The following is a 71,930-nucleotide window of genomic DNA, read 5'->3' as shown; positions in this document are numbered from 1 at the left end:
CGCGCGGGGGCAGAGTAACTCTGCCCGCCTGCCGTGTTGCGCTCTGTGCCCTGGCATCTCTGGCCACGGATCTCTCTCTCCGCTGCTGCTGCTGCTGTCCGTGCCGCCGGTGGATCTCCTTCCAGTCCTTGCGCAGCTCGCGGTGTCCGACTGTCTCCAGCCGAGTATTTTCCTTTCCCCTCATGTTTCCACGTCTCCACGTCCGCTCCCTTAAATAAACAAAACCCTCCACCCGTTCTCCTCCCGTCCTGCCTCTGTTCATTGTTTGCCAGTCCAGTCCACACCCCACTCCCAGGTGTGGGTAATTGGGGAGGATTAACACAAATGGGATGAAATGTTGCAGCAATCACTAAAAACACCCAAACAGTTAAAAATCAACCTAAAAGCACCTAATCAATTAGAAAACATGCAATATAAAACATAACATAAGAACATTAAACATAAGAACAACATTACCACTCTGTGACATATCGCCACATTAGCATGTAAATGCTGAACCAATCTGGAATAAAGAGGGATGCTGACCAGTAGAGGTGGTTCACCACACTTTGCTTCCACAGTCTCACATCCTGGGTCGTCTTTCTCTTCCCCAGCTCTTCGATTTTCTTACCAATTCACGGAGAGCCAAATAGACCCACATTTAAAATAGAAAAAAAAAATCCTGTATTATTCACTATATACATCCCCAAAGATTACCTTTTCCCAGGGGTCAAAGTAGTGACTGATTTCCTTTTATTCCTCCCGCAAATACTTCTGCACCCCTGTGTGGCGGTCAGTCACAACTTGCTGCACATCGACCCCCCTCTCCAAAAGTGTGCTCAGACTTCGCACAAATCCCTCCTTCTCCATTCGCACACTATTTCCAACTTCATTGCTCTGAAAATAAACATAATTCTCCATTGATCTGTGAATAATTAACCATGTATTGGAATCATCAGGTAATGTTGTACCTGTACGAGTTGGATATCAATAACTTTGTTTCTTTTGAGATCCATCATGGTGTAGCTAACATATTTGGCTGAGTGTCCTTCAGAAATGCAAGTTATTACTTAATTCACATTTGATAGCAAAGGAATAAAATAAATACATTTAAACGTATTCACCAGGTGAATCAGCTCGCATGTCACCACCAAGAGTCACAGGGCCAGATTCAGTAGCCTCCTGGATGATATCAGCTTGCTCTAGCTGCCACTGCCAGCTCACTGTTGGAATTAACAGCTTTGCCTGATGTCGATAGAATGACTGCTTGGACAGTCCCTGCACATTGAAGGCACCCAGGAACTAAAATATGAAAAGTTACGTCATGAAATGAGAGATGCACAGACCTTATCAAAACTAACCTAAACATGTTTGGCCTATACCTTAGAAATCTGGCTAAATGATGAGCCAGACTTTCTGGAAGATGAATTTCCGTCATGGTCCCTGTGTCACCAGACACACAGCAGCTGGGAGCTCTAAACTGGATGGCTATATAAAAAACAAAGAAACAGCACATTTATAAATGTTTAAAAGAGCATAAAATCATGTGTAACAATAATCTGCAAAACAAATTAAAACTTGAAGGTAATAATAAAATGTTTACATAGAGGATTATTAAAAATAATTCACCTTTGCTACGGGTAAGGCTTCACGTCAGGCTGGACAAGTGCATTCTTGCAGACTACTAAATCAGTCTGACAGCCAGTGTCTTGGATAGATTTAGCCTGAAAAAAAAATAGAAGCACATTGTTGTTGGAGTTTATAAAGTCAGATAATATACAAAAGAAACTGTCAGATATAGGCGCTTTATAACATTCCTAGTGTGTGATCGTTATTATAACGTAAAAGTCAGTCACATATGATGTGGAGAGCCTGAAATGCGACCTCCTGAACAGAATTCCTTCCAGAACCGGGTCACGCTGTGCTGGATTTCACGCTCTAATGATGTCTGTCAACTAGTGCTTCGTTAGTTAGAGTCACTGTTGCAGAATCGACTGACACAAAAACAACCGAATTTTCTCCGAGCCTGACAGTAATAGTCATGTGGACCGTTTCGTCGGCCAGGGCTTCGAGATATGTTCCGATTCGCCGCTGATTCTAAACTTACATCCCGTTCCACATTTTGTGAACTTGACAAATTAGCTCGAAGGCAGTGCAGACCTAAGTGAACCACGTCTCTCAAACTTTGCATTTAGGTAGGGAATTGAGCTGCAGTATTTCTGAGGTCAGGTCTCTCTACGAGTCCGAGAGCTCCACAAGCGGTCAGCCCCGTCCGAAAGCTCCACGAGCGGTCAGCCCGCGCAGCAGCTAGTAGGCGCTGCATCGGTCAGACATGCACCAGGCTGACCGCCGGGGAAAACCGGGTGGAAGAATGGAACACTGAAGTATCCCTCCAAGAGCTCCGTCATATTTCAACCCATTTTTATGTTAAACGCCTTTTACCCATCAACATTTGCCCTATTAATTATTTTACCGTATTTTACATCTAAATTTCATGGTTAAACAGTACATGCTACATGCTAAAATGATAGTTAGCTAGCTACTTCGATAAACTCAGCTAGTTTAAAGGCGGCAGTGACCTAAAATACATACATATAATTTAACTTACCGAAAAAAATGAAGTGTAGACTCCTTGGACGCGCTATTAATGCAATTAATGCCACAGCAAGTCATTTTGTCCAACAATTGCACAAATAATGTCCAAAACAGAATACACAAACAGAGACTCAAAATCCCGAAACAGTTTCCAGGCCAGACAGAGGCTCTACTGAGGCCTTTCCACGGAGCTAGCTCTGTGGTCACGTGGGTCTGAGGCGGCGGTCACGTGTGTCGGATGCTCATTAATTATACAGAATTTTAGGCTTTTAATACACTTAGAAGAGTGAGACCCCCCCCCCCCCCCCCCCCCCCGCCCCCTCAGAGTTGTCATGAGTGTAAACTAGATAATTTAAACAAAAAATATGTTCTGGTACCTGGCTGTAAACATGTTTATATCTGCTGTGAAATTGGTATTTTTAACATGGGAGTCAATGAGGATTTGCTCGCTTCTGACACCAGCCCCCAGCGGATGAGGGTGGAACTGCAATTTTTGGTACTTCCGGGGTTGACTCATTTTTAGAGCTCCGTTGTGGGGGCTTGAGTAGCCCCTGGCTGCCTGCTGGGGTCAAACGTTTAGAGGTGGGCAGAGACAACTATTTGACTCCTGCCCCTCTTCAATGGAACCGGGAAAACGCGAGTAGCCCCTTTCTAAGGATTAGAAAGCCCTAAAAACCCACAAAACCCATGTAAAGCATAACATTGGTAATCAAATTACTTGTTTGCTGGATGCCATGATAATTTTAAAGAGCAGATAATTACAGGCACCATTTTTGATCCAATCTGTTCTGATATTTTTATTTTTTTTCTACTTTTGTATGGTATGTGTATTTATAGCACATAGGTATTTGTGTCTTTTAGCTATACTTTTGGTACCTATATAAAAGGTTCAAGCATTTGATAAGACTATTCTTTGAACCTGTCAAAACCATTGTAATAGTTTATTTGATCAATGCTGCCTTTATTTTAATAGTCATTTCCCAAGTGAGTGCAAAACAGTATAGACAGACACGGGTAAATTTGGTGTACACTCCGTTATATCAGAGTGTCACGACGTGCTGCGGAGTGGAGCGGAGCTAAGGCGAGGATCCAGGCCGGGGAGGAAGCAGGCAGACAGGTAGGATTAACTTCACAGGTTTATTAGGACGCACGCTGACACTGGAACAATGACTCCACACAGGACACAAAACAGACGGGGTTTAAATACAGGAGGACCAGGAGCTAAGGTGATTGGGAAACAAGAGGCATGTGGGGGTAATTAACGAGACACAGAGCTGAACTAAACAGGGAGACAGGACAGGGTGTGACAGTACACCCCCCCCCCCCCCCCTCAAAGGGCAGATCCCAGACGCCCACAGGAACAAGGAGCAGGGCGGGAGGAGGGGGAACCGGAGGGAGGGCCCAGAGGAACCGAGGGACCGACGGAGAGGCGGCAGGGATCAGCAGAGTCGAGGGGCCTGCGCCTGCGGCAGAAGAGGAGGCGACGGGCCCTTGGAGGCCTGCGCCTGTGGCAGAAGAGGAGGCAACGGGCCCTTGGAGGCCGGCGCCTGCGGCAGAAGAGGAGGCGACGGGCCCTTGGAGGCCGGCGCCTGCGGCAGATGAAGAGGCGACGGGCCCATGGAGGCCGGCACCTTCGGCAGATGAGGAGGCGACGGGCCTCTGGAGGCCGGTGCCTGCGGCAGAGGAGGAGACAAGGACGGACCCTTGGGGGCCTGCGTCTACGATAGAGGAGCCCTGCAGGCTGGGCCGGTGACAACGTCTCTGCAGGCTGGGCCGGTGACAACGTCTCTGCAGGCTGGGCCGGTGACAAAGTCTCTGCAGGCTGGGCCGGAGTGACCTCCAGAACCACCATTGGAACCGGAGACAGTGGAGACGTTGGACTGGAAGGAGCGTCGATACCTGGAGAGAAGAGAGCGTCAACCTCTGGAGTGCAGAGAGCATCCTCAGACGAGGCGACTTCAGAAGAGGAGGCGACATCAGAGGAGGCGACGTCCTCAGAGGAGGCGACTTCAGAGGAGGCGACGTCATCAGACGAGCCGACTTCAGAGGAGCCGACCTGGGAGGCGACGTCATCAGACGAGCCGACTTCAGAGGAGCCGACCTGGGAGGCAACTTCATCAGACGAGCCGACTTCAGAGGAGCCGACTTGGGAGGCGACGTCATCAGACGAGCCAACTTGGGCGGCAACGTCATCAGACGAGCCGACTTGGGAGGCGGCGTCATCAGAGGAGCCGACTTGGGAGGCGACGTCATCAGACGAGCCGACTTGGGAGGCGACGTCATCAGATGAGCCGACTTCAGAGGAGGCGACGTCCTCAGACGAGCTGACTTCAGAGGAGGCGACGTCACCAGACAAGCCGACATGGGAGACGTCATCAGATGAGCCGTCGACTTCAGACGAGCCGACTTGGGAGACGGCCTCAGACACGTCGACTTGGGAGACGACCTCAGACACGTCGACTTGGGAGACGACTGCAGACACGTCGACTTGGGAGACGACTGCAGACACATCGACTTGGGAGACGACTTCGGACACGTCGACTTGGGAGACGACTTCGGACACGTCGACTTCAGAAGAGGAGACGACTTCGGACACTTCGACTTCAGAAGAGGAGACGACTTCAGACACGTCGACTTGGGAGACGACTTCAGACACGTCGACTTGGGAGACGACTTCGGACACGTCGACTTCAGAAGAGGAGACGACTTCGGACACGTCGACTTCAGAAGAGGAGACGACTTCGGGCACGTCGACTTCAGAAGAGGAGAAGACTTCAGGCACGTCGACTTCAGAAGAGGAGACGACTTCGGACACGTCGACTTCAGAAGAGGGGACGACTTCGGACACGTCGACTTCAGAAGAGGAGACGACTTCGGGCACGTCGACTTCAGAAGAGGAGACGACTTCGGGCACGTCGACTTCAGAAGAGGAGACGACTTCGGGCACGTCGACTTCAGAAGAGGAGACGACTTCGGGCACGTCGACTTCAGAACAGGAAGGGGCGTCGACTTCAGAACAGGAAGGGGCGTCGACCACCATCGACTTCTGGTCCGGGGGCGTCGGCTTCGGGTCCGGGGGCGTCGACTTCTGGTCCTTCGATTTTCGGACCATCGACCTCTGGACCGCTGGTCTCTGGACCGGAACCGTCTGCTTCTGGCCCGGAGGAGTCGGCTTCTGGTCCCTCGACTTCTGGACCGCCGATTCTTGGACCGGATCCGGTACCGTCTGCTTCCGGGTCGGTACCCTCTGCCTCTGGGCCCGCTCCGTCGGCTTATGGGCCGGTACCGTCTGCTTCTGGACCCGATTCGTCAGCTTCTGGGCCGGTGGCAGAGCCGCTGCTGGGAGAACTTGGAACGATGAGGAGAGGAGGGAGGTCAGATCATCCAGCTGTAGCTCCCTGAGGCTGAGCGTCCGACGGAGCTGGACCAGTTCAGCCTGCTGACCGGCGAGCTCCGCTGGGTGAACCCCGGGCTCGCTCCCTGGCCCTGAGACGAGGAGGATAGAGCATCAAGGTGAGAATCCTGGCGGCTGATGAGCTTGCGGAACCGGCCGAGCTCCGCCTGGAGCTCTATCAGCCGGGCTGAGATTGCTGCTCCTCCCCCTGCAGACGACGGAGGCGCCGGTTCGGCAGGAGACGGGACTGGTGGTCTGGCCGGGGGCGTGTCCGAACAGCCGCGCCGGGCAGGGGCAGAAGCGAGCTCACAGCTCCGTCTGGAGACCCCGGATGGTGGTGGAGTCCGGCGTCTTTCCCCACGCCGTGGACCGACTCTGGGGGAGCAGATAAACAGCCTTGTGCCCTCATAGCTGGAGAGATCCTGGAGCGTCTCCCGGTCCAAACTCCCATCTGGTTCCGGGAGGGCGGCGAGGATAGCCGAGGGTGCAGGTCGGTGCCGTCGTCTGCGGCGAGGCGGATCTGGAGCAGAAGAAGATGGAGAAGCTGGCCGGTGGTCAGACGTGAGCCACTGGAGAAGGCAACTCCACGGGAGAATCTCCCCGCTGGATCCATTACTGGGTGGTGGAGTCATTCTGTCACAACGTACTGCGGAGTGGAGCGGAGCTAAGGCGAGGATCCAGACCGGGGAGGAAGCAGGCAGACAGGTAGGATTAACTTCACAGGTTTATTAGGACGCACACTGACACTGGAACAATGACTCCACACAGGACACAAAACAGACGGGGTTTAAATAAAGGAGGAATGGGAGCTAAGGTGATTGGGAAACAAGAGGCTGGTGGGGGTAATTAACGAGACACAGAACTGAACTAAACAGGGAGACAGGACAGGGTGTGACACAGAGGACCAGAGACTTAAATTGTGTTGATACCTCTTAAAACACGCCAGGGTTTGAGGCGGGGTGGTGAGACATTGTGTGAGACACACAAGAATGCAGACTACATTTTTCAAAAAAGGTAAATTTAATAGAGCAAACAGCCAACACAGGAATAAAAAAAAGAACAAATGAACCAAAAAGCACACAAGAAAACAAGAGAACCTCCAAAAAACAATGTAATGAGGAAACAGAATGCAAAAACTGTTTGACACCACTATACTATGGCATTTCAAAGCCAGAAAACACCTTCATCTTCCTTTTTTCCTCAATTTCTTTGCAGAACTCCTCATAGTCTAACTGAAAACTAAACATGAACAGGAACGGTTCCCTGCAATTATTCATCACCTCTTCATCCAGGCCATCACAGAAGCATGACCTCTCCAATGCCCTCCGGCAAGCTTCCCTGTCCATGATGACCTGGGGAAGGGAAATGTTTCCTTTGAAGGACCTTGTGGTACACCACCTTGCTGCCTCAAAAGGTGTCCTCAAGCAGAGAATTCTCCTAATCAAAAATAAAGACAATATTAAAATTACTGCTGTCATGAGATTAAAAACATACTTTATATTAATTATGTATGATTTATGTATGATCTGTAAGTAATCTAATCTTTTAATTTCATCTAATAACTGTACATAATATAAGCCTTATTTTCAATGCTAACAGCTAGCCAAACAGCTGATGCTGTGGCCTTTCCAAACTGCAGCACAGATGTGCGTCTGATACAGGAGAGAAGCTGTCAGCAGCCTTGAAGCTCAGTGACACACCCATTACATCCAAATGGTAACAATAACTTTGGAAAAAGTTGCAAGAAGGGTGAAAAAAAAACGGAGTAAAGATAACAAGGTCACTGAAATAAACACTGCTGCAGCTAATCTCTCACCGGTCTTGTCACTGTAACGTCAACCATTTGTCAGGTTTTGTGGCAGAGTGGAAGCGTAGCGGAGATGGTCTGTTGCCCATACGCGGAGTGGTGGAGGTAGACAGCGTGGTTAAATCCTTTTGGTTAGGTTTGAGGGCTGGTAAGCCTGAGAACTCGATTCAAAGTCTGGTAGGAACGATGACAAAGTAATGAATGAACGCCGGTCCTTCCGTATATAGTGTCGGCGTGATGACGTCAGCAAGCCACGTTGGTGGCGGGAATGTTGGGAAGTGGTGGCGAGAATGCTGGGAAATGTAGTCAGCGGGAGGAGTTCGTGACAGAACCCCCCCCTCGAGGGACGGCCCCCCGAAGTCCCAGGACGGAGGGCCCAGAAGTCAGTTAGCAGGGTAGGGTCGACAAACGAGCTCATGGGCTCCCAAGAGCGCTCCTCCGGACCGTACCCCTCCCAGTCCACAAGGTACTGCCAACCACGTCCCCGGCGGCGAGCGTCCAGAACCTTGCGGACCGTGTAGACACGATCCCCCTCCACACAGTGGGGCGGAGGCACCCGGGTCGGAGGAGGATGGAGAGGAGAGGAAACCACCAGCTTCAGCTGGGAGACATGAAAGACCGGGTGGATCCGGAGAGTAGTCGGGAGTCGCAGATGGTAAGTGACGGGATTGATGACCCAGAGGACAGGGAACGGACCCAGGAAGCGAGGAGTGAGCTTCCGGGAGCCAGCCGACATCCTCAGATTCGCGGAGGAGAGCCACACCTGATCGCCAGACCGGAAGACGGGGCCAGGCCGGTGGCGGCGGCGGTGTTGACGGGAGTACTCCGTGTTGGTCCGAGTGATGGCCGCACGGGCCCGGATCCAGGCGAGCCGACAGCGGCGGACCAGCGTCTGGGCAGCAGGGACCTCCACCTCAGGCACCTGATGCTCGAACAGAGGGGGCTGGTACCCATAACAGGTCTCGAAGGGAGACAGACTCGTGGCAGAGGAGGTCTGGAGGTTGTGTGACAGTTCCGCCCATAGGAGGAAGCGGGGCCAGGTGGTCGGCTGAGACGAAGCTAAGCAGCGTAAGTAGCGTCCAAGCTGATGGTTAGCTCTCTCTGTCTGACCGTTTGTCTGCGGATGGTGCCCAGAGGACAAGTTGGTGGAAGCGCCGACCAGGCAACAGAAAGCTTTCCAGAAGCGTGAGACGAACTGGGGTCCCCGGTCGGAAACCACATCCTGGGGGAAACCATGGAGCCGCACCACCTCTTCGAGGAGCAGTTCGGCCGTTCTCTTGGCAGTGGGGAGGCCGGCCAGGGCCACTAAGTGCACGGCCTTGGAGAAACGGTCCGTGATGGTTAGTATGGTGTCCAGGTGGTCAACAACCGGCAGTCCCGTGACAAAATCCAGCCCGATGTGTGACCACGGCCGCTTGGGCACAGGGAGAGGTTGTAACTCTCCAGCGCCGGGTCGATTAGAGGACTTGGATCGAGCACACACATCACATGCAGCAGTAAACTCGCGGACATCCCTCCTCATAGACGGCCGAGAGACCGACGGAGGAACTGGAGGGTACGAGCTTGGCTTTGATGTCCCACGAACCGCAAACAATGCCCCCACGTGAGTGCCTCTCGTCGGCAGGAGGTCGGAACGTAGAAGCGGTTCGGTGGAGTCTCTGGGGGCGCCGGATCGCCAGGAAGTGCGGCTCTTATGGATTGTTCCAACGGCCATTGGAGGGAGGCCAGGAAGCGTTGAGGCGGCAGAACGGTCTGAGGCTCCGGGGGGCTTGAATCTGGTGCGAAATGCAGAGAGAGAGCATCCGCCTTGAGGTTCTTGGAGCCAGGCCTGTAGGCGATATGAAAATTGTATGGCTCGAAAAAGAGGGCCCACCGAGCCTGATGAGGATTGAGTTGCCGAGCGGTCTGAAGGTGGATGAGATTCTGGTGGTCGGTCCAGATCAGAAAAGGGTTGGTGGTCCCCAAGAGCCACTGCCGCCATTCCTCCAGGGCCCATTTTATTACCAGCAGTTCTCTGTCGCCGACCCCATAGTTCTGCTGTGTGGAGGAAAACTTCCGGGAGAAGTAGGTGCATGGGTGGAGCTTAGAGTCCAGACCCCGTTGCGAGAGGGCGGCCCCCACTCCCACATCAGAGGCGTCCACCTCAACGACGAAGGGCCGGGTCTGGTCCAGGTGGAGGAGGATGGGTTCCTTAATAAAGCGCCCGACCAGATCATGGAAAGCACGGACAGCCTCTGGAGTAAGGCGGAAAGGGCAAGGCTGGTTGGTGGTTTTGGTAGGGGAGGTCAGAGGTGCTGCGAGGGAATTGAAGTTGCGTATGAACCTCTGGTAAAAGTTCGAGAAGCCCAGGAAGCTTTGCAACTGCTTCAGGGTCGTGGGTAGAGGCCACTGAGCTACTGCCTGCACCTTCTGAGGATCCATCTTCAGGCCCCGGGAGGAGATGGTAAAACCCAGGAAGGAGGTGGACTCCTGGTGAAACGCACACTTCTCCAGTTTGCAGTACAGTTCATGGTCCAGGAGGTGGGACAGAACAGCCCGAACATGCCGGATGTGCTCCTCGACCGTGCGGGAGTAGATGAGGATATCATCCAGATATACAAAGACCCAACGGCCCAACATGTCTCTTAGCATATCTGTAATGAACCGCTGGAAGACGGCGGGGCTGTTGCAGAGGCCAAAAGGCATCACTAAGTATTCATAGTGGCCGGTGGGCGTGATAAACGCTGTCTTCCACTCCTCACCCTCCTTGATACGGATCAGGTTGTAAGCACTGCACAGGTCCAGTTTGGTAAATACAGCGGCTTGGGTGATGGCATCCAGGGCGGTGCCCATGAGAGGAAGAGGGTGGCGGTCCCTGATCATTATTTTATTTAACCCTCGATAGTCAATACAGGGCCGGAGATCTCCCTCCTTCTTCTTTACAAAGAGAAACCCTGCGGCACCGGGGGATGTTGAGGGACAGATGAACCCCTTCTGGAGGGCATCCGTTATGTAATTGTCCATAGCCCGGGCCTCCGCCGGAGAGAGGGAGTACAGGCGACCCCGAGGGGTGGTGGTGCTGGGCTGGAGCCTGATCTCCAGGTCATAGGGTCGATGAGGAGGTAACCTGGTAGTGGGTTCTTTAGCAAAGACCTGAGCGAGGTCGTGGTATTGAGGAGGAACAAGCGTCAGGTCTACGTCTTTGGGAGGAGCTGCTCCAGTCCGAGGTGCAGGGGAGCCCCGGTGGTTCTGGCAACCCGCGCCCCAGGCCAGGACATTACTGGTGGACCAGGAGATGTGAGGCTCATGGCGGCAGAACCAGGAATGACCCAGGATGAGTGGCGTAGCCGGAGCCTGGATGACCAGGAAGTGGAGGGTCTCCAGGTGTTGGTCAATGGTCATGTGGAGGCCCTGGGTTCGGTGGGTGAGAGGGTACGGCATGATTGGACGGCCGTGCACAGAGGTCACAGGAATGGGTCGGTCGAGCGCAGTGAGGGGTATCTTGAGCTGAGTAACCAGTCCTTGGTCGATAAAACACTCCGCGGCCCCAGTGTCTAAAAGAGCCTGCAGTCTGGTCGGGCCTTGGTCCAGGTGGAGGGAGACCGGGAGAGTGGTGCGGTGTGGAACCGGAAAAGGGGAGACTCCGGGCGGGACAGCCCCTACTCCGACCCGGAGGGACCGTTTCCCGGTCTTCTTGGACAAGTGCCACGGTGGTGACCCAAATCCCCACAGTAAGTGCATTGTCCCTCCTGATAGCGCCGTGCCCGTTCCTCAGGGGGCAGATGTCCAAGCTGCATCGGTTCCTCCGTCGGTTGGTGGGCCGGACGATGGGGTGACGTTCTGGTGTGGATGGGAGCTGACATGGTGCTCGGCCTGTTCAGGATGCAGCGGTCCAACTGAAGAGCAAGATTCACTGCCAGGTCCAGGGAGGTTGGGGCCTCATGTCCGATCATGCCCTCCCGGATTCTAGGGGACAACCCCTCCAGATAAACGGCCTTTAGGGCGGCGTCATCCCACGTCAACCAAGTGGCTGTCGTCCGGAAGTGAGAGGTGTACTGAGCCACCGTCTGGGAGCCCTGGCGAAGCTGAAGCAGCCGAGTCTCGTCCGAGTCCTCACTGCTGGGATGAACAAATGTCATTTTTTCATCTCCTTCACAAAAGTCTCATAGTCATTGCAGGCAGGAGATTTTTGGTTATAAAGAGCCGCCGCCCATTCACCAGCTCGTCCCGTCAGCAGTGAGGTCAGCAGGGCGACACCAGAACAGGAAGTGGGGTAGCGAGCTGGCTGGCACTCAAAAGTCATTGCTAGAACAGTCAGCATGCCCTCCGGGGACCCCCTGGTCCCATCCCACTTCTCTGAAAGGCTGAGGCGGGGCTCCATCATCTCAGTGTGTGTAGCTGAGCCACTTCGACACGCAGATGAGCGAACTCCGCTGGGTCATCTTGTGACTTTGTCATCCTGTCAGGTTTTGTGGCAGAGCGGAAGCATAGCGGAGATGGTCAGTTGCCCAGACGCGGAGTGGTGGAGGTAGACAGCGTGGTTAGATCCTTTTGGTTACGTTTGAGGGCTGGTAAGCCTGAGAACTCGATTCAAAGTCTGGTAGGAACGATGATAGAGTAATGAATGAATGCCAGTCCTTCTGTATATAGTGTCGGCGTGATGACGTCAGCAAGCCACGTTGGTGGTGGGAATGTTGGGAAGTGGTGGCGAGAATGCTGGGAAATGTAGTCAGCGGGAGGAGTTCGTGACACCATTCAACTTATGAGTTTACATCAACCCTTCAAGAACACCAGCAAGAAGCGTAAAAGAAAAGAAATTGGTTTATTTAAAAGTAATTAAGTCCCATAAAGAAGTAGATTAAAAATGATTAACATAATTAAAATATATAACATGTTAATCATGGCTGTAAAAAACTCACCTGTTTTACTCTTTCCTCTCTCCATTTTTTTCGTGCCTGCACTCTGTCTTCCTCAGACCTTGGTGATACAATGACAACATTCATTCACTGTGAAAACATTCATGTTATTCTGTTGACACTTGACTGAGCAAAACGTTTATTTAATTACACATATCAGATTAGCACTCTAACCATAATAATAAAGCCCATCAGGTGTAGAACTCAGATACGAACATAAAAAGCTTAACCCTTTGATACATGAATTATCAAATATTCAACCATAAAAATAAATAAAATTGTTCAACTAGTTTTCATTTATTTATCTATACAACTTTACCAATATATTTTGACAAAAATATATTGTCAAAGGTACAAAGGTAAGCTAGGTTTTTTCTTTCTCTGTTTTAACAATATCGAGGACTAATGTTGGGGCGAATGTTTTATAAACTTGGAAATAAAAGTTTTTTTCCACACTGTAAAAAGAAAAAGTTGATCCAACTTAAAAAATTGCTTCAGTTGGTAACAAACACTTAAATTAAGTTTATCCAACTTAAATTATTAGTACAATTTTAATAATTCAGGTTGGATAAACTTAATTAAATTGCTTGTTACCAATTGAAGCAATTCAGTTATGTTGATTAATCATTCTCTTTTTTCATTGCATTATGAGTTTTAGATAATACATATAGCCTATTTTACATATGCAGGGTGACTTACTTTTGAGGAGAAATGTTTACAGGGTTCCTGCGGAGTCTTAAAAGCATTGAATTTATGAATTTGAAAGTAATATCTTTATAAGACTGGAGAAACCCTTCAATTTTGGCATCTGGGTCTTAAAATTTGTGTTGGACGTAAGTTTTCTGTACTGCATTTTTCTTCTGAAGTTCATCAAAATATTCCAAACAAGTGATGACATGAAGAGAAGCATTAATATTAATAAAGGCTATTTTTAGACATTTATTTCAATTCTGTGTCTTTACTGTTTGCACTATTGCTTTTATACAATAGAAATACTGCAAGAAATAAATTAGGGTCATAAAATTAACAATAAAAAAACCTTCTTAAAATTTAACTTAAAAATATAGGCAACATAATTTATTGTTAACGTTCTAATGTCAAACCAGATAGATCCGGTTATATTTTTAACCATTTGTTTAAAAATATAACTGATCTTCTACCAAGTGCCCACCCAGTGTTTTGTCAAAATATATTGGTAAAGATATATAGATAAATAAATGAAAACTAGTTCAATAATTTAATTTGATTTATTTTTTTTTATTTTGCTGATAGTGCTGTGAAATAGGTATTAATTTTCTATATGGCTTTAGAAAGATCTTAAACAGACTTAAATTTAAGTTGAAGAAACCTGTAGGAACACTTTTATAGCTTTGGGGAGATATGTTGTGTGGTCATGATTACTTTTAGGAGGAAAATATATTTTACGGGGGAAATGTTAGTTTTTTAAGCTTTTTATGTTCACGTCTGGGTTCTTCACCTGATGGGCTTTATTATTATGGTTAGAGGGCTAATCTGATATGTGTAATTATATAAACCTTGACTTAAAGCTCCTTTATCAAGTTTAAGAACAATATTAATATCTGGCACAATCTACTGTTGAGGGAGAAATACTATACATTACATAGGGAAAATATGTTAGTTTTGTTTTTTAACCATTGTTACATGCTAAATATAGAATAAGGAAAGAATGGTGTAAAGGCACTTTTCCTAACTAGCAACTAATTAGTAAATGATGTGACTTAAGCAGACTTAAAAAGGTGCCATTCATAATAATTAGAGGAGTGTTTTTCAACCCTGGTCCTCAAGGCACACTGCCCTGCATGTTTTTGGAGTTTCTGTGATATAGCAGACCGTATTGAGATGATTGCAGTGAAGCAAAAGCTTGTTCATCAGCCATCAATTGAAATCAGCTCTGCTGAAGCAGGGAAAACCTGAAAAATGCAGGATAGTGTGCCTTGAGGACCAGGGATGAAAAACACTGGATTAGAGATTCTGAAAGCTTACATCTGAGTAATGTGTAGAACATTGATGTTGGTCTTGTTGCGATTGTACATGTAAGTATTCATGACATGAAATGTTGTTGGTAAAATGAAAAATGTTTCTTGTTTCTTGTGAATTTCTATTGATGGGGCTTTTATGTCTATTGTTTTCCCCTTTGATATATAGAGACACATCAGTGTTCTCGTTGATGGTGATACAAGTCTACTCATTACAAAATGCACTGATGGTGATTGTTTCCAGTGTCCATTTTGTCAACACAAGGGTGTCAAAACAATAGCTGAATACCACATCAAAGGCCATTCTTCAGTTAAACACAAAGGTGCCTATCTTACAAATTACACAAATTAATTAATGAATTTACTATTTTTTTTACAAGTGTGAATCTTGTTTCCTTCATTCTGCTCTTACAGGATTTACAATGATCAAGTGTGGGTTGAACTGTCGGAAGGCAACGCATTTTCACTGCGGCTATTGCACAGCAACAATTATAAACAGAATGCAGCTGCTTCAACATTTAGAAATTCACCAAGAGGAGAAGCCCCATCCAGAGACCCCAGGTGAACATCCAGAGCCCCCAGCCAGGCACATGAATGGTTTCAGGATGCTTTACTGTTGGCATGACGCAGGACTGATGGGAGTGCTCACCTGTTCTTCTCCGGACAAGCCTTTATCCAGATGCCCCAAACAATCGGAAAGAGGCTTTATGGGAGAATGTGACTTTGCTCCAGTCCTCAGCAGTCCATTCAGACTTTCTGCAGAAGATCCATCTGTCCCTGATGGTTTTGGAGAGAAGTGGCTTCTTTGCTACCCTTCTTGACACCAGGCCACCCTTCAAAAGTCTTCGCCTCACTGTGCGTGCAGATGTACTCACACCTGCCTGCTGCCATTCCCGAGCAAGCTCTGCACTGGTGGCAATCCGACCCCAGAGCTAAATCTTCTTTAGGAGACGATCCTGGTGTTGGCTGTCATTACTGGACGCCCTGAAGCCTTCTTGAAAAGAATGGAACCTCTTTAAATGAAATTCTTTGTGATATTATAAATTGCTGAGTTAGGTGCAATCTTAGTAGCCTCAATATCTTAGCCTGTGAAGCTATTTTTCTGCAACGCAATGATGGCTGCATGCGTTTCTTTGCAGGTCACCATGGTTAACAATGGAAGAACAATGATTCAGAGCATCAACCTCCGTTTAACTTGTCAAGTCTGTCATTCTAACCCAATCAGCCTGACTTGATGATATCCAGCCTTGTGCTTGTCAACATTGTCACCTGAGTGAACAAGACGATTACTGAAATGATCTCAGCAGCTCTAATGACAGCAATGAAGTGCAGTGGAATAATTTTTGAGAGATTAAGTTCATTTTGATGGCAAAGGAGGACTATGCAATTCATCTGATCACGCTTCATAGCATTCTGGAGTATATGCAAATTGCTATTATAAAAACTTAAGCAGCTACTTTTCCAGTGTTTATGTAATTATGAAAACTTTTTAGCTTAAATGTACACAAGATATTATTCTTCAACACATATTTGAATCTGCATTTCCTTTTTCAAAGGAAAACATGCGGCAAACTAGGAGATGGTGGTGTCTTGTTCTGCTGTTCCCCATGCCGTAAGTGCCTTCCATGATCACACTTTTTTTTTATCAGATATTAAAAAAAACGTTTTGCTCAGTCAAGTGTCAACAGAATAACATGAATGTTTTCATAGTGAATGAATGTTGTCATTGCATCACCAAGGTCTGAGGAAGACAGAGTGCAGGCACGAAAAAGATGGAGAGAGGAAAGAGTAAAACAGGTGAGAGACAATTTGATTAATTCTTGTAGTTTAACTGTTGCTTGCAGACTAAAGCATAATTCCTTCACTTATTTCAGGGCCTGGAAGTGGTCCCTCCTAAGAAGTCCTGCCATACTGAATTAGTCTGTGCAGCATCAGGTATTGTTCAAACAAGTATTATTGTACACAACCCCCAAGGTTGTCGAAATGGGATGTGGGAAGATTCAAGATTCAACCTTTTGTCATATGCACAGCTAGAAAAACACGCTTTCTGCACAATGAAATTCTTACTTTGCCAAGATTAGAAAATTAAGACCGTTCCAGACAGAGCACTTTTTTTTTCAAAGCAAGTTTTTCAGTCATTTCTCTATTTTCATTAAACCAGCATACTAAGCAACTGATCTTTTTTACAACTTGCATTGTTAATATGCTTTTTATGAACCACAGTCTTTTACCTTTCTAGCAGAGGCTGAGAACTTGCCGGAACTGGACACAGGGAACAGAGTACGTTTTATATTGTCGGCTTTTCTTGTGTCATTGTTTCTTCTCCAACCTCTATTTTAATTAGAGGTGTCAAATAATTCCATTACTTGCAATGAATTTTTACAGCCATGATTAACGTGTTTTATATTTTAATTATGTTAATGATTTTTAATCTACTGCTTCTTTATGGGACTTTTAAATAAACCAATTTCTTTTCTTTTACGCTTCTTGCTGGTGTTCTTGAAGGGTTGATGTCATAAGTTGAAGGGTTGACGTTACAGTGACAAGACCGGTGAGAGATTAGCTGCAGCAGTGTTTATTTCAGCGACCTTGTTATCTTTACTCTGTTTTTTTCACCCTTCTTGCAACTTTTTCCAAAGTTATTGTTACCATTTGGATGTAATAGGTGTCACTGAGCATCAAGGCTGCTGACAGCTTCTCTCCTGTATCAGATGCACATCCGTGCTGCAGATTGGAAAGACCACAGCATCAGCTGTTTGGTTAGCTGTTAGCATCGAAAATAAGGCTTATATTATGTACAGTTATTAGATGAAATTAAAAGATTAGATTACTTACAGATCATACATAATTAATGTAAAATATGTTTTTAATCTCTTGACAGCAGTAATTTTAATATTGTCTTTATTTTTGATTAGGAGAATTCTCTGCTTGAGGACACCTTTGAGGCAGCAAGGTGGTGTACCACAAGGTCCTTCAAAGGAAACATTTCCCTTCCCCAGGTCACCATGGACAGGGAAGCTTGCCGGAGGGCAGTGGAGAGGTTATGCTTCTGTGATGGTCTGGATGAAGAGGAGATGAACGACTGCAGGGAACCGTTCCTGTTCATGTTTAGTTTTCAGTCAGACTATGAGGAGTTCTGCAGAGAAATTGAGGAAAAAAGGAAGATGAAGGTGTTTTCTGGTTTTGAAATGCCATAGTACAGCAGTGTCACAGTTTTTGCATTCTTTTTCCTCCTCACATTGTCTTTTGGAGGTTCTCTTGTTTTTTGTGTGCTTTTTGGTTCATTTGTTTGTACTTTTTTTTATTCCTGTGTTAGCTGTTTGCTCTATTAAATTTACCTTTTTTGAAAAATTTAGTCTGCATTCTTGGGTGTCTCACACAATGTCTCACCACCCCGCTTCAAACCCTGGCATGTTTTAAGAGGTATCAGCACAATTTAAGTCTCTGGTCCTCTTAATGTAGCTGATATAACTGAGTGTACAACAAATTTACCCGTGTCTGTCTGTACAGTTTTACACTCACTTGGGAAACGACTATTAAAATAAAGGCAGCATTGATAAAATCAACTATTAAAATTGTTTTGACAGGTTTAAAGAATAGTCTATCAAATGCCTGAACCTTTTATATAGGTACCAAAAGTATAGCTAAAAGACAAATACCTATGTGCTATAAATACACATACCATACAAAGTAGAAAAAATAATAAAAATATCAGAACAGATTGGATCAAAATGGCGCCTGTAATTATCTGCTCTTAAAAATTATCATGACATTCAGCAAACAAGTCATTTGATTACCAATGTTATGCTTTACATGGGTTTTGTGGGTTTTTAGGGCTTTCTAATCCTTAGAAAGGGGCTACTCGCGGTTTCCTGGTTCCACTGAGAGAGGGGCAGGAGTCAAATAGTTGTCTCCACCCACCTCTAAACGTTTAACCCCGCCCACATTTAACCCCGCCCCGATCTCCGGGATGGCAGTTGGTTAGTTATGCAGTTCAGCGTTCAATGCCGCGTTCAATTACTAGAAAAAACGTCGTTTTTTACGGCGCTCTGAAAGACTACATGAAGATGGCGTGCAATACGGCGTTCTGAAGGGATTTCCGCCGCTTTTTTCGGCCTTTTAAGTTTAAAGACGGCGATTTAGACGCCGTTAAATAACCAAATGTGTTCAAAAGTGGGCGACTAGTGATCCGACCGGCTTGCCATACATAAGGCTTGCGATTGACACACGCTGACGACGCGGCTCCGCGTGCTGCCGCAGCTTGGGCATATATATGCGCCCTCTTCTCTTGTCCTGTCCACCCACTACGACCATCGACAGGTAAGCCTCGTGCTCGCGCAGCTCCTCAATTAACTAATTATTACAACTTTTGTTAAACTCTCACAGTAAATGCTACATGTTTATCTACTTTTGATTTATGCTTTTGACTGTATGTTCTGCGCAATGACAATGCACGTGCGTTTTCTCTGAGTTTTTACTCCATCTCACCAGTGGCGGCTCCAGAAATGTTTTTCTGCAGGTGCTATGAAGGAGCTAGTCTTTTTATTGAGGGTGCTATGAAGGAAGTGGTCATGCGTACCTATTGTTCTCTAAAACACCTTCAACACTAGCAGATACACATGCGTGCACAAAACCTCAACAACACCTGAAATAATCATTAATATACATCATAAACATATGAACAATCACTGACTTTTCCATGAAATCATAAACACATACAGCCACACAGAAAACCATCTAAGTGTTGCAAGGTTAGCTAACGTAAGTGTTAGCATTTCCAGCGGCAAAACCCTCGACTGCTGCGACGGTTGAGGGTTGACTCTCTCATCCAGATCCGTAGGTTTTTGTGGGTCTGAGATCACTTCCAAAGATTCATTCGTTTCTGACTGAACCTGTGGAAATTTGGGCAACAAAAACCGATCCATTTTACCACTAGCTCTACCTTTCACTCGTTCGCAGGTGGAAAATGAGGTCAAAGGTTAGCATCAATTTCCTGTTTGGTTTAAGTTTTTAAAGTAGTGGTAATGCCCCCCTCAGAGTCTTACTCCACCCACGTTTCATATTTGAAAAATGTGGCCCAAAGAGGTGTTTCCTGTAAGACCGAGAAGGCGGAGCTACGACCGTGATTGACATTCTGAAATTTGAAGCCAGATGGCGACGGAGAGCGACACTAGCTCAGAGCAGTCATTCGAGGTGAAGGACTTTTCCCCACCTTCATCCCCAGAGGATAGGGAGGAGGGCTTTTTGGGGGAAGCAAGTGGTCCTGAACCGTATCTTTTTGAGCCACTAGCTCGTGAGTTGTCCGAGTCCCCTGGAGCCGAGCCAGCAGGAGTATCAAGGCATCGAATGGGTCCAGTCCCTGAGTGGTAAGTAGCTTTTTGCCACAGCTAAAGCTGTATTTAGCTTAGCTAAAAGTAATATTGTATGACTGCCTCAACAGGTGCACCTGCGGCCACTGCACATCATTGTCTGCCAGAGAAAATGTGTGCTGCAGAGAAATGCCCAAGGTATAAAAATTAAAAGTACCCCACCATGAGAAAAGCATTCTGTAATGTACACATTTGTTACACAATCACTAACATCATACTAATATTGAACTCTTATAGCCCTGATATCAGTTGTTCTTCGTCGTAGGTAATGCTCAGGTGTCAGTAGGTGGGTGTAACCTCCTGCATAACTGAGCATCCTGTTGCAGGCAGTTTATGGCACCTTTCTGCAACTCTATGGGGAGATGCAGGAGACTATGCTCAACAGGTAAGACAACTGTCGAATTACTTTTTTTTATGAATACTTTATTTATAACTCATACCACCTCTTTCTCAGCTGTTACAGACATCTGGCGTACCGGAATGTGGTCAGGTGGTGTTGGGGTTACCTGGGACAGCACATTCGTGTTGTCATCCCGTCATGCGCTGTCTCCAGAATAAGGCAGGAGTTCCCAGAAGATGGTGCATACAAAGGATTCCTCCCTCCTCTGAACTAATATATTTTTTTGGATTAAATAAATGTCATATTATATATTTCCTGTATTGATTCCTGTCCATAAAAAGCTGCATAAATCACTAAACGGTAACTGCACTTCTTTACACTTTGACATTATTTATATATACACACATATAGCCACACACTTTCAAATGAGCTCTTACAACAGTAAGGTTCTAATTCGGGGTTAAATAGTGCTGCTTTAACATGTGAATTTACACCCTGTGTGATTAATGAAGTCTATTCTAGAGCAGGTTCAATTAGGTAAAAATGAATGATAATTTAAAGAGCAAGTAACGTCTAAATTAACTTTTTTTTGCTGATGAACTGTATAAATGAGTGTCTAATAGTGTTTTAAATGTGTGTATTCATTATTTTAGCATTTTGGTGCATTTTCTTTAAAAATTTAAAATTCTGCCTAAAAACCACAGTAATGCGCCACCTTCAGCTTAAAACATAGAATTTGACTCATTTTGAATAAATTTTAGCCAGTGGCTAAAGAGTAAGATACTACGTAAACCAGTTGAGTACTACGTAGCAGCTCTGTGTCAAAGTTATAAAGCAACAAGCGTCTCGGCCACGCCTTGTGGCGGCGAGTTGGGAGTTGGATTTGCAAGCGAGTGTAGGAGGTTAGCCGTAGTTCAGCATTAGCATATTGCATTAGCATATCCTAGTCTTTAGCGTAGCCTTTAGTGTTATACATACTTATTTAGTGTTAGCTTGGCTGTTGGATATTGTAGTTTAGTTAGTGTTTGGCTGTTAGTGTTATTAGGAAAGTAGTTCAGGTTTAGTGCTCCATATCGTGTTAGTATGGTGAGAAGGTGTAGTGTAGTATGGTTGCGGTGGCTCTGTGGGGTTGTACTCCTTTCCGCTGGACTTAGAAATTAGGCACCAGTGGTTGCGTGTCTGGAAAAGATTCAGCTCCCGCCGGGTGCTGTAGTTTGCAACCAGCATTTTACCCGAGATTCTGCACGTCTCCGTTCCAAGAGGGAGGCTGTGCCCACCGTGGCTCTTCCGCAATTTAGATGCAGCCCACCGACTCTGCTCCCCCACCACGGCGGGCTCCAGTCTGAGGTGAGTAAGCTAAATAAGTTTTAACATCTTCTAAAGACAATTCCCTTCCTGAATGCAATATCTAATCTAATCTAATAGCTAATATCAGCCTGCACTGCCTTCGGGCTGATTTGTTAAGTTCACAACATGTGGAACGGGATGTAAGGTTAGAATCAGCGGCGAATCGGAACATATCTCGAAGCCCTGGCTGACAAAACGGTCTACATGACTGTCAGGCTCAGAGAAAATTCGGGTTGCTTTTTAGTCGGCAATTCTTCAACAGTGACTCTGACACATCACTAGTTGACTGACATCATTACAGCGTGAAATCCAGCACAGCGTGACCCGGTTCCGAGAGGAATTCTGTTCAGCAGGTCGCATTTCAGGCTCTCCACATCATATGTGACTGACTTTTATGTTATAATAACGATCACACACTAGGACTGTTATAAAGCGCCTATATAGGAGTTTCTTTTGTATATTATCTGACTTTATAAACTCCCAACAACAATGTGCTTCTATTTTTTTCAGGCTAAATCTACTCAAGACACTGGCTGTCAGACTGATTTAGTAATCTGCAAGAATGCACTTGTCCAGGCTGACGTGGTGTTACCCGTAGCAAAGGTGAATTATTTTTAATAATCTTCTATGTAAACATTTTATTACCTTCTAGTTTTAATTTGTTTTACAGATTGTTACACGTGATTTTATGCTCTTTTAAATGTTTATAAATGTGCTGCTTCTTTGTTTTTTATAGAGCTCACAGCCTCAGTGTCTTGTGACACAGGGGCCATGACGGAAATTCATCTTCCAGAAGGTCCCAGAGCATCCACACCCCCTGAAAAGACCAAGATGTGAGGTGTCTGCTCTTGATTCCAGCTTCCACCTCAGTGACAGTGCAAGCTCCGTGAACTGTTCAAGGTAAAAAAAATTAAAACATTTCTGAATTTTTAAGATATTAACAATTAAATAAGTATGTGATTACATCATGACATCATGAAGGAGGCTACTGATTCTGGCCCTGTGACACTTGGTGGTGACGTGTGAGCTGATTCACCTGGTAAATAACTTTTACATTAAATATTTTGTTTTTGCTATCAAAAGTAAATTAACTAATAACCAGCATTATTGCAGGACACTCAGCAAAATATGGACTCTACACCATGAAGCAGGCACACGTTAATACTCTATAAGAGCACATAAGGTGAGCAACACCACATATTATTTTTATTACTGTACACTGTCCTGGATTTGTTTTCTTTCTGCATCTCATCATTAGCCTGGCTGATCACCTGATAACTCCTGTCATCTGGTTATGACAGCATGAGGATGTCCTCACACACCTGTAACCTATCAGCTCATCTGGCAGAATAGAGAGAGAAGAGACAACACCACATCTCCTGTTCCTGGAAAGCCTTCAGCCATCCTTCGATGACTGAGAACCTCCATCAGCTCTGTCTCCTGTCTGCCTACAATTATTATAATATTGTGTTTGACAAGTTTTTTGTGCTGCCAAATATCTAATTTTGATTCCAGTTTTGATATTTTAATGGATATTTATAAATTACATTAATTGAGTTATCACATTGCATGTTTAACTAGCTCTATTGTGATGAATTAAACTAGCACCTCACTGTTAAAAGCTCATTTTAATTTCAAGCATGTTTAAGTATTTATGGACATGAACAAAAACAGGAAATATATAAATTGAGATTTATTTAATTAATATAACAAATAAGGGGGAAAGAGTCATTGAAAGGCACATTCTTCTGGAAGCTCCTGATCCTGAAGACACGAGAGACCAGCTGCAGACACCAGAGGATCACCTGCAACCAAGAGCAGCTAGTATCAGTAAATAAATAATGAAATCAGGGCAGTTTTAGTGGGCTGAACACATTACAGAATAATTTTCTCATGGGGTATTTTCATAACTATGCAGCAGACTGTAGCTTGAGCCCAGAGCTCCTGGAGAGCTATCCAGCACGTTTCAGTGGATTTTCCTGCTTTACCAGGTTAGATTAGCTGTAAAGCAGCTCAGCTATTTGTTGCTGATTAAAACCAGGTGTGTTGAAGCAGATAAACCTCTAAAACATGCTGAATACTAGCTCTAGGGCCGTGGAGACAAACCCTGCAGCTAATCTGATGCTATGGCTAACGGCTACTTACCATTCAGAGGTGGTTCTGTTGGGTCGGTTCCGGTAATTTCAGGCAACTCACAAGCTCAAAACAAGACTCAGGTCCACTTGTCTCCTCCAAATAGACTTGGTCCCTTTCTTCTCGAGTGTCTGGGTAAGGAGGGGGAGAAACGTCCTCCACTTCTAATGACTGCTCAGAGTGAAGGGAGCTAGCATCGTCTAGTTAGCCATCGTCTTCGTCACTGCCGCGGCTCCGCCCTCTCGGTCCTCCAGGCAATGCCTACTAATGTTGTAGTCTTTAAAATTGATACGTGGGTGGAGAAGGACTCCGTGGGGGACATTACTACTTCTTTAATAAATGTGATATATGTATTTATACACATCAAAATATCAATTAAATTGTATTTAAAATGACACAATTGTGCTGCAAAGATAACATTTATTATAGCTACTACTAAGACAATGTTAGATTACAATCTGATCATAACTTTCATGATTTTTGACAAAACTCTAAACCACAAGCAGAGATTTTGGAGCCATGTGAGGAGAGGTTGGGCCAACAGTGATGTTTCTTTGGTTCCTTAGACTGGAGGTAGCTTTCACTGTGATGACAAACGTGGAGATGGATCCCAGAAGCACAGGTTTTTCTGTTACAAGATCAGGAGCCTCTGAGGAATAAAGGAATATTAGTATGACTGTAGTATGACTTACAAAAGCACGACTGGTGAGTTTTGTTATGTTACATACGGCCAAGATTTTCAAGTTGTATGGGAGCCACAGAGCAGAAAGGTTGTAGAGATCAATAGACATCTGGGAGGTGGACAGCATGAGTCACGAGTGGATGAGCATAAAGATCCGTAATGACGACAGGTAACTCCTCTGTCGTACAGTGGTGAGCTGCCTGGCTGAGGAGGAGAGAAGGAAAAACCACACAGAGTAGAGTACTAACTAATAATTACAATCTCTTGTGTAGCTCACCTGACGTGCACTTTAAAACCTGGACCTGTGCCTGCTCACAGCATCCCGTTTATCTGGTCTTTGGAACTGGGCACAGAGAGGTTCTGGAACCGGAATTTTGTCCGAGTACTCCTGATATGGGAGAGGATCCACCACCACAGAGTCGAACAGCAGGTCCATAAGCTTGTGCACATATACTGGAAAAGGGTTTTCAGTATTACAATAGTTCTCCATGACCATCATTATGGTTTTATCATACAATATATGACATACATGAGGTTGGATTGGTCTTCAGGGCTCTCACTGTGTAGTCTACACGTTTGTACTTTGGGTACACCACAGCATATCTCAGCTCACCAGTTGCTGTTGCTGCATGTGAGCGTGCTGCATTTTCATTGTAGTGCATTGCAGCAATTTGTGATCTGAAATAATCAAATAAACAACCTATATAGATTTTAGGCAAATTTCTACATTTCATGATCAAATTTAAACAATTAGAGGCATTAATTTGACCATTTGTTGTATTCATTACCTAGACAGCATTCCTTTGAAGGAGAAGACCTGACTTTTTGGAGTAAATCTGATGATGAGGCTGTGGAAAGCCTCCAAGGTGGATGTGTGGTACACATGGCTTATCTTCTCTACGTCCTTCACAAACCGTGGAGCTAACAGAATGGCAGTGAACTTCTCACATGATGCTGTGCCTACGTTGAAAATGTTCCAATCCAATCCAATTTTATTTATAAAGCGCATTCACAAGGCATTACAACCAAACAAGGCGCTGTACACTAAAAATGTTAGTTAATTAAACCGGCAATTTATGTTAATTACATAAATTACAATTTGATCAACTTTAGAATGTTGCTATTATTTCATTGAGAAAAAGTTAACCATACCTGACATTTTCAGAAGACAAATGTATGAAAGAGTGACTAACAGTGCTGTAGACAGGTGTGGTCATTACTTACGGCATCTTAGTACATATTATGTCAATTAAGGCTGTTCTGCCTAAACCATGAGTTGTGTGGTGCACTCTTGTGGTTAAATTTCTGCACAGCATTTTATTCTTAGTAATTAATTGCTGTTGGCCAAATGGTGGTGTGTGACCTCAGGTGTGTGCTCCAAAAATATTTCTCCATGTTGAATGAGGTGAAGACAAATATTCTGTTGTGGGGTGACGTGTACTAAATGTAAATAAACCAAACAGTAAAGGCTCAGCTGTAATAAGTACATGCTACACTTACTTGGTTTGAGCCACTGTCTTGCCTGTTCTCCATCCAGAGGTGCATACAGACAGCTAGGGAACAGGGCGTTGTCATGGCTGTGCACATTTTGGATGTGGCTGGCAACTGAAGTCCACTTAGCTACTGCCTCCTCTCCTGAGGAGGAACTGGATGGGTATGTAAAAAACAAAGATGCAGCACATTTATAAATGTTTAAAAGAGCATAAAATCACGTGTAACAATAATCTGTAAAACAAATTAAAACTAGAAGGTCATAATAACATGTTTACATAGAAGATTATTAAAAATAATTCACCTTTGCTACGTCGGTAAGGCTTCACGTCAGCCTGGACAAGTGCATTTTTGCAGATTACTAAATCATCTGACAGCCAATGTCTTTAGCCTGAAAAAAAAGAAAGAAATAGAATCACAATGTTGTTAAAGTTTATAAAGTCAGATAATATACAAAAGAAACTGTCCGAAATATATATATATATATATATATATATATATATATATATATATATATAGGCGCTTTATAACATTCCTAGTGTGTGATCGCCGGTATTAAAACGTAAAAGTCAGTCACATATGATGTGGAGAGCCTGAAATGCGACCTCCTGTACAGAATTCCTTACAGAACCAGGTCACACTTTGGTGTAAAGCTGGATTTCACGCTGTAATGCTGTCTGTCAACTAGTGATGTGTTAGTTAGAGCCACTGTTGCAGAATTACCGACTGACTCAAAAACAACCCGAAATTTCTCTGAGCCTGACAGAAATAGTCATGTGGACCTTTTTTTCGGCCAGGGCTTGCTTCGAGATATGTTCAGATTCGCCACTGATTCTAACCTTACATTCCGTTCCACATTTTGTGAACTTGACAAATCTGCCCGAAGGCAGCGGAGACTGATATTAGCTAAATGGAGTTAACCACATCTCTCAAACTTTGCATTTAGGTAGGGAATTTTCTTTAGAAGATGTTAAAATGTTTATTTGGCTTACTCACCTCAGACTGGAGCCCGCCATGGTGGGGGAGCAGAGTCGGTGGGCTGCATCTAAATCGCGGAAGAGCCACGGTGGGCACAGCCTCCCTCTTTAAACGGAGACGTGCAGAATAACCCAGTTAAAACTCCATCATGTTGGCGAAGGAATCGCGGGTAAAATGCTGGTTGCAGACTACAGCACCAGGCGGGAGCTGACTGTTATCCTGTACACCGATTGCGCGCAACCACTGGCGCCTAATTTCTAAGTCCAGTGGAAAGGAGTGCAACCCAACAGAGCCACCGCAACCATACTACACTACACCTTCTCACCATACAAACACGATATGGAGCACTAAACCCGAACTACTTTCCTAATTACACTAACAGCCAAACACTAACTAAAGTACAATATCTAACAGCCAAGCTAACACTAAATAACTATGCATAACACTAAAAGCTATGCTAAAGACTAGAATATGCTAATGCTATATGCTAATGCTGAACTACCGCTAACCTCCTACACTCGCTTGCAAATCCAACTCCCAACTCGCCACAAGGCGTGGCCGAGAGACTCTCGTTGCTTTTATAACTTTGACACAGAGCTGCTACGTATTTCTCGACTGGTTTACGTAGTATCTTACTCTTTAGCCATTGGCTAAAATTTATTCAAAATGACTCAAATTCTATGTTTTAAGCTGAAGGTGGAGCTATACTGTGGTTTTTAGGCAGAATTTTTAATTTTTAAAGAAAATGCACCAAAATGCTAAAATAATGAATACACACATTTAAAACACTATTAGACACTCATTTATACAGTTCATCAGCAAAAAAAAGTTAATTTAGATGTTACTTGCTATTTAACTATGGTAATTTACTGATCATTTTTGTTTTGTATGTTAAATATTATCACATCCACACGTTAAATTAAAATTAAATTGTAAAAAAAAAAATCTAATATTTACTTGGGGGTGCTATGGGGGTGCAATGACTAATCCAGGGGTAGCTATAGCGCCCCCCTGGCGCCGCCACTGCATTTCACACATCTTTACATGGTTAATAACACATTAATTCGGTTTGCTGTAGTTCTTGGCTGTATCGGTGACACCTTAACATGATCACACACGGATAATAACACATTTATTGTCCTTCCTGCTCATCTTTATTCCATCTATATATGTGGCAAGATGGCGCCAGCGTGTTCGGCAAGCCGTCTGCTGATCTACATTTTTTTTATTTTTTCGCTGTTCCTATGTTATGTGTTTAATGTTGGGACTGCTATCCTGAATTATGACCGTGCCAACCTCCTGGATCTTCGTTCGCCTTGGCTCCCTGGCCAGGATTATCACCACTACCATCGCGAGACCCTGCAAACGCTGTGCTCCACTATTCCAGCCTCTCTGTGGAGAGTCCTCGGCCCGTTGTGGTTCAGAAAGCGGCGCGGTAAGCGTGGCGGCTGCCTGGTCCGTATGCGAGCTGAGCTGGCACGCTCCTCGGGGTTCATGCAGTCTCAAATGGGTGTGCCGGCTCGATGCCGCTCTGTGAGGTGTTACCTGGATTCTGTGGACTGGCAGCTCTTCTCCGCTCCCGGGCCGGCTCTGCCTTTGGCCTCTGCGCTGCGTCCTCGTCTCACCCTGCTCCGTCTCCCTGCTGGTGCCACCGTGACGTGGATTTCTCAAACCTTCGGGATCTGAAGCACATCTCTTCTTCTCATACACCCAGTTTGGGTTCGACCCCACCGTACAGGTTTGCCCTGATGAACACTCGCTCTCTTGGCAATAAATCGTTCATTATTAAGGATTATTTTATTGACAAGAATCTGGATTTCCTTCTCATAACGGAATCTTGGATTGCTCCTGATGATTTAGCTATTATTACTGAAACTTTACCTGCTGACTGAGCATATTTTAATAATCCAAGAACAACTGGTCGTGGTGGTGGTCTTCTGACCATCTTCAAACGGACCATTGCTTGTAAACCCATTACCTTCCCTGCTGGTTTTACCAGCTTTGAGTTAACTGCCTTTGAACTGTGTTCTTCACCTCCCGTTCTCTGTGCCTTGCTGTACCGTCCTGCCAAATACAGCAAATACTTTATAACCCAGTTTTCTGATATTTTATCTGATATTTGTTCACACTATGACTGTGTTCTTATCTTAGGTGATTTTAATATTCATGTTTGCTGCCCTGAGAAGCCTCTTGTGGGAGAATTTTTAAATGTTATTGACTCTTTTGGCCTGGCCCAGTTGGTTATTATGCCAACACATGAACGCTCTCACATCTTGGACTTGGTTCTCACTCATGGCTTGAAGATCACTGACCTGTTTGTTGATGCTGTCCATATTTCAAATCATTTTCCGGTTTTGTTTCGCCTTCATAGATCCAGTGCCTCTTTAATTAATTTAATGCCTGCTCACAGAGCCTGATCTTTTATTCCATCTACTGCAACACAATTCTCTACTTTGTTCACTGATCTTGTTTCCACTTTGCTGGTGTTTTCCAGCACTGATGATTTATTGCACTTTTTTCAATCTTCCTGCCTTACTGTGTTAGATCAGATAGCCCCTATGAGAACTAGACACTTTAAAGTTCGGTCGGATCCCTGGATCAATGCAACTACCAGATCTGTCAAGCGTGAGTGCAGAACAGCCGAGCGTAGATGGAAAAAGGATAAGCTCCAGATTTCCTACCAAAAAATGATAGATACCTGGGCTCATTACCAGAAAGTAGAGATGCCCGTAATAAATTATTTTCAAATATTATTACTGCATCCTTTGGCAAACAGGGTGTCCTGTATCCAGGGTCTGAAATTAAATTTTTTACTCACCGGCCAAGTTGGCTGGTAGATGATGAAAATCTACCGGCCAAGCATATTTTTTACCGGCCAAAATTCTAAATGATTTAGATCTACCTAAAGCATGTAATTCTATATTATGTTGATTCCAAACAGAGTGACAAAATAATTAAAACATCAATTAATAAGGAAAACAACTCTTTTGTCATTTTTACTATTTATTTTTAGAGATGTTTTTATGAACTCTTTCATTGAAATCTAGTCAGACTTCTTGTTTTCTCTGTCCATGAAGTCTGGCCTCCTGCTTCTGACACCGTCTTTGTGCCAAAGCATTACAGCCTCATTTGGGTCATAGTCCTTGATCTCTGGAGAACACAGCTGCACCATGAGAATATCTGAAAGTGTGTCAGGGCTAGGGTTGTCACGGTAACCGGTGTAGCAGTAAACCCCGGTAAAAAAAAGTTGACAATAATAATAACAGTCTTGTTTAAAAAAAATATCTCGGTGGATTACCGTGGCTGCGGTGTAGGCGTGGTGACCCTTACCAGCCACCGTATCATCTGTTGGAAGTTGCCGGCGGCACATGCGCACTTTGTTGTTTACAACCAAAACTTTCTTTAAGCTAAAGCTGAAATAATGGCAGGAGGAGACGGCAGCACTTGGGACATTTATTATCCCTCAAAGAAGACAAAGTCGGAAGTCTGGGCATTTTTTGGATATTTGAAGAATGCCGAGGGCCAGTTGTCTGTGAAAGGCAGCAACGCTACGTGGCCATCATAATGTAGCCAGGTTCTAGGGCTGGGCGATATGGCAAAAATAGAATATCACGATTTTTCCAATATTTTATCACGATTTTGATTTTATTACAATTTTTTAGCCATGAATAACATAACTTCAATTGCGTATTAAAGAAGAGAAACACTGAATAAATAAACATTTATTCATATTAGGGATAATCAGCACAGTGCTAACACACTTATATTTTAAACTCACACCAGAGATGATAAAAGCCCTGAGAGAAACAATTACAAAAATCAGTTTTTCTCGTTTTTCAAGTAACTTAACATAAATTAAAATCGTAAACATATTTAAAGTGCAAACATGTCAATTGCAAATGTGGCAAGGTGGATAAACGAGGGCCCGGGCGGGATTCGATCCCCAGACTCCCGGGTGAGAGTCATACGCTCTAACCAGTCAGCCAAAGGGACATCCCCTTGGCCAAGTAGCCAGGGCGCATTATCTATCGGGACATTGTGACAGGACGCTCACACTGCCACACAAACGTATTGTGCAAACATTAACTTGTTGAAAATACTATGTAGCTCCCAGTTGCTCATGTAGTGGATAGTTAAGCTCAAATACGGCTCTGATGTGCGGCTGGACCAGAGATCGCTTGTGGTAGCAAAAAACTGCGCATTCTGAATATTTTCTGCAACAAGTCTCTAAATAAAGTAAAATTTTCCAGTGCAGATTGGAGACAACCCATAGAAGCACTGATTTGATCTCATTTCAGAGAAAAATAGAACAGGTTAGATGCACCTAATAAATAAAATTACTAACAAACTCAGGAATCTTTCTTTGCTTCACTGTTCTGGTGCTGAAAATATCACTAATGCGGATCAAAGGAGATACACAGATGAATGCACCTCTTATTATTTGGAAACTACATTTACTGCAGCTGGCAGAGGCAGAGATTGTTTCTATTGATACTCGGATTTTACAGAATCATTTAAAATTTTAATAGGGGAAGACTGCAGGAGGGAGCGGTAAATTACAGGGGGTCCCCAACAAAAACAAGAAACTACGAGTCTGATGAAACCCGCTGGTTTTCCATCAGGCAGTCACGGGGCAGTTCCAGCGACCCAGTGACCGAGCTCAGTCCGGTACCGACACCGGCTCGGCAGAGGGTGAACGAGCCGAGGTGACGTCGTGCTCTGCTTAAGAAGCGGTGTTATTTTCCTGCTTCAGAAGAAGCGTCCAACGTGTTTTTACGCTTTCTCCGAGACATGTCACGTCACTAAGTTGTTAGCGCCGCGCGCTAAGGAAACCCTGCGTTCCTCTTCGGAACGTGTCGCTCAGCCGTGGCGAAGCCATGTTTGTTCACACACAAATGAAAACAAGCGGGGCACTAATATATTACTATGACTCACTCTGATTGGTTAAGGGTCAAACAAAGGCGTGTCATTCGCCTGAGGTAAGTTCCCTTTTCATTCAGAGGCAGAAATTCAACAGCAGAGCTGTGAATCGTGATAAAACGGTCTCTCAAAAATGACAGACCGTCAGATGTGTAGATCGTAAAACGGTCGAAAATTGTCATATCGCCCAGCCCTACCAGTGTCTCACGACTCCGCCGTCTCCATTTCGCCACTTTTCACAAAATCTTCTGGTTGCCACTGGTCCTGGTGGTTTTTCTTCCAGTTAGACGAGTTTTCTTTTGGAAGGCTGGCTGACTCCAGTTTAAAACCGCCACATTTCACCGCTAGTTTTAACACGAAGCTAACGGCTAAATTGATAAACTGATTGAATGGGATAGGTGGAAATGACGTTGGATGCGGCGTTCACGTTTCGCGTACGTTCGTGTACGCTGCATGCAGGCGGGAGGAGTATCAGAAATCCGTGGAAGATGACTGATAAACATAACTAATTTGGTGCAAACATTTACTCGCCAGGTGGCAGGTAGAGCTCAAAAATTTACTCGCCAAATGGAGCAATTTACTCGCATTTGGCGAGTGGCGAGTGTTAATTTAGGACCCTGCCTGTATCAGAACCTCAATGCTGTTCTTTCATAGCCTAGTGAACTAGACCAAATTCTTGCTTTGCAAAGTTTGGTCTAGGCATGCTCCATTGGAACCTCCACAGCTCCTACCAGGACTCTGGCTAGCCAATCACAGCTCTCTAGAGGGGTTTCAAACACATAAATAGCTGTGATTGGTCCATAATGGTGGGCCAATCATAGTGCTCTATCTGCTTAGTGAACAAATCACAGAGCTTTATCCACTTTGTGGGCCAATCAGGGCACTCTATATGCCTGGTGGGTGGGATGATGCAACAGAGTGAAACAAGAGTATGTCACATTCATTGTCCAGTGGAATGCGGAGATCATTTGAAAGACAACGGTAGAACCCGCCTCACAAACGAGAGCCGTCAATGGAGCGTGGCCAGACTAAATAATACATTTATATAGTCTGGCTTGCCAGGCTAGTTCTTTCAGCCAGTGACCACCACTCTCTTACTACCTCAGATGCTCATTGCACTGAATTTTAGAAAATTTTTCTAGGAAAAATTGCTAGCATCCGGGCTCAGATTTCTTCTCCCCGTGTCACTAGTTTTCCTGATCCAATCCTGCATCGGTCTCTTGAAAACTTTGACTTACTTTATTTGTCCTCTCTTGAGAACCTCAATCAATCAATCAATCAATCAATCAATCAATCAATCAATCAATCAAAGCTTTATTTATAAAGCGCCTTCCGCGACCCTGTCGGGAAGCCCAAGGCGCTGAACATGGTACATGAGAAAAGTTAAATATGATGAATAAATCGAAAATAAAAGCAATTCAAATATTACAAAAAAAGAAAGGTAAAGCATTCTAGAAGACAAATGGGTAAAACAAGGGATAAAGAGACCAGTGAAAACAGGGAAATAAAATCAACATAAAAGAGGGCCAAATTCAAACGCGTTCAGGGAACGCCAAGTGGAGGAGGTGGGTTTTTAGGTGACTCTTAAAGACTGGCAGAGATGGGGACAGCCTAACTGAGGGTGGCAACTCGTTCCAGACTGAGAAAGCAGTCCCTGCGAGTACGGCACTTAGAACGAGGGACAGCGAGCAGGCCTTTGTCAGAGGAGCGCAGAGCGCGTGATGGGGAATGTCTGTTCAGGAGTGTGGCTAGATTGGGTGGAGCACCACCCTGGAAGAAATTGTAAACAAAGACGAGGAGTTTGAAGTGTGAATGATAACAAACCGGAAACCAGTGCAGGTAGGCCAGAACCGGACTGATGTGGTCCCGTTTCCTGGTCCCAGTCAGGAACCTACCTGCGCTGTTCTGCACAACCTGTGTGCGACGCAGTGATGACTGACACAACTATGCATATAGAGAGTTGCAGTAATCAAGCCTAGAAATTACAAAAGCATTGAGTACCCACTCCAGGTGGACTCTTGACAGCATAGACTTGATTTTTGCAAGGCGTCTCAGGTGAAAGAAACTGGACCAGATCACAGAGTTGATGTGAGCATCAAATTTAAGTCCAGCGTCAATTTTCACCCCCAGACTGGTGACAACTGGTTTTGAGTAGGGAGAAAGAGGGCCAAGATCAACATAACGACCCACAGCCCTACTATTGGGGTGAAAAACAATGAGCTCTGTCTTTCCCTCATTCAGATGCAGAAAGTTGGCCATTAACCAAGACTATTTACCTCGTTAAGACAGGACACAAAGGACTGGATAGAGTGACCTTTCTCCTGACACAATGGAGAGTAACTCTGGCAATCGTCAGCATAGAGATGGAACGATAGGCCATGTTTACGAAAGATTCACCCCAGAGGAAGCAGATAAATTGCAAACAAAGAGGACCAAGGATTGATCCCTGCGGGACCCCCCAGCGAAGCCCCTCCCAAGAAGAAAAAACATCACCCAGTTTAACACAGAATGTCCTGTTGTGGAGATATGATCTAAACCAATCCAGAACAGACCCTTCAAGCGATCAAGTAGAATCGCATGGTCAACCGTGTCAAAGGATGCCGTCAGATCTAACAACAGAAGCACCACAGATGTACCCTGATCTAGTGATAGATAGATATCATTTAAGACCCTCAGTAGAGCTGACTCTGTGCTATGGCCAGACCTGAACCCTGATTGGAAAACCTCAAACAGATCAGAGTCAGCTAAATGTGAGACCAGCTGCTGATAAACGACTTTCTCAAGCAGTTTCGATGTAAAAGGCAGGGTAGAGATAGGCCTGTAATTTTCTATCACAGAGACATCAGCACCAGGTTTCTTCACGGTCGGCCGAACAACTGCTGCTTTCAAAGCAGCTGGGACCACACCTGTGCTGAGGCTCCCATTGATAATCTGACCAAGTGATGGGCCAAGACATGGAAAGGCAGCCTTCCAGAGACGAGGTGGCAGAACGTCAAGTGCAGAGCCAGATGGCTTCTGCTAGGGCTGGGCGATATGGACCAAAACTTATATCTCAATATCTTTAAGCTGAATTCCGATATACGATATATATCTTGATATTTTTCCTCCTGTAAACTGTTGACAAGTTAACTCACTTCAAGCTCTTGAGAAATTATATACATAAATCAGTAGGTTAAATGCATAAAAATGTATTGATTCTGGTCAAACTTTAACCGTAGTGCCTATTCTCTACCAGTCTGAGCTTTAGTAACACAGGTACAGCTGTCTGCTAACACACACACACACACACACACACACACACACACACACACACACACACACACAGTTGAGAGCCAGAGATGTATCAAATGTCCCACAGGCACTTTTTAATTATATATTTATAATTAATGTAAAATTATTAAAATTTCATCTAGAGGTGGCCCATATTGTATAGGTCTTGTCCAGAGAAAAAAAAACCATCATGTTAAGCTAAATGTACGATGATGTAACTGCATCTACTGAAGATCACATGGGTCATGCACCATGGAGTTATTAGTTATTAGAAAAACTAGTTATTAACTAGTTGTTAGTTATTAGTTAGCAGTGTTGGCTCATATCAGCGATTATACTGTAATGATTCAGAGTCTCTGGTTGCTCTTTTATGAGTGTTATTTTCGGGCTACTGTCGCCATAACCCACACCTTACAAACTCAACTTTTTCATCAGAATCACTCGTAACGGAGTATTTACTAGCATAGCAAACCAGAGCGGAAAAAAACGAAACCGGAACATTTCTCACCCGTTGAGTTCGCCTTCAAAATAAAACGGTAACCCTATAGTTTACTATTCAAACCCTTAAATATGTTTCAGGTCATTTGGCCACTCCGGCTTTCCGTAGCCGTTTCCTCATTACACAGGGGAGGGAGGGGTTTGGCTCGTCTCTGCGCACAAGCAGGATGGAAAACAAAACTCCGTTGGCATTGAACGTCCCCAAATAATTAAAAACCAGGAGGCCAAATGCAAAGTTTAGAGCAGCACATTTACCCAGAGGCTCTCAGACTGAGCAAACTTGTGAGAATACACATAATAGCCGCTTAGAGACGGAGCAACATGTCGCTAGCATAGCGGCTAATCGCTAGCATAGCAGTTTGGCCAGTTATATCGATATAAAGATATAAAGTCATCTTATATCTTGTTTAAAAATTATACCGATATTTTAAGAATATCGATATATCGCCCAGCCCTAGCTTCTGCCTTGCAACAAGCTTACTCAGCTCAGAATATGAAACAGTATTGAGGGAGCTCAGGGTGGGTGGTGATGGAGGAACTGGAACAGGGTCAATAGAGTTACCACAAATAGCTGCTCTAATGCCAGATACTTTATGAACAAAGAATTTGTGAAAATCTTCAGAGTTTCCAGCAGCTGTAGGAGGCATGAAGCCAGGCTCCTGATACACCACAACAGAGTTCAGTGTTTTGTAGAGAATCTTGGGATTCTTGGAGTTTGTTTCAATGATGTCTGCAAAATAGGCAGTTCTGGCAACCCTCACAGATAAGCAACCAGAGATGCTCTGAACAACTCACGTGAGACCTGTAGGCCATCCTTTTTCCACTTTCTCTCAGAGGATCTACACGCCCGCCTACAAGCCCGTGTGACATCAGAGAGCCAAGGCTCCCTCCTAGGCATAGACTTGCAAAGCTTGAGAGGAGCAACCACGTCCAGGACCTGATTACAAAGTAAATCAAAGTGTTGTGAATAGTGATCAATGTTAGATGGATCTGGTTTAAAGGTCTCTAACCTTACAGACATACAGTCCACAAACTTTGCAACAGTTTCTGCATCCAGGGCTCTGAACCTAGTAGCTGGAGCTTCACACACAGGGACAGGACATGGCAGGGCAACATCACAGAGTATTGGAGAGTGGTCAGAGAACACAGGAGGCAAAGTCACAAGGTTCATGACAGGGAGACCAAAAGAGAGAACCAGGTCCAGGGTGTGACCCCTGGCATGAGTTGGGGACGAAACCCATTGAGTTAAATTGAATGAATCTAGCAAATTCAAAAAACCTTTAGAAAGCACATTGTCAGGACAGCAGAAATGGATGTTAAAATCACCAAAAAATAGGACATAGTCATATTTTAGGATGCAGTCTGCCACAAGATCACAGAAATCATTAAGGAAGTTAGAGTCAGTCTTTGGAGGGCGATAAATTAGCACAACGAGCAGGCGGGGGGAGATGCACAGTTCAAATAGGCACAGTTCAAAAGAAGAAAATGACATGGTGTGTGTAAGCTGTTTACAAGGAAAGTGTCACGCTGCTTCCTTCTCTCTTTTTTTTTTTTTTTTTTTTTTCACCGTGTCCTGTCTGGCTGTGAAGCAAGCAGAATTGATGTCTGAATGCTGGTGACAAGCCTTACAGATTTATTCTCAGGTGGAGCATCAAAGCGTTTGCTTTTAATGTCACGCCTGATACTTAAAACTTTATTGTTATTGTTGTTTAATGCTTTGTAATTCCGACCAGACACGGAGACAGAGGTGAAAGAGAAAGGAAAAGAAAAGGTGGGGAGAGAGAGAGGGGGGGGGGGGGGGTCCACAAAAATAAACAATAATGAACAAGAGTCTGCTTCTAGACCTGCAGAAAAAAGACAAAAAAAAAAACAAAGGGACACAAAAAAAGGGACACAACAACAATACAACAAGATCTACCTATCACTGCGTCAACTTGATGAAAAGAAAAAATATATATATATATATATAATCAACATTGCTTAACTGAAGAATCACGATAATAAATCACAACGCATTAAGTGCCCACCATAGTCTTAAGACCTGTGTTTAACGTGCCCAAGCCCATACTTTTGAGAGCACCATGTGAGCACCTGTGTGTGCGCTTGTTTATTTAAGGTTTTTCTATAGGAGCGCCCAACAGAGAGTGTGAGGGACCACAGATCTGCCCCCCAAAGATGCGCAGGAGACGGGGGGAGCTCCAAGTCCCAGAGATCCAGGCGCTGCCCCAGAACGCAGGAACCCCAAGGAGACTGCAACCAGGAAGGCCCCCGCCCCCCTCGAGAGGCACAGAGGATCGCCCCGGGGGGCCACAACCAGCAGCCGGCAGAGTCCCCGGAGATATCAGCGGCAAGCCCACAGGCCCGCCCGCAGCCTCCCACCCCCTAGCCGGCCGAGCCCGGGACCCAGCGACCCGGGACCCAGGGGCGACCACCCCCGCCGGGGACCCAGCAGAGCCCAGGGACCCAGACCCCACCAGGCAGCCACCGGGATCTAACAGGCAGATGCCAAAATCTTTAAACCCCCAGACCCGGTTGCCACGAACACTCAGGCAGACCAAGGCACAAGCCCCCACACCAGGTGTGGCAGGGGGAGGGGGGACAGAGATCTATATCATCAAGAGAAGTTCCAGGAGAGGGGAGGACCCAAAGGCCCCACCTGACATATACAGTCATACACAAACACAGTCACATGCTCCCTCCCTCATGCTCACACATGCACATACAACCCAAGACTTACAAAAATGCATGCCGGACACCCACTCATGCTCCCCATACACACCCTATTCACTCTGGTCCCGGTACTGCTGCACATTGGGTACAACCATCACCGGTAACCAGAGTTTGACCCTTTCTGCTGGGGTGCTGATGAGCAGGCTTCCCCGCCCAACGCTGAGCACAGCAACCCACCACCCCAGACCCCAACCAGACGGCCAGATCTCCCTCCTAGCCTCCAGCCCCAGGAAGCCTAGCAACAACAGAGGTGGCTAAGACCCCTAGTCTCCCTCCGCCTGCTCCAATATAGTGTTGTGTGATCATGAGGTGTATTCCATGGCTGTGGTGAGTGGGCAGTGCGGGCATCATCCAGCATATGCCAGCTGATGCCACCACACCACCCCACTTACACCCTCAGCCATCAGTGTCTAAGTGCGGTTTAAAATTGGAAGTGGGCACCGGCACTCGGTAGGAGGCTGAAATATCCCCCTGCCAAATGCCGTTGAATGTGCTCACTCCCAAGGCCCTAAGTGTGTGTTTGTGTGGAATGTCGTCAGTGGAAGTGTATAAGGTGCAAATAAAATTGGGGGGCAGGTTTCCACAGGAATGCGGAAATGGGGTCCATACCCGCACTCCCTGACTTGCCCACCCCCCAAGGTCCTATGTGTATGTTAGTGTGATGATGTGAGGGAGCAGGAGGAGAGAAATATGCGGGGATGGGGAGGAATGGCTGGTTGGGCTTAGCCCTCCAGGGAGCCAGCTCCCCTACTGGCCCCAATAGGCACCTCTGTTGTCAAACTGCCACCCAGGGCATGGAGACCCCAGCCCATCCTGCCAGGGCCCAAAGCAGCAGCATTACAGAGCCTCACGGAGTCTGAGGGCACCAACCCAGCCCCACCCCAGCAGAATATCTATGCCCACCCCTGCATTTGCAGAACTTCCAGAATATATAAGACATGGGACATCCAGGTAAGGTTGGGTCCTCCCCCTCCTGGACCTCCCCCTCCCCTGTGATGGAACGGCAGAGGAGCCAAGGTCTACCTGAGGCCCCCGAACCCGGGCCAGGCACTGCTGCATGTTCCTGCCTTCTTCCCGGCAGCATACATGTCAGGACCCGACCCCCAAGGCCCCGCCCAGATCCCCACACGTGGCCGGCCACCCCCAAACCCCAAACCCCGAGCCCCCAGGCCCCCACCCAGACCCGCCCAGGGGCATTGCAGCCGCCAGGCAGTGACCCATGGCCGCCGTCAAGATCCCCAAGAGGCCCCACTCACAACCGCCAGCAGTCCACCCCCCGAGGCAACCCAAGCACCTCCAGAGGGGGGCAACGGCCCCCCAGTCCCAGACACCCCCAGTGAACCCACCTCCAGGGAACATCCGGATACTCCAAACTCAGACCCCACACCCCCCCACCCACACCATCCCGCAGGACAACATCAACGGCCCCCCACCCTCGCTATGTGATGGAACCGATCAAAGGAGCCCAGAGAGATTCATCTGAAGTGGAAGCAGAGGCTTTATCAAGTGCAATATGATCTAACAAAAGATTTCTATACTGGTTAATGCAGAGACTTTCTCTATTTTTCCAATTCAAGAGGATAGTTTTCTTAGCGATGCATATGGCAGTCAGAACTGCGTGAACCAAAGATGTTGCAATCGGGACATCGTCCAGCTTCCCCAGTAAACAAAGAGAGGGGGAAGTTGGGATATGACATTTCAGACATTTTGACAGATCCTCACATACTCTACCCCAAAATTCCTGGACAGGTGGGCAGGACCACAGTGCATGAGTGTAATTGTCAGGAATGTTGTTTGTGCAGTGTGTACAGGTGTCAGACGACACAAACCCCATCTTGAACATCCGGTGACCTGTATAGTGTACTCTGTGTAGAATTTTGTACTGAATTAATTGTAAATTGGGGTGTCTGATCATTTAAAAAGTTTTTAAACAAGTTTGGGACCAGAAGTCCTGGTCAAAGCTAACTGATAGATCCACCTCCCATTTTTCAATAGGGATTGCAATTTTATCGTCTATTTTGGACAGTGTCTTATATACTTTAGACAGTAGTTTAGGGGGTTTGAGATTATAAAAGTCTAATACCCTTGGTGGTGTTTGTAATTCTATTTTATTGAGCTTAAATTTTTGTTTGACTACAGATTTAATTTGGTGATATTCTAAAAAGCTATTCTTATCCATTCCAAATTGGGAGACTATTTGATTAAATGGGATGAAGTCCAATCCTTCATATATGTGTTCCAGGTATAGGATTCCTTTATTTTTCCAGTCCGGAAGGTTCATCATTTTGTTGTTTTGCAAAATGTCAGGATTGTTCCAGATAGGTGTGCGTCTGCATGGTACTAGTGAAGACTCTGTCATTTTAAGATACTCCCACCATGCTGTCAGAGACGTGCTGATACTAATACTTTTGAAGCTTTCATGTTTTCTTATGCTTGAGCTAATAAATGGTAAGTCTGAAAGCTCTATCGTATTGCAAAGTGTCTGTTCTATATCTAACCAGGACTCGTCTAATGGGTTATCTTGCAACCATCTTGGTATATATTGCAGCCTGTTGGCTAAGAAATAATAATAAAAGTTGGGTAAATCCAGTCCTCCTCTGTCTTTGGTCTTCTGAAGCGTTTTTAAGCTAATTCGTGGAGGTTTATCCTGCCAAAGGAATTTAGTAATTGAGGAGTCCAGAGATTTAAACCAGTCAGCTGGTGGTTTGTTTGGGATCATCGAGAATAAGTAATTTATTCTGGGTAAGACCATCATTTTAATTGTAGCCACTCTCCCCATGAGTGATATTGGTAAGGATTTCCATCTTGCAAGATCATCTTTCACTTTCCTTAAAAGTGGGATGTAGTTTAGTTTGGTTAGATCTGCTAACTTGGGAGAGATATTAATTCCCAGGTATGTGATATTCCCTGACTCCAATTGTGTATTAAGCAAATTGACAAATGAGAAATTAATTGGTAGAACTGCGGATTTTAACCAGTTTATAGAGTAATCTGAAACTCTTGAAAAAGAGTTTATCAGTTCTATTGCTTGGGAGAGAGAGGATTGAGAATTCTGGAGAAAGAGTAAAACATCATCTGCATAAAGACTGATCTTATGTTCTATTTTCTTACACTTTATCCCTTTAATATCTGTTGTTTGCCTAATTGCTGCTGCTAGTGGTTCGATAAAGATAGCAAAAAGTGAGGGGGAGAGTGGGCATCCCTGCCTGGTCCCCCTCTGAAGACAGAAGCTAGCTGATATTTGGTCGTTCGTCCTGACACGTGCTGTTGGTGAACTGTATAGTGTTTCTAGCCAGTTTATGAAGAAGTTCCCAAAGCCAAATTTATGTAAAGTTGCAAATAAGAACTTCCAGTTAACTCTATCAAAAGCTTTTTCTGCATCTAGAGATAATATACTAGTTTCTATGTTTCTACTGTAAGAGAAATCTATCAAATTAAGTAATCTACGTGAGTTTGTGGATGACTGTCTACCTTTAATGAAACCAGTTTGGTCAGGGTGTATTATGAAGGGGGTTACCTTCTCTAATCTTTTGGCCAGGGCTTTACAAATTATTTTGAGATCAACATTAATAAGAGAAATTGGGCGATAGCTGGTTGGAAATGCTGGGTCTTTGCCTGGTTTTAACAAGAGACTAATATTGGCTGAATTCATGTTTGGCTGTAATCTGCCGCTCTCTTCGATTTCCCTCACCATTCTGAAAAATGTTGGAGCCAGAATGATCCAGAATTCTTTGTAGAATTCTACTGGGAACCCGTCTGGACCTGGAGCTTTCCTATTAGTCATGGATTTAAGGGCTTCCTGGAGCTCCGCTGATGTTAGTGGCGAGTCCAGGACTGTAACTTGGCTTTCTGATAATTTAGGAAGTGTTATCCTGTCAAGGAACTCATTGATCTCATTATCTGATGGGTTTATCTGTGGTGAGTACAAAGTTTGGTAAAAGTCTCTGAAGGTGCTGTTTATTCTTTCAGGGTCATTAACCATATTCCCGGTTGAGTCTTTAACAGCAGATATGGTAGTTTTCTCTTTATTTATTTTTAATTGGCTAGCTAAGAATTTACCTGATTTATTACTATGTTTGAAGTTTTCTATTCATAGTCTTTGTGCTAAAAATTGTGTCTTTTTGTCAATAATTCCATGAAGTTCTAATTTAGCTTTACGTAATTTGCTCATTGACTCTTCTTCTGTGGATGCCTCTAAAGACTTGATGATTTCTTCTAACTCCTGAATACGTTTGTTTTCTGTTTTTTTCCTATGTGATGAGAAAGAGATTATTTTACCTCTCATCACTGCCTTTCCTGCCTCCCAAAGAATAGGTGCTGATGTTCCAGGCAGGTCATTATGTTCTAAATATAAAGCCCACTCCTTTTTAAAAAAATCTATAAAACCTTCGTCTTTAAGCAGTGATGTATTAAACCTCCAGTTTTTGCTTGGTGGGATTGTCTTCTTATTTACCAGAGTTAAAGAAACCGGAGCATGGTCGCTGACAACTATGGGGTGTATCTCAGTGTCTGAAATGTCAGCCAACAATGAGCTGCTGACTAGAAAATAATCCAAACGTGAGTGAGAGTGATGGACGTGCGAAAAAAAAGTATACTCTCTACGGTTAGGATGAAGAGATCGCCATGCATCACAAAGCCCATAATCACTCATGTACTGTTTAACTATGTTAGTGGATTGCCAATTGCGCTGAGTCCCAGCTGTACTGAGCCTGTCTGTTAAGGAATTCATCCAAAAATTAAAATCACCTCCAAGTATAAGTGGACAGTCCAAGTGTTCGGAGAGTACAGAGAAAAAATTATGAAAGAATGGAGGGTCATCAATATTTGTACAGTATATGCTGACGATACATAAGCGTTGGTTCTGTACAGATAATTTTAACATTATAAATCTACCCTCTGGATCAGAAACTGTGTCCAATACTGTGAAATTGATGTTTTTGTGTATTAAAATAGCTACACCTCTTTGCCTAGAGTTATAGCAGGCAGAGAACATGCTGGGAAACTCAGGTGTCTTAAGTTCATCTGCGGATGTGGCAGATCTATGAGTCTCTTGTAACAATATTACGTCTGCTTGCACTCTCTTTAACTGATCAAAAATTTTTAATCTCTTCTCTCTAAAGCCAGTCCCATGTACGTTCCATGAGACAAACCTTAGTGCACCCATAGATGTGTGTGTGAGTAGCTAAAATATGACGCCTTCATGTAAATAGGATGGAATAAGTATATAAATGTATAAATAGTATGTTAATAAATAACAAAAAAAGTAAATAATAATAATAATAATAATAATAAAGATCCAACAGTGTTTGTGGTTGTATTATTTGATGCATAAATTATGATATTGTGCTATGAATTTAATATATCTGTGTGTGTGTGTGTGTGTGTGTGTGTGTGTGTGCGTGTGTGTGTGTGTGCGTGTGTGTGTGTGTGTGTGTGTGTGCGTGCGTGTGTGTGTGTGTGTGTGCGTGTGTGTGTGTCGAGTCTGACGCAGTGTTGGAAAGTTGTGTGGTTGTGCCATACAAGTGTAAAGGAACAGAACCAAGTAAAGAGGAAGGGAAAGTACAGATACAGGTTAAAAAAGAAGAAAGAACTAAAAAGAAGGGGTGATGGGGTGTGAAGTGGTGAAGAACAGGTGATCTTATCATCTAGAAAACGGATTTAGCAGCTGTTTAATCCTGACGTGATCAAACCCAGTGAATCCTGATAAGAATAATAAATGTCTGACCTGATGTTGGGCTAATACAGCCAGTCAGTCACTCCTCGCTCCTTGTAAAGCTTATTGTCCACATAAAGCTTATCCACCGAGATGACAGCTCTCTTCCCATCCTGGATAAACTTTTTACGCAGCGGAAAGAGGACCTGGCGTCGATCCAGAATCTCCTTCGGGAACTGATCATTCACGCTGAAATCTTTTCCTTTGAGCTCTCTTCCGTGACTTTTAACAAGATCCTTCTGCTTAAAATGTTCAAATTTAGCCACGATGGGACGAGGTCTTCTGCTGTCCCCTCTTTTAGCTCCAAGGCGATGTACCCGGTGAAATGTGATGTTTTTTATCGTTTCTTCTGGAATCTTCATTTCTGTCTGGAGAAAGTTCTTGATTGTATGTTCGCAGTTCTCCGCCCCTCCCGTCTGCTCCGGCAGACCTGCGAACACCAGATTATCCCTCATGCTGCGGGCCTGAAGGTCCAAAACCGTCTCCTTCAGAGTCTTGTTGTCCTGGGTGATCCGCGTCATTCCCTCTTCCAGGGAAGAAACGGACTCCCGCAGAGACGCGTTCTCAGCAGCGAGCCGCTCAACCTGCTCCTGGCTGAACTCCAGAGATGTTCGGAGGTTCTGAAACTCCTGGTGAAGAACCTCGAGCAGATGAAGTCGCCCCTCAAATCCCAGAAGCCGTTTATCAATAGAATCTAATAATTCTAATATGTCCTTACGGGGAGATGAGGCCTCAGGCGAGTCCTGAGGACGGCTCCTCTTGGTCCCAGCAGGTGTTTCAGCCTCAGCTGCTGATTTCTTCGGACCCATGACGAATAACTCAAAAACTTCGTCAATATAATTTAGTAAACTTTCTGAATTTTCTTCACTTACCTCCAGATTGAGTGAGTTATACTTACCAGATTATTTTTTGCGTTGTCAGTAAATAAATTAGGCGAAAATGTGTCTTAATTGTTTGTGGATGTTTGTTAACGAGCTGCCATCAGCTTCAAACGCTGCCGTGTATCCGGTGATCGGCCGTCAGCGCATGCTCACACCAGTTCTCCTGATCACGCTGCTTCCTTCTCAACCCTCGACATCCTCCCCCTGAGGAACCCACACTCACTCTGCCCAGTCGAACTCCACTACCCAGCATTCCCAGCGCCAGCCTCCCAGCTCACGTCACCCGCCACGTCTACATAAGGAAGTGCAGCGCAACACCAAACCACTCAGTCATCATTCCTAACCAGACTATGTTCCGAGTTCCTACCCCATCCTATCGGATTACTCAAGCCTGTTCTGACCAGATCAGCCCAAGCTACTCACCCTGCCGACTCACAGTACGTCAGCTTGTTTCCTTTTGGAGCCGCCGTGCTCACTTGCCTTGTACGGTTTGACTCCTATGTCAATCTGCCCGGCGTCAGTCACTCAATGCTTGGGTCAAAATACACGCAACAATCCAAACTCTCGCTCCGGTCCAGCTCAGCTCGAGTCAGGCCTTACAGAAAGCTGGATTTTAACACAACAAACAGCCCACCACCTCTGCCCCGCTATCTAGGGATTAGGGCTGCAATTAACGATTATTTTCATAATCGATGAATCTGTCGATTATTTTTTCGATTAATCGGTTTGTTATTGTTTATCTATTTAACCTATACAAGTGATGAATACATTTCAGTTAAGAAAAAGAAAAACATAAGAGAATTGTGCAGTTGACTGCAATCTATTTTATTGCACATGAACACAGTCAGTGGTGTAAAATGAGCTAAACAGTGCAAAATATCAGTCCAGAATAATTTTTGGCATCAAAATATAGGAGGTAAATTCCATAAAAAATAATGTAGAATCTAGAATAGAGTTTGTAAGTGGTATGCATTGCCGGGAGGTGAGTGTCTTGTTCCCCATGTAGTTGTCCAACGTTGCTTGTTTTTTTTCTGCATAAGAAACACAAATAGACTGAAATGAGTACACATATAAAATAAAGCAGCACACACACTACAACACTAAATCAGTATTATATTATTTGAATTAATTAACAATATACAGTGATCATTTATTTTGATAAAAATGTGTTGTGAGGCGTTTTACAGAGTTAGATAGTAAAACAGCCTTTTAATAGTAAAAAATGACTTTTTCTGAATTTCTCCTGTATTTAAAAATTGAAAGTGTACAACTATGCCGCATTATATTCACCTGGACACAGCTCGTCTGTATATTTTTCTCAGCGGAGTTGTCCTTTTTTGAATGAGGAACATAGTTGTGGGTTTGTGCCGTTTTTCTCTTAACGAGAACATTCTTATAAACAGACGTGCTAAATTTGGCAAACGCATGATACACAACACGGAGGAGATTCATGATTGCATTTAGTCAATCAGAAGTAGAACACCGTAGACTGACGCGGCAAAAAACATGTTTAACATCCACTATAATGAACTCAGCAAAAACACTAAGTCCCAAATTTGATCTGCGTGTAGTGATGGACCACTATATTTAGCTTGTTTATTTTTTGTTACTTACCGGGCTGGCTCTTCCTCTGCTGCATCTGCCCCCACATGTTTTCGTCTCAAATGTTCACTTAGGGACGTCGTGCCTCCGTGCCATGCTAGATGGTTTTTGCATATTTTGCAGGTCACCCGTCTTTTCATGGCATCTAGAGTGAAGTGCTCCCGTACTCGTGAGGTTTTTGTCCAGGGTTTCTCGTCAGTTTTGTCGCTTCTATTTTTCTTCTGTATTTCTTCTTGTTCCGCCTCTCTCACAGCAAGATGCGAGTCAGTAACGTGTTACGTCATGAAAACCGAGGGCACTTATTGGCTCGTTTCTTCTTCTATGGCTCCACTGGTACATCAGTGGCTCATTACTGCCACACACTGGCGGCAAATTTAACAGATTGTAACCGATGTCAGATTGCAGTAAAAATAGACTTTATGCGGTAAAATGTGATTATTTAACAACTAATCGATGACTAAAAAAGTTGTTAACTATTTTAATAATCGATTATAATCGATTAAATCGATTAGTTGTTTCAGCTCTACTACGGATATTAAAACAGGAGCAGCCAGGTGGTACCAGCTCCAGCAGGGCGCTTGAGTCACCAAACGGGATCCAGGACTCACAGATGCACAGAAAACTCAAGTCATGCTGAATAAAAAAATCCCGAAGAATAAAAGTTTTGTTCAGCACAGACCTGGCATTGACCAGACCAAACCGGGTCTGCAGCGGGGCTGCAGCACCAGGATCGCGCACGAGCACAGTCTCCTTTAACTCTGAGCCCGTAACCGAGCGTAGATTCTCCCAGCAAACCCCACTCTGGCGAGATCCTCGAGCCGATTGGCCGTGGCGCGGTGCCAGCTCACCCTCAAAGCCGGCCAAGTTCACTAGGCAGGGCACCGAGTAATCCATTAGACGTCTCAGAACCACCGGGTCACAAACTGGGCCGAATTGGACCAACCGCTTCTTCAGGGATCCAGGAAGTCCAGCCCGACGTCTCACGCACCGGCTACCTCTCTTTCCCCGTTTTCTCCGATGCTTCCTTCTCGAGCTGGGGCGGACAGAGGGCCGACACATCACGGCTTGGGGGGAGAGAGCACATGGGCAGTCCAAACAGCAATGCCATCCGTAAGGTTCCCAGTGTGCAACACCCGCTACATCAACAGGAGGACGAAGCCTCAGCAGCGCAGCTCGATCATAAGTCACCAGAGAAGCCCCACCATTCAAAAAAAAGCATCAGAGACAACAAAAATACATAAAAGCCAATAAAACGCAAGGTTCCATTGCGTAAAGAGGACGAGCATCTCGCTGCGTGCACCCGCGCGAGCGCCATCTCAACTCCTCTCAGACCTCCTGTCTGCCTTGAAGCCGTCAGGTTCTCCGGTTGATCCTGTCCCTCCACACCTCCTTAAAGAGACATATTCTGTCACTGCCCCCCCTTTTGCTGAACATTATTAACAACAGCTTATCCACTGGTGTTGTACCCCGTGCTTTTAAATATGCAGTTTTTTAACCCGTTCTGAAGAAGCCTGGCCTTGGCACCTCTGTAATGAGTAATTTTCGCCCGATCTCCAAGCTTCCATTTCTATCAAAACTACTGGAGCGTGCTGTTTTTAACCAAATTATTTCTTACCTTGATGATCATGGTTTAATGGATCCCTTCCAGTCAGGCTTCCGATCCCTCCGTAGCACTGAGTCAGCTCATCTTCGTGTTTTTAATGACATTTTATTAACCCTTGACTCTGGTTCTAATGTATTGCTGGTTTTGTTGGATCTATTTGCTGCTTTCAACACGATTGGTCATGCTATTCTGCTGACTCGGCTGAACCAGCTGGTCGGCATCCAGGGGACTGCCTTAGATTGGTTTAGGTTCTACTTCTGTGACTGCAGCTTTAATGCTATGATGGGTAGTGCTGCCTCCCCCCTCTGCAGCTTTGACTTGTGGTGTTCCTCAGGGCTCTATTCTTGGACCTCTTTTATTTAATTTATATATTTTGCCCCTGGGTGACATTTTTAAAAAACACCACATTGACTACCATTTATATGCAGACGATTGCCAATTATATGCCTCCGTGAAGCCTAATGACTCCTTACAGCCCCTCGTTGAATGCTGCAATGATGTGAAGAGCTGGCTGTCAGAAAACTTACTTTTGCTGAATGATGCCAAGACAGAGGCTATAATTTTCAGCCCTAAGACTTCTCAAAGTCCCCAACTGAGCCTTCCTTTTATCACAAGTGGGCTGAAAACCCATGTCACAAACTTAGGGGTTGTGATGGATGCTAAACTAAAAATGGACATTCATGTCAGCCAGGTAGTTAAGACCTGTTTTTACCACCTGGGACGTCTCACTAAAGTTAAGCCCATTTTAAAACAAGTGGTGCTCGCTGCAGAACCACAAAGGCGGGGCTGCACCAGAGTCAGCCCCACCCATTCCATCAGAGTCAGTCCAGTTCCTTCCAGTTGTCAGACTTGAAAGCATTCTGGAACCAAAGAAGGTGTTGTAGCTACAGTAATATCATCTAAAATGCAAGACTGAGGACGGAGTTGAGAAGTTAATTGAACAGGTTTTGTAAAGGTTCCATATAATTAAAAATCTAACTTTTGGAACTTTTTACCATGTTATATTGTCATTTCCTCCTAAGAAATACGCCAAAGCCATTTTTGGCCTCATTCATGCATTTTCCTCCCATCTCAGCTTCAATTTTGTCTCCTCGCCCGAAGCGGGTCTGGTCTTGGTTAGAGCTGAGGAAAATAATCAAATAATCGATGCATCGGGATGCGGACATAAATGATTCTGCATCGTAGAAGAGTACGCCATAATCGATTATAGTGGAATGTAGTTTTGTTTTTTTAACGGCGGCACCAGCGCAGCATCCAAATCTGTCAGAGTGAGCGTCCTCCACATTTACCTCCGCCTTAATGTGGTACTGCAGGCTGAGCGCTGGAGTTGTAACCTGAGACCAAACCGGAACCGAATTAGCCCGACCGGTTCTGTTGGATTTGGGCCGTGAATTATGTTAATTGAGCGGGTTGTCGTGCGGCGCGCTCCGCTCGCTCAATCAGCGACTGAGAGAGAGAGAGAGAGAGAGAGAGAGACTGTTGGCTCACACAAGAGAGAGGATCGGAGGACGCTCCTCCAAACCGGTGCTTCAAACACGCATTATTTTCATAATTTAATTATTATTTCTCCTGGAAGCGCTCAGTCAGACTGCTTGTAATGTAGGGAGATCCGGTCTTGGGGAGGGGGCGGGGTCAATGACGGCGGGTGCAGCGTGATCGTCTGTCTTTTATTTAGGGACACAGAGAAGTTAAAATGAGAGAGAGATAGAAGATAGAAGTTCTTGTTCCACTTTATTAGTTTGTTTCATGATGATAAACTGATGTTAAATTCAGCTTAAAGAGAAACTGGGAGGAAGCTTTGGTTCATTTTAAGTTACAGGAGATCTTGTTTCCTATCTGCTCCTCCAGAGACAGCATGGACATGAGGGTTACATGGTGAGGGTCCCACAGGACAGGTCAGTGGAAAGGTTTGTAGTTAGCTGGTGTAACGGAATTGAAGTGATGTAACTATCTAAAGTTGTATTTTAACCCTTTGATGCATAATGGTCACTACAGTGGACAGGTACTCAAAATTGTTATTTCTTTATTTTTGCTATTAAGCACAGCTGTTGAAGACTTTATTGCATGTGAGCCCCTCCATTTGGATTTCAGTAAGTCAAGCCACCATATTTCATGTTCAGAATGCACGCTGCCCACTGAGATGGACATGTAATAAAGTATTTGTAAATTAACAAAATGGTACAAAAATATTTGTTGAAATTTGTTTCATTCACACCTAAAGATGAATGAAAAAAATTGTTTAAAAAATCATGGTTCAAGATTTCATAATTCATGCATCAGAGGGTTAATACACTGTAAGTAGTTCACTTTTTTATAAACAGAAGAATAGGCTGTTTTTATCATCAGGGAGTTTAATTAAACACTCTGTATTGACTTTGAGACAAGAAAAGAGAGAGAGATGGGATCGTTTGAGAATCTTTAATTTCTGAATTATAAATTCTAAACAATCTACCAGGACTAACTCTGTGATGGATGAAAATGGATTCGGATGTTGTGTTGGTGCGTGTGTGTGTGTGTGTGTCTGGTTCAGACTCTCTAGGCTGACGTCAATGAATCTGGTCGTCTTTGTTATGACTAGATATCAAGAGGCTTATAAAGTGATGACATGAGCCGCTATTTTGCCGTGTACGTACCCAGTGGGGGTCTCCCAGGTAGATCAGGAAATGCCAGGTCTGGAGACCTCGGATGTACGCTGGAGCTGTCGGTGCAGCGATCACAACGTTTCAAAGCCCGTCTGGAGGGTCGACCCCCGTACCGTTCGGCGGCGTTGGCAGGTGCTCTTATTTTGAAAGGATGTCGTCTGGTTATTAAACGACGAAAATCTCCCACTTCACAGTTCTTAGTTTAAAGACGAAACACATCTGGCCAGGCTGTGCTTTTCTTTAGGATGACGGTGAATAGAACTGAAGTCAAAATGGAACTGACTTAAAATGGCGTTGCCTTGTTTTATATCTCTGAATTGTTGATAAGTTGGAGTAAAGCGGATTGGACACTTGAAGTCAACACCAGATTCTCCTGCGGCAGCCGAAAGCTCTAATTGGTTGGAACAATGTGTCATGCGTTTCTATGGAGATGAGGATCAGTATGTCTGTGCCGTAGTCCTGTTTTCATTAAACATAATTCATGACATATTTATTTCACAGATCATTCACTTGATTATTGTTGATCAACATCTGTTTTGCTTAATAATTTTAATCACAAATAAAGTACTTTGATTAAGTAAAGTTTCTTCTTCTCCTTCGGACTCTTCTCCTGGAATGTAAACAGTCTGAGGAACACCCGACCTTGGTTTTTCTACACGGTGTTATTGTGCACAGGGGGCAGCTGTATGGAGTTGAAAACAATGAACTTCATAACCTTACACTGGTTAGTGACGGAGATCCATCAGCTGGGTAATTTAATCCTAATCCAGTCCACAGCCTTCTGCTGGTGTTATTACCAGAAAGAATAAAACACACATCTTAAATATTATTGGAAGTGTAGAATTTGTTTTGTGTTTTATTATTTTCTGCATCAAACTGAACTTGATTCATTCTCCAACATTTCAGAAACGAACCACTGGGTTCAAATAAAATAAACTAAGTCAAACATTTCATTTGGTGTTATTTCTGACACCCTTGAACTGTGGCATAAATATTTGACTCTAGAGCTGCTCAGAGACATTAAACACTCATATATGAACCCATTATGTATTTTATTATTACATTATGTGTCCTGTAGGTTTTCAGTACCTTTTTTAGATTTTGTGAGATTTTGTAAAGCGTGTTTTCTCAGCCTGAGGCGTGGTGTTGAACGAGGAAACAGATTGTTTTACTTTGTTAAATCTTCTTAAATGTTTAAAATGTTTTGTCCTAACCTGTTGTGAATGGAGAGATTTTGAGGGATGGCAGGTTGTGTCAATTACGTTTTTGATAAAAAAAATAAAAAGCAATTATCTGACATCTTCTATTTATCAATGAAAACAAATCAATATGAAATAATCGTGATGCATCGGGATATCGAATCGAATTGAATCGTTGACCCAATAATCGTAATCGTAATCGAATCGGGAGACAAGTGAAGATTCACACCTCTAGTCTTGGTTCTCATATCTGGATATTCTGTGAATTTTCTGACGAATTATTTCTGAAATGACTTCTACTGAGACACCGCCGGAAAAACCATACATCCCATCTACAAAGACACACTGGATGGCACAATTACATCTAACGCCACTTGCATTTTATCAGATGTAGTGGTGAAGTGGTTATGGAGGCTGGTTGACATGCTGTTTTGCGCAGGTTCGCCTCTCAGTAGCGGTAGCATATAGGTAGTTTATAACCCTTTTTCGTCTTTTCTAGCTACACTTGCCAGTACTATGTTTACAACAATTTATTGGTATACCGTTTACAATATAATGACTAATGTTTTTTTTTTTTTATTATTTATTCATTTATTTAGCCAGTGTGAGTCCATTTGTGAGCAGAGTTTCAACTAAAATGCTGTTTAGGAATGACCAAATTCAAAGAACTTTTAGAGACATAAATATTTTGCTGAAAATAAACATTACAACTAAAATATAAACAAATTAAATGTTTCAGCTGGCTAAATAGATTGCTGCAGACCCCACCGAAAGTCAAACCAGCATCAGCTGAGGGGACAGCGAAACTTAAAGTTTGGTTTATGCTTGACGTGTCCGCGAGGTCCGCACGGCTCCGCTCGGAAAAGTTGCGTCATTTTGCGTCATTTTAACAACCACGCCCTTCCACCGCGCCTCCGCACGGCCCAGAATTTCGGCAACGCGCACCTCGGAAAATTTCTAACCACACGGACGGACGCAGAAAAACATGGCGGACCGGCAAGAACTAGTATGGCAGAGGTTCGTAAATACAGACATTTGTATGATTCAGCTCTCAGAGATCACCGTGATCAACATGTTGTTAATAATTCTTGGAGAGAATTAGCTCGCACTGTCGGAAAAGACGAGAACGCTGTTAAAAATGCTGAAATGCCATGTTGTAAACAGTAATTTCTACTTCTACTATGGTGTAGTGTTGGGTGCATGCCGTAGAGCTCCATGCTGCCCCCTACAGTTTGGGAGAATATTGGCTCACCGCAGAGACGAGCCGCACGAACCATAAAAGCTGCGAGTTGTGAAGCGTGTTCCATCCGCGAGCCGCATCACCGCGCAGAAAGTGAATGCGTCAAGCATAAACCAAGCTTAAGGCAGATGGTCTTGCCACTGGACTACCAGAACCCATTCAATAGCCTTAAATGCTATTGTAGGCCCCTTTTGTTGGAGCGGCTGTGGGCAGATATTTGCTAAAAGAAACCTTTTCATTTCGGGGTATATTCAGGCTTTGTCATGTAGCAAGTTATATTTACCTTGTTTAATTGGAGCATAGAACATAGCATTAACAATTGTAAACTAGTAACAGCCGTAATTCACGTGGGTCAGGTTAGTTTGCGATAAAGTAAAAAAACAAAAACAGAAGAAGTCAGTGGGCTAGGCTGAGTTTGCGTGAATGGGCGGGGCTGACTCTGGTGCAGCTCCGCCTTTGTAGGTCTACAGCGACCACCCTCTCTTTTAAAAAGGCGTCATCTCCATTCAGTTGTCCATGCCTTCATTACTTCCCATCTCGACTACTCTAATTCAATGCTATATGGTATCTCCTCCTCCACTCTCACTCGCCTTCAGCTTGTGTAGAACGCAGCAGCTCAATTCTTGACTGGCACCAGGCAGCGAGAACACATCACACCGGTTGTAGCAAATCTCCATTGGCTCCCCATCCATCTCCGGATAGAGTTTAAGATCATGGTTTTTGTGTTTAAATCCCTCAACAACTTAGCACCTGGCTACATGTCTGAGCTCATCCACCCTTATGTCCCTATGAGATCCCTCCAATCAGCTGACCAGCACCTCCTCCATGTCCCTAGCTCCCGCTGTAAATCCCGCGGGGAGCGCGCCTTTTCAGTTTGTGCACCGAAGCTCTGGAACCACTTGCCCCTCCTGATCAGACTCTCTTCCTCTCTTTCCCTTTTTAAGTCTCGTTTAAAAACTCACTTTTATTCGTTGGCTTTTAATTCAGTCTAACTTATTCTCTTTTTCCTTTTCTTTTCGATTTGAATTACTCGATTTTAATGGATTTATTTTCTATTTTTTATTGTTTTTATTGTGCGTTTTTGTTCAGCACTTTGGTCAGCTCTCATACCGTGTTTAAATGTGCTATACAAGTAAACTTGGTATGGTATGGTATCTAAACCAGCTATACATCACCACACATGTTTAATGTGCTATTATAAATTAGCTTTATAAATAAACTGGTATGGTGTCATGACTCCCCGGCTGACACCCTCCTCTGCCTCTGCTGCCTCCTCAATCAATCCCTCAGCCACTTAATTACCATCACCTGCACCCTGTCATCAGCTCGTCACGCACACCTGCTCCCCCTGCTAAATAACACCCAGCCTGCTCTCCAACCAGTGCCAGATTATTGAAAACTCCCATCAGTAGATTCTCCAACTTGTTACTTACTTTGCCATCCCGGATCCCGAACCCTGCCTCGTCCTCTGACCTTTCTTCTCGTCGTGCCCTCCTTGGATTATTCTACCTCGTCTTCAGATTTCCCTGTTTGGCATTCTGCAGCTCATCTCCTCGGGTAACGGCACATCTAATAAAGACTTTTAAAAGTGCCTTACTGTGTTTGGTGTCGTCACGGGTCCTTCTCCGTTCATGACAGTATGGTATGGAATGTTATGTGTGAAATAACCTTTTCTTTCTTTACTTTTAAGGATGACGAAAACCAAGAGTGCCAGAAATTGCCCGATGTGCAGAAAACGCCTGCTACACGTGTCAAAGCACATCCGGGAATTTCACATTGTGGCAAATGAGAAGGAGAGGGACATACTGAATAAATACGCCGCCGACCGTATTGTCGTTCCACCAGGTCCCTGCCCCATGCCCAACTGTCTTTCCTACATTGCTAATGTAGAGAAGCACATGAAGGCACACAGGGACCTGAGTGGAAAGGCAATAGCCAAGAAAGTGAGAAGGCTGAAACAGAGTGTGGCCGTTGACCTATTGAGAGAGCTGCGGGCCACTGACCCCACCCCTCCGATGGTCAGCACGCTCGATCTCGAGGCGCCCACATCCAGCAGCACCCACAGCAGCAGGAACCCCGCCTGCATGCAGCGAGTGCACTATCTGACCACGGAGGTGTGTCACCTTCAGCAGGCTTTGACTGAGGCCAAGGTGAGTGAATTAAAAATACATCCCAAATACACATCCTATCCATAATCAGTTTGTTTGGATAACCAATTCATTACCAGCGTAGAGTAAGAAATATTTGGCCAGAACAACGGTTTCTTTCCCCCTGCAGAGGCTGGCTCAGCCACGGTCCGGGCCTCAGGAGGCCAGCAAGCAAGTACAGAAGAAGGAAAATATCATTGCTGTAGCACCTCTCAGGAGGTGCTTCAAAAAGCCATCCCCATCAGCTGATTCATCCTCTCATGATGAGCAGCCACGGTCCGAGCCTCAGGAGGAGGAGATGCAGATGTGGCTCCATCTTTCGCCCTCGCCCTCGCCCTCCTCTGATTTGGAGGAGCCCGTGGAGCAGCCCCAGCAGGCAGTTAAGAGGATGCTGTCTTTTTCTGTCTCCCCCTCGACTACGGTGAGAACATACAAACATTTTTTTAAAGTTACTATTAATCATTACAGTGCCATAATTTTTCCTTTGCGCCAAATCTCTTAACGTGATCAGGTGTCATTATTGTTTTGTCTCCCTACCCAGGAGCCCACTTCGTCACAGCCACACAAGAGGAAGATGAAGACGAAGCATGTTACCTCTCCCCCAGAGTCACCAGGGGAGGCCAGTGACAAGTCTGGCGCTGTGAGTGAGATGGATGAGTTCATCAATAATTAGATTCATTGTGACTTAGTTTACACCCAATGAAGCAATTGGGTCATGTAGTAACGTTGTTAATGGTGTTTTGTTTTGTCCTGTCATGTTCTGTGTTCCCCTCATGTGACCCCTTGTGTTCCCCAGCTCTCTATAGGCTTCCCTCATGTTTCCTCCTAGTCACTCCCGTGTAGTTCCTATTGGTTTGTATTAGTCCTCCTCACCCCTCGAGTCATTAGTTGTTTATCTTTGCCCTTAGTCTTTAGGTTTAGTTATTTAGTGTTTTATAGGTTATGGTTTATCACCCCCTCTGCTTAGTTCTTTCCCCCATTTAGTTTGTTGATGGCACCTGTCTCCCCTCTAGACCTCACTCGTCTCACCTGTCACCTTTTCCCCTGATTGCTTCCTTCGTGTTTAAAACCCCTGTCTTGTCCCTCAACGTTTGTTGGTCCATTGTCGTTGTCAGCGTTCTGTCTTCCTCAGGAACTCCAAGTTGTTGCTCATGAAGGAGCTTTTGTTTTTGTTTGGCTTCCTGCCTTTGGATGTTTACCCATCATCCTAATAAAATAATTTTCATTAATTCAACCGTTCCTGCCTGAGTTGTCTGGGCTTCTGAATTTTGGGTCCAAACCTCCCGCTCTCAGCGTGCCATGTTCATCTATAAGGAGGAGTCAGAGAAGGAGCTGTCCCCAAAAGGCATTCTGGGCAGTGGCACCCAACTTTGGGGGTCATGGTAGAGCGTCCAGGCTCCGGAAAATTACCTTCGGCCCCGCCATTGGTAAGAAAGAATACATGGTGTATTTGCAGGTGTGTGGAGTGTTTTTTTTTTTTTTTTTTTTTGCTACATTCATCATCTTGTCTTGCATCTTTATGGACTCTTACTTGGAGGACAACGCAGCATTTGTATTTTGTGAAGAGGGCACCACAAAAATACAAGAAAATGCCGAGACCAAGGTCAGCAGACGAAAGCTCTACATTAAGTATATGATACACGGCTGCGAGTCGGGACGGTTTTGGAGCTACGAGTGCCTATTCAACATGGCTTTGTTAAAGTGGTAAGTGCTGAATACGGAAATAGTTTACCTTACTGACTTATATCTGTGTTCTCTCCAACGTTTCATTCTCTACTGACTTGCTTACATCCATGTTTATTTATTTTTTTATTTTCACTTAATCAAGACCTTTATGTCTCTTAAGTTTGTTCTTTACACAGTTAGAGAGTTGGCATGGCCCCACCACAGTGTCTCTGTACGTGGGCCACGCCATTTGTTTCATAGAGTACATCCGGGCCACTCCACCCAGGAACTGCAGGCTAACTCGTGGCGAGACAAAGCTGCTTATTATGGAGCTCAGGAAGTTGAGCAGGGACCTGGGGGGAGTGATCCCTGGACACCAGCTCAAAGCCAAGGAGCTGAAGAGCTTGAACCTGGTGACCAAGGAGGACCTTGCCAGGTGCCAGGCCCTTGCTCGGGCCAAAATCCCATCACTCCTCGGTGAGTCCATGATGCCTCTCCCTCTCTCTAAAACCTTTTGTTGACAGTGCCACAAAATCTACAAATCTTTTGTTCTCTTCTCTCTTTAACTCTTGTTTCAGACGACATCAAGAGAGCTCCTGTGAGGTACCCCAAGACTCGGTACCGGTTCTTCGGGTACCTTGCGGCTTACCTGTGCTCCATCTATGGCCACCGCACCGGAGTCCTCACCAGGATGAAGGTGAAGGAAGTGAGGGAGGCCATAGCAGGGGTGGACATTAACTTCAAAACCAACCGGCCAGCCGGGCCGGTAACTCTGAATATTTACCGGCCCCGCTAAGAATCTACCGGCCCCGCTGGTCAGCTGCCAAAACGAGTCAAAGTAACAACTGAACCGTTTTAAATGTAATAAACCTTTATTTTGTACACATTCACAAACATAATAACGTATTCAAGTTTGAATTTGTTTGTTCCCTCAACAAAACTCGATTTTGTCGTCGCATACTTCCGGCATACAACGCAGTACATCACCAACTCCGCTTTGCTGTACTCGAGCCATTGGCTGTGTTCGAGATGAGCCAGTTCTGTGCAGATTAGACCAGCGGTGATCGGCGAGCAGTGCATGCCAGTTAGATTTGTGTCCGACTTGACGCCGACTTGCTCTGATGTCATGCATACGTAGGCAACGATAACCTCGTGAGATCAAGGCGGCCGCAGATTTTGGAGCAAGGTGCTGCAGTTGCTCTCCCTCGGCTGCAAAACCTAGGGGATGACAGGAAACGCCTGGCTCTCACCTGATCTAAGATCTGATTGGTTCATATTTTGATCCAAACATCTGGTGGTAGAACATGAAATGTTAGTTGTTCACATGTATTCTGTAAATCATGTTATGTTGATGATGACAACAATATAGGCCACAAAGAGAAATGTGTTTTGTTTTATTTTGTCACGTTTCCTATGAGCACACTGAAGCTACAGCTGATAACCTTTACTTATTATTACAGTCATGTTTTAATATAGAATATATGATATCCACAAGCACGTGAGGATGTGTTTCAGCTGCTAACAGGCACCAGAATTAAAACTGAACAAGTGTGAACGCTAACGCGATATCTTCAGCCATCATCACCCCCGAGCTACACATGTAGGGAAATCTGTCCAACTTAAACGCCGGCTTTCAGCCACTCCCCCTGCTGCTTCCGTCTGCTCTCGTCTGTTTTCCAGGCGAGGCGCTGCTCAACTCAAACACGGCCATTCTCTGCGCCTCCCGTCTTCTTTAAACCGCCAAGAATCATTCCACCTACGCAGATGCTTCTCTGCTTCATACCGTTTCGAACTGTCTCGCTTCTCCTCACCAGTTTTAAAGCGTTTTGCCTGAGATTTCATCAAGAAAACCCATCCCTGTGGTGGTGCCATCTTCCTGCGTGCTTGTGTGTTTCTAGCGTGGTTCCACTTCGTCTTTAATACTGAACTTATAGTTCACGTGTCTATAACTAGAATCGTACAGTATGTGCAGTACGTGGCAAGAGGCGCGCTGGTTCTCGCGAGCGAAACGAAAACGGCGGCTTCCTACAGGGCGTGGCCATGATGTAGGTGAAAGCCGGTGTGTAAATGACAAACAAGGCTTGGGCGCCACCCGGGCGGTAAGTCGTCAAGTATTTACCACCCGACGAGAAAATTTAGCGCCATTGGCGCTCGGGCGCTTTAAAGGTCCACCCCTGCATAGGTGATGATGACAAGTGCTATCTCATCAATGTAAGTATCACTGAAATCTCTTGTTGTTTTTCCACCATTAAAAACACAGATCTCTTTATAGGGATATTTTACTGATATTTTCAACATTGGATAAACAGGTTTTATACCATTTACTGACCCAACTGATTTCTGTCATACTTTGTGTTCTGCAGGTCATGGAGCACAAGACTGTGCAGATATTCGGCACGGCCCAGATCTACCTGGACGCCGAGGAGTACGGCTGATGCCGCACCTGGCTCCAGTTGCGTGCGAGGTCAGTGGAGCGAAACAGTTTCTGCTTCTCCTCTCTGGGCTGTGGAGAGGCTAGGGACATGGGCCACCACTTGGCACATGGACCGAGATGGGCCTGAAGGGGGAGCCGTCCATCACGGACATCAGTATTGTTGTGTCCACTTATGTGGGGATCAAACACTAAACTATCAATTCAATGGGTGTCTTTATATAGTGATGCAAGTCTAATTTTCTTTTTTCTAGAGCTTTGGGAAGAATGACCCGGAGGTGCGCCAGAACCTCCTCATTCATGTGCCACAGCACGGAGATGCAGGAGAGGTTCCACGCCCTCCACAAGAACCTCAAGAGGGTAAAGACCATGAGGGACCTATTCATCTGCCTCTCGGTGGACACACAGTCCGGCACCGATCCGGCTCACCCTGCTGCTCCTCCTGCTGCCCCCGAGCCATCTGTACGGAAAAAACTGGAGGGGACAACCAAAGTAAGTTGAAATCATGTGAATGCTATTACACCATATAACACATTCACTGGGCTAATTGTGTTTCTGTTCATTTTCAAAAGAACACCTGTGAAGAGCGTCAACCAAATGGCCAAGCAGATTAAGAAGAAATTGGGGCTGTCACCCCCTTTGAAACGGGCAATGCCTTATGTTAGACTGAGAACGCTTAAATAAGAAGGGGCTACGCATGTTATGGTTGCTGTCTTTGTCATTTTCTTGTTTGACTTTGGGTTTGTGTTCCGTGTTTAAATTTGACTTTGGGTTACGGTTAGTTGCTCATCATTGAAATTTGTTACTGAGTCTTTGTTTGCTTTACAAAGAAAGGTATGCCTAAGGGGTGAAGAAGTTACTTTTAACCCTCTGACTAGCCTCTTGCCACGCGGACAGTGGGAGGGTTAAAAGACATAAACAAAGGCCAAAAGGAACATGTCAGTTTGGGCTACTGTCAGCAGCAAAAACCTACTTAAAAGTAGCCCAAAAAGACAAGTTTGGGCTACCCTTAAGTAACTCGGTTCTCTTTACTGTACAGACTTTTACCTTTTACTGTGTGTTTACATAGCTGAAAGCTACAACGTGTGAATTTCAGACTGATTGGGCATTCAGAAGGGTCAGAGGTCACATCAATCTCACCACAGCTCTGATCCACACACCCTCAAGGACTGTTTTGCTCACACCTGCTGGCAGGTAACAGGAAAAGTAAGCACGCACACACCCACCCACAATACAAATGTTTGTTCCACAGACATTTCCTTCAGTTCTTCATATCAATAAATACCTTACTTTCCACTTTACTGGGTCACCTGCTAATCAATGTACAAATTAATACATTTCAATACCTCATGAATGTGTCTGGCATCAGAATCCCTCCAAAACCCTTGCACGCGTATTGTCCACATCGCACGTGCGAACGGGACTCGCGTGTGGAAGTTAGAACCTCTCAAGTGAAGATATACATGGCGAGGAGGTCATTTGTACACTGAGAGGGAGCAAACTGTGTGAGCGCACAAGGATGTGCACAAGTGACAAACCTGCGTGCGCACGTTGGCCAACGAGCACACGGCAGAGGAAAACATGCGCGCGGCAGCCTCACTGCGCGTGTGGCAGCATTTCTGCGCGCTCGGTTTCTGATTCTGCTCGCTCGGCTGTTGGGAGTTTTGGCACTCTGGAGGCGTGGAAGAATGAAAGTGCCAAAAATTGAGCACTTGAACTTTCAATTTGAGAGCAGAATTTCATATCAAGAGACTAACTTTTTAATTTGAGAGTAAGATTTTATATTATTGCTCTCAAAACTTGTAATGCTTGCACTCAAAATGTCTGCTCTCTTTCAAATTCACTCTGTTCTCCTTCAAATCTTTGTTTCTGCGCTCAGATTTATCCTTCTTACACTGGTATTGTCTTCTCACGGGACAACTTTTTCTCTGCACGGATCAAGACTCCTCCCACAAGTCTGTCCCCTGCTCTCACGGATTTTGTCTGCTCTTGCTCAAAACTTGGAAGCATGGGCGTAATTTTCACTTTAGAAGTGGGGGGGACATGGGGGGGGGGGGTATCTTTACAGTATGCTCTGATGGGAAACAGGCTTCAACACAAACGGTTGTTTTCCTCTTGGTCCTAGAGCTCAACCAGTGTCAATTTAATATAGCGTAATATTGTTTTAGGATGGTAAAAAGTGCTGGGGTCAAAACTTGACTTTGGAAAAAGTGGGGGGCACATGTCCCCCCTGTCCCCCCCCCCAAAATTACGTCCATGCTTGGAAGTACAATCTCCTAGCAACCGCTCAGCCAATAGAAAGACTTGTGGGACTGGACCATAGACTGTAAATACTGGACAAACGGATTCCATTGGCTTCAATAACACGTTTGTTGTCTATAATGGGAGGTGGCCACCACCGCCATTTTGACCGTGTCACAGGTTCCGTCCAGCCCAGACAATTCCATAAAAGGGAAGAGAGGAGGCGCTGAGGGTGTGGCTGTAAGGCTGGGCTCGAGTGACGACACCCAGGCGAACTAGCTACGAGCTAACCTGAAGCTAACCCTGGCTAACCCAAAGCTAAAGCGGAGGTGGGAGCCGAGCTAACGGATGTAGCCACCTAGCTTCAACCCAACCGGAGCTAACTGGAACACCCATCGACCTGAACCTCACACAGAGTTTCGGTGGAGGTTTTCTGCGCCTGTTCGTGAGAAGTACCTGTATTAAAAAAGTTTTAAATCGGTAAGTTTATAATTTATTTCCGTAATGAAAACATTTTGCTTTGAGCAAGTTTTCAGTACAGTTTTTTTCGGCGCTATCACTCCTGAGTCGCACCAGCCATTAAATGTATCATGAAGAAGAGAAAATATATTTAAGTCGTATTTTGGGGGGATATTTTATTATCTTTCTTACAAAATCTGAGACCAAGCGTTTCACATTGCAACACAAGCACCGGTAACCATAACAGAATGAACAGCCAGCAGAGGAGAGGATGGCGGTGTTTGAAACCCTCCCGGCCGGCGTGTAGAGCTCATTCCTGTGCTGGAGCCGGCCCTCAGCACCCCGCCACAGGCTCTAACAGATGCTGGCGGTGTTTCATATATTTCCAAAACGTAATACTTGTTTGTATCTTGTACAGCCAACTAGTCTTTATTCTGGACTCAGTACAATTTACCAAAAGTAAAGAGACATTATACAGATGAAGTAAGCACAAGATAACTTACTGGAAGACACAGAGTTATCATCAGAACCAGAACAAGAGAGCCTGATAACAGTCATGTGAAAATAACAGTTAAAAAGTATGTATGTATAATAGAAATAAAAATATATTAGAATTAGTGTAACTCACTGTGATCCAAACAAATCAGCCATAGCTGATTAGTAAATATGACATGAGGTCTGGGAGTTTTTAAGTTTCATTCTTTTATTACATTTTTTTCTTAGATCTATTAAAAGGTCACCATGGCAGCCTGTGTGTCTCCAACGTCAGCTACACAACGCAGCAAGTGTAAGTACCAAGTACTTGTCTTGACCACTTCATGAATGGTTTTGTACTTTAAACAGCTAGGCCAAACCTGTTATTTTTTCCTCCATAGCCATTTGGATCATTGGAGACAGCTGAGTGAGGCGTGGTGCCCAGAGAGCTGCAGAGACAACCTTGGCCTCCCTGACGTCTGTGTCTCTTGGTTTGGTTGGGGCGGACCATCGACATACATACATGTGCCGACACTTTGCGCCCTGTTTTATAAACTGTAGTGTTAAAAATAAATGTTTTTGCTCAATTACTGGAATTTCTTTGGTTAAGACAAAAGTGAGGAATAATCATTTACAAGTTATTTGTACAACAGGCCCATTTTAAATCCCAACAGTTTCTTAGCAGACAATAGAAATGTGTTCTTTACTAACTTTACTTGGTTTGAAAATCTTACTAAAATAAACTTGAGTGCCGTATTGCAAAACCCAATCATACTTGTTATGTAAACATTAGCTTTGTAGATATTTTTTACAGATATATATTTGTGTGCAACAAAAACCAAACTTAAATAATTTGTCATTCTTTATTGAAAAACAAAAAAATACAGGTATACAGAAGTGTGGGAAAATGATAATGTGAAAGTATTGCACTATAAATGAAGTGAGATGAGATGAAGGTGGACGCCAGCGGGCTGGACGCCGGACGAAGAAACCTGGAGACGGATCGCTCAGACAGGAAGGGAAGAGCTTCCTCTTACCTTGATGGAATTAAAGTTAGCCGTCGTCTGAACGCCCAACCGTACGGTCTGAGCTCAAAGGTCACAGGAAACACACACCAGTCAGCAGTCATACAGATGCATAAAGATAACTGTAGCCATGGCAACCAGCTGACATGTCCCCACTTTCACCAGCACCTGGTGCCTGCCGGGTCACCTGAATTCCTGTGTGATGTCAGCACGGTCGGCCGTGACTGCTGCCATCAGAGGTGACCTCTGATCAGCTGAATGAACTCACCTTCCAGGGTGACGCCGTGTTAGAGTCGGCTTCATCCTGTAAACAAACAAACAAACAAACAAATGAGTGGTAACATAAACACCACGTCTGGTTCTGGTGGAGGCGGAGGACAACATGCACCTTTCCAGGAGCAGAACCCAGATGTTTTTGTTGCTACAAACAGAGACGAGCAGAGTTAAACCAGGAAGTGAGAGGGACCAGCTGCTGCAGACAGGTGACGCTCACCTGAGCCTGAACCATAGGAGCCTCCTCAGCCATCAGACCTTCTGACTCCAGTTCAGATGCCACCTTGTTGATGTCCCTCAGGCGGGACTCGTTGGCCTTCAGGTCCTGCAGGACAAAAGCACCTGCTGATTACCTTGTTGCGTTCAGGTTAACAGGTCTGGTGTTAGAACGTGGTGGATAAGAATGTTCTGACGGGCCGAGGGTTCTGAACTCACCCTGCAGGACTGGGCCTGCTCCTTCAGGGCCTGGATGCTGCTGCCGTAAGCCGACAGGTCCGACATCAGGGCCTCGTGCTTCTTCAGGAGAGCCTGTGGAGCAGAACATCAGAACCTTCAGCTCGTCTGACACAAGTGGAGCTTTCTCGCAGCGATGGTCCAATCGGATCCGCCACCGTAAAACAAACCCTGCTCAGTTCACCGCAGACGCAGCTCTGCGGGTGTTTAGTGGAAAAGCGTGAGCCTTCTGCCGGCTGCCACGTGTCATGGCTGCTCTGCAGCGGGAACACACATCACAGCTTGTAAACCGTTTGAAATAAGAGCGACGGGAACACGTTTGTCATCACTTCCTGTGCTAGGCCAGCACTTCTACCCCTAACCCATGAGACGCTCAAACGAGCAACGACGTCTGGTTGACAACCGAAGGAAATGACAAATACAGAAACACTAATTATGAAGGACTGGAAAGAGAGCAAAGAAAAGCGATTGGAGTTTCTCAGGAAGGGACTTCCATACCTCGGCCAAGTCCTCGTCTTTCCCTTAGTCTGGACTTCCAACGATGGGCTCCTTCTCCCTCATCCAGGACTCGGCCTCATTAGCATCCGCAAAGTACTGCTGGGCCTGCAGAGAGTCCTCCAGGTCCTGCCTCCTCTGGGACGCCTTGGCCTTCAGCGTGTCCCAACGTCCATGAAGCTCCCACAGTTTAGTCTTCACCTCCTCACCAGCGAAGTGACCTGGACCCAAAAAAAGTGAGCCAGAACCTGCAGACACCTCAGAAACATGTCAGGACCAGACCTGCTCTACCTTCTTCCACCATGGTCTCTCCTTTCTGGGTGACAGCCTTGATGCGAGGTTCATGACGTGTGATCTCAGCCTGCAGAGCCTGGTGCTTCTTCAGCAGGTTCTGGACACCAATCAGGTCCTTCCCTGAGGACACATGTTAGAGTTCAGCATTATGCAGTAGACAGACCAGTTTAACCCAGGGGTTTCTTTCTTCTACAATCTGCTCTTTAACTGTATTCTTTCCTGCTATTTCAGCTGTTAACTTTATTTTTTCTCTAAGTGTTTTTCTCCCCAGAAGAAGCTACAACGACGTTCTGCTGAGCTGTGGTGGCCTCATGGAGGGGGCCATCGGCTAGCACACTGCTGCTAACCACTTAAACATTCTCCCTCTCCTGATAGTAACATTTTACTTTCTTTGATGTTGGATGTGGTGCTACTAGTTTACCCGTTTAATTATAGATTCACTAGGATAAATACAATAAAGTTTATCTCTCGCCAAATAGAATATTTACTGTGGCGAGCCCGTGAAGAGGTGTAGGAGAATGCGACAAATTTGTCTGTTAAAAAGTCTGTTATGTACAAAAAACACAATATCATCACACTATTTTGGACCGATACATGACGGTCAGGTCCGGCTTGGGGAGAAAATATGACACGTCTTTCAGGATGGACTTCATCTTTGGTAGCTGGCAAAGCCGGGAAAAGCAGGATCTAACCACCTGGCTAATGTGGGAGTCCATCCGCATCTCTGGTCCAAAACCACCCCCAGGTTAGTGATGGTTGGCTTCACTAAGCTGCAAAAACAGGGTTGCAGGACAGGACTAACTGCAGTGGGAGAGGGAGGAACAAATATTCCAGTTATAAATATTAAATATTTGAACAAATAAATATTTGTTAAAAGGAAGAAAATGATGATGACTTTAAGATTAGAGGAATGTTCTAGAACGGGTCTGGAACCAACGACGGCCCTTTGGATCAAATTTGGATTAAAAAAATAGCTCATGATTTTATTTATGGATGGAATAAAAATACAGGTTGTAAGCATCTTCTCAGTATCTTCATGTTGCACGACTTTCCACAGCAGAAGGACACAAAAACTGCCAGAATTATGATAAGAAAGATTTACGTTTTAATCTCAGAATCCCAGCTTTTCCCAGAATCTTCACATTATTCTATGAATTCAGAGAAAATTTACATTTTTCAGAGGTCTCGCTCCCCTGTTGTGGATATTTCTCAAAATTCAACCATTTTTTCTTTTCAAAAGCTTTAGTAAGAGTTTGGACTCTAAACAAGCTTTACTTTGTAGACTGCTTGTCTACACCTTCATCAGATCTGCTCATAATAAAACATTTGGGTTATATTTAATGTCTAGAGAAGATGCTCTTCCTGGGCATTAAGTTATCAAAAACAGATAAAAGTATTTTTTACCATAATTTTAACTGCTATCAGCTGATAAAAATAATAAAAAACAGCCTGATCATTAAAGGGGTGTAAGTGAAACCGCGCGGATCACACAAACCATCATGCTGTCTATATCACTTTGAAAATATATAGTTTAATTACAGTTTGATTTATTTGACATCTGTATAATGTTTATTATTTTGTTTTTTCCCCCTAAATGCCTAACGTTTTAGTTTTACATGAATATTAGTCATTCATCACAATACATAAAGTTACACATTTTAAATTTTAATAGGGGAAGACTGCAGGAGGGAGCGGTAAAATACAGAAATCCCCAGCAAAAACAAGAAACTTTACGAGTCTGATGAAACCCGCTGGAGTTCCTTCAGCAGGCCTGGTGGCAGCTACAACGACCCAGTGGCTGTGCTTGGTCAATGTTATCGAGCTCAGTCCGGCTCGGCCGTGAACGAGCCGAGGCGACATCCTGCTCTGCTTAAGAAGAAGTGTTATTTTCCGCTTCAGAAGAAGCGTCCGTGTTTTACGCTTTCTCAGAGACATGTCACGTTGCTAAGTTGTTGGCGCCGCGCGCTAACACGTCAATAGTGCAGCATAGCCTGCTGGAGGTTTTAAGGGTTCAGATGAAAACACCCTACCACTCAGGCTGCTTACACATCGATATTAAGTTGTCGCTGTTGCGCTCACGCCGTAATACAGGATTAGATGCGGTTAAAGTCAGACATGAAAAACTCCACGAGCGGTCAGACCGCGCAGCAAGTAGGCGCCGGATCGGTCAGGCTGCCCGGCCTGACCGCTGGGGATTACCGGATGGAAGATTGGACACAGAAGTCTCCCTCTTAGCGCTCCGTCATATTTCAACCCATTTTTATCTTAAATGCACTGGGTTTTACCCTATTACCCATCTAAATATGCCCTATTAATTATTTTACCGTATTTTACATTTAAATTTCATGGTTAAACAGTACATGCTACATGTTAAACTGATAGTTAGCTAGCTACTTCGGTAAACTCAGCTAGTTTAAAGGTGGCAGTGACATAAATACGAATATAGATTTTAACTTACCGAAAAAAATGAAGTGGAGACTCCTTGGACGCTCTATTAGTGCAGTTAATACCACTGCAAGTCATTTTGTCCAACAATTGCACCAATAATATCCAAAGAAGAATACACAAACACAGAGACTCAAAATGCCGGAGCAGTTTCCAAGCCAGACCGAGGCTGTACTGAGGCCTTTCCACGGAGCTAGCTCTGTGGTCACGTGGGTCTGAGGCGGCGGTCACGTGTGTCGGATGCTCATTAATTATACAGAATTTTAGGCTTTCAATACACTTAAACAGAAGAGTGAGAAAAAAATTCACCCCCCTCAGAGTTGTCATGAGTATAAACTAGATAATTTAGACAAAAAACATGTTTTGGTACCAGGCTGTAAACATGTTTATTTCTGCTGTGAAATCGGCATTTTTAACATGGGAGTCAATGAGGATTTGCTCGCTTCTGGCACCAGCCCCCAGCGGATGAGGGTGGAACTGCAATTTTTCTTACTTCCGGGATGGGACCATTTTTAGAGCGGCATTGTGGGGGCTTGGTGCGCGCGTTGGCCAACGAGCACACGGCAGAGGAAAACATGCGCGCGGGAGCCTCACTGCGCGTGTGGCAGCCTTTCTGCGCGCTCGGTTTCTGATTCTGATCACTCAGCTGTTGGGAGTTTTGGCACTCTGGAGGCGTGGAAGAATTAAAGTGCCAGAAATTGAGCACTTGAACTTTCAATTTGAGAGCAGAATTTCATATCAAAAGACCAACTTTTTAATTTGAGAATAAGATTTTATATTATTGCTCTCAAAACTTGTAATGCTTGCACTCAAAATGTCTGCTCTCTTTCAAATTCACTCTGTTCTCCTTCAAATCTTTGTTTCTGCGCTCAGATTTATCCTTCTTACACTGGTATTGTCTTCTCACGTGACAACTTTTTCTCTGCACGGATCAAAACTCCTCCCACAAGTCTGTCCCCTGCTCTCACAGATTTTGTCTGCTCTTGCTCAAAACTTGGAAGTACAATCTCCTAGCAACCGCTCAGCCAATAGAAAGACTTGTGGGACTGGACCGGAACAAACCTCTTTGGGGTGCGCTTGTTTTGACGCTCTGTGGATTTTCCTGTGTGGCTGCCACATCTGCGCACTAACAGCCTGGCTAATACCCGCCCTGATCTGGAGCGGGAGTTTCACCTGCACCAGCAAAATGGACCAGAACCAACAAGATGCTCAAGTAAGTTATTTTTCAAGGCTACTAGCTGCAGTTTATTCCATAAAATTGTTTTATTATGCTACTTTTTACGACTCCTCGCATTTAATATTACAACAGGGACGCATAGCTAGGTGGATTAGGGTCCTACATGGAATAAAATGTCCGGTGTTTCATCCAGGAGCTGGGATCGAGTTATGAGGGGCCAGATATCTGTCAGGGAAAGATCCAGAAATTTTTTTCTAGTGCCGTATTCCCCAGAGTTGGATAAGTGACTGAAAAAGGATTGTTTTAACCAGCGCAGTAATTCTTATCTGCCAGCAGTCTGTCTGCTTTAGATTAGAATAAACAATGTAAGTTAATGGGAGGTAGTAGCATTTTGTGTGCAAAACTGTGTAAAATTACTAAATTATGATACCAATTATTCCTGTTGAGCTCAATAATCATGTTGACTGCAAATGAAAAGTAAGAAGTAACACATTTGCAGGAGCCAATTTAGACAGTAGACACATTTTCACTTAGGGGAATATCCCTTTAAATCAAACTTAAAACATGCACGTAAGCAATATACAGAATATTTTAATTACATTTCATGTTAATCATTATTGTTTACTTAATGCTGATTGTTGGTCACTGATTTAAAAAAATGTCTTTAATAGGTTTCCTGTCCATTGTGTGATAAAGAATTTACTCAAGAGTCTATACAACTGCATGCCAGCTTTTGTGGTGAAGAGGAAGAGGACAGGGGCATGTTCTCTTTCTTAACATTCGTTTCGATGTCTCACTATGGGATACGCCCCTCCGCGGATTCCTCAGAAGCACTTATCTCAATACACCAATCCTGATTGGCCAGTGACCGTGACATACGCGTCACCTGCTACTATAAGTAGCAAGCGTCCCCACGCACGCACTATTCAGTCACCTCTTCTCGCTTCGGTGGTCGCTTATCTCTGAGGTAAGTTAGCTCAACTGTTCACAGACGGAGCCTTTTAATATTCCCTCCGTCGCCGAACGTTAACTTACCGTCCTTCTGTCCTGACCTTCACCATAGCCTCGGGGCATAACGAGCAGCTTCACACTCCAGTGCATCTGTTCGTTCTGTGCTAACACACCAGTTAGCCAACATGGAAGCCGCTCCTCCCACCAGAGGAGTCGACAGCGCAGGAGCTTGCCACTGTACCTGTGGGAACAAAATCTCAAGCAAAGACCCGCACAGGGTCTGCTCGGGCTGGAACACGCCCAGCTGGCATTGGAGGTCCCCGGGTCATGTGAGAGCTGTGCTTGCTTCACCATGAAGAGCCTTCGGCGGCGGCTAGCGCGCCAAGCTAGCCTGTCGGGGAAGGACCCTTGCCTGCCGGCCCCTGGGCCACCGCCTGGGGATGCCGGCGAACATGTCCTCTCGGAGCCGGAACCGTGTGCCGAACTCAGCTGGGGCTCACAGCTCGAACTGGCCGGTCCGAGCCACCCCTCCGAGGACGTGTTGGAGTTGGACTACGGAGACGACGAGGACACCTCGGAACTCCTCATTTCAGAGGAGGACGAAGAGGACGACGTCTTTCTCCCCATCGCTCAGGCCTCCATGCCTAGCTTTCTGTCTTCTCCCAGGGATGGATCGGCTTCTCCGGCCGCCCACCTGGACATGCAGTCAGTCTGCCGACGCGCTGCTACCAGGCTCAACATCCCTTGGCCCACCGTGGTCACCGAGGCTGTCAGATCCCGCTACGAGGGAAAGAAGCTGCCTCAGGCCACGAGGGCGGCAAAGCCCCTCCTTCCCGCCTTCCCGGAGCTTCTCCAAGAAGTGAGGTCCTCCTGGGACAAACACCCGTTCAGCTCCAGGTCTCCTGTCCAAGGAGCCTCCTCGCTGGACTTCGAAGGGATGGAGAAGGCTGGCATGCTTCGCATGCCGCCGATGGAACCGCTGGTTGCAGCCCACCTGCACCCACGGCTCTCGGCGACTTCCTCCAGGCCTCCCGCTCTCCCTGCAAAGGCGGACCGCTTCCAGTCGGCGCTGAACGAGAGGGCGTACAAGGCTGCCGCCATCTCGGTCCGAGCTTTGAATGTCTCCTCCATGCTCTCGGCGTACCAAGCCGAGCTCTGTGAGGACATGAATACGAAGCCGGACCCGGAGGTGTGGGAGGAAATCACCGTACTGACCGACATCTGCCTGCGTGTGCAGCGCTGCGCGGTCCATGCTACGGCTAAAGCTATGGGCATGATGGTGCTTCAAGAACGTGCACGATGGCTGATCCTCACCAACCTCTCTGAGAGAGAGAAGGAGGACATTTTGGACATGCTAATCGTGCCTGAAGGCATTTTTGGCTCTGCCCTGGCATCAATGCAGCAACGGTATGCGGCCAAAAGGAAAGAGGATGAAGCAAGCTAGTCGCTAGCTTATGTGGCTTGACTAGTTATATCAATATAAAGTCATCTTGTTTCTCGTTTTAAAGCGGTGTTCAGTATGTTCATAGAGCTCCTCATTTAGCTTCATGTTTGTGTTTCAATCTTTATTGAACAAATTTTTTTAAACTTCCTGTAGAAAGCGAGGAGATCGTGACGTAACTTTTTTTTATTTTTATATAACTTTATTAACAAACAAAGCTTACAGGCAGATGTAACTGCTGGTTGTTGGAACTGTGAGCTGCACAAAAAACAGGCATAGTTGCTCCAATGATTGTGGACTCAAATTGGGTTTTGGAGAGTTAGGAACCTACTCAATATGGCGGTGAAGCAGTTACTCTCCAGCAGCCAATGATGTTTATGGTACAGCTTATGTAGAAAGAAACATGCTGTCTAAGGCTACGTTCACACTGCAGGCCTTAAAAATCCATTCAGATTTTTTGAGTAAATTTAATTTTTTTGTGTGGTTGTTCACATTATAACTGAAATACAACAGCAAATGCTCTCCTGCGTTAATGTTAAAAGTGATCCGCATGTACAGAAGAGAACAAGAACTCACACACTAGGAGCTCTGTGGAGTCTGAACTCGCTTTTCAGCTTGTCGTTGATCTTTCGGTTAAAGAGTTAAAGGTCGGAT

General features: G+C 45.0%; 2 protein-coding genes and 1 long non-coding RNA gene across 4 annotated transcripts; 2 read left to right on the top strand and 1 right to left on the bottom strand.

Moving 5' to 3' along the window:
• Positions 1 to 18,654: 18,654 nt before the first annotated feature.
• LOC129154591 (uncharacterized) lies at positions 18,655 to 56,686 on the top strand. Its single transcript, XM_054734381.2, has 5 exons — positions 18,655 to 18,987; positions 54,996 to 55,455; positions 55,583 to 55,873; positions 55,994 to 56,092; positions 56,249 to 56,686. The coding sequence occupies exons 1-5, from the start codon at positions 18,941 to 18,943 to the stop codon at positions 56,279 to 56,281; spliced, it is 930 nt and encodes a 309-aa protein (XP_054590356.2). The 5' UTR covers positions 18,655 to 18,940; the 3' UTR covers positions 56,282 to 56,686.
• On the top strand, positions 22,621 to 23,611 carry LOC129154598 (uncharacterized). Its single transcript, XR_011515843.1, has 3 exons — positions 22,621 to 22,762; positions 22,837 to 22,906; positions 23,025 to 23,611. It is a non-coding gene; the product is annotated as an uncharacterized lncRNA (long non-coding RNA).
• Positions 56,687 to 63,607: 6,921 nt separating the features above from the next.
• LOC129154596 (spectrin alpha chain, non-erythrocytic 1-like) lies at positions 63,608 to 65,152 on the bottom strand. Of its 2 annotated transcripts, XM_054734390.2 has the most exons (6): positions 64,972 to 65,152; positions 64,456 to 64,548; positions 64,241 to 64,345; positions 64,136 to 64,168; positions 64,016 to 64,051; positions 63,608 to 63,807 (listed from the first exon to the last, which is right to left on the bottom strand). In XM_054734390.2, exons 2-6 carry the CDS (start codon positions 64,519 to 64,521, stop codon positions 63,730 to 63,732), a joined length of 318 nt encoding a protein of 105 aa, XP_054590365.1. In that variant the 5' UTR covers positions 64,522 to 64,548; positions 64,972 to 65,152; the 3' UTR covers positions 63,608 to 63,729. The 2 variants fall into 2 exon arrangements, with proteins under 2 accessions (XP_054590365.1, XP_054590363.1); XM_054734388.2 differs by having other exon boundaries at positions 64,016 to 64,168.
• Between the last annotated feature and the right edge of the window lie 6,778 nt (positions 65,153 to 71,930).

Source organism: Nothobranchius furzeri, chromosome 12 (genome assembly GCF_043380555.1).
Source record: "Nothobranchius furzeri strain GRZ-AD chromosome 12, NfurGRZ-RIMD1, whole genome shotgun sequence".
Taxonomy (NCBI): domain Eukaryota; kingdom Metazoa; phylum Chordata; class Actinopteri; order Cyprinodontiformes; family Nothobranchiidae; genus Nothobranchius; species Nothobranchius furzeri.
The sequence above is the reverse complement of the archived record's forward strand: the minus strand, read 5'-3'. Positions and strand labels throughout refer to the sequence as shown.

Coding starts and splice junctions, on each gene's coding strand:
- LOC129154591 (XM_054734381.2), top strand. CDS start 18,941: ATGCGCCCTCTTCTCTTGTCCTGTCCACCCACTACGACCATCGACAG. Junction 18,988..54,995: donor CCCACTACGACCATCGACAG/GTAAGCCTCGTG, acceptor TTTACTTTTAAG/GATGACGAAAACCAAGAGTG. Junction 55,456..55,582: donor AGGCTTTGACTGAGGCCAAG/GTGAGTGAATTA, acceptor TTCCCCCTGCAG/AGGCTGGCTCAGCCACGGTC.
- LOC129154596 (XM_054734388.2), bottom strand. CDS start 64,521: ATGTCGGACCTGTCGGCTTACGGCAGCAGCATCCAGGCCCTGAAGGAG. Junction 64,346..64,455: donor AGCAGGCCCAGTCCTGCAGG/GTGAGTTCAGAA, acceptor TTTGTCCTGCAG/GACCTGAAGGCCAACGAGTC. Junction 64,169..64,240: donor CTCCTATGGTTCAGGCTCAG/GTGAGCGTCACC, acceptor CTCTGTTTGTAG/CAACAAAAACATCTGGGTTC.